Source organism: Equus przewalskii, chromosome 6 (assembly GCF_037783145.1).
Source record: "Equus przewalskii isolate Varuska chromosome 6, EquPr2, whole genome shotgun sequence".
Taxonomy (NCBI): Eukaryota; Metazoa; Chordata; class Mammalia; order Perissodactyla; family Equidae; genus Equus; species Equus przewalskii.
In genome coordinates this window covers 23,517,026-23,589,114 of record NC_091836.1, presented here as the reverse complement: position 1 = coordinate 23,589,114, position 72,089 = coordinate 23,517,026, and the positions used below count along the sequence as shown (strand labels likewise).

The 72,089-nt window shown below is 44.3% G+C and overlaps 1 long non-coding RNA gene across 1 annotated transcript; it reads left to right on the top strand.

Moving 5' to 3' along the window:
- The first annotated feature begins 33,703 nt into the window (after positions 1 to 33,703).
- On the top strand, positions 33,704 to 71,221 carry LOC139084285 (uncharacterized). The gene is made up of 4 exons (XR_011541664.1): positions 33,704 to 33,841; positions 51,801 to 51,870; positions 69,773 to 69,825; positions 71,002 to 71,221. It is a non-coding gene; the product is annotated as an uncharacterized lncRNA (long non-coding RNA).
- The last annotated feature ends 868 nt before the right edge of the window (positions 71,222 to 72,089 follow it).

Sequence of the window (72,089 nt, the reverse complement as noted above, 5' to 3'; positions counted from 1 at the left end):
CATTTGTTTTTTTACATTCTTCTGTTCCACCAAAGCTTCCTTGTGGATAAACTATCCTTTCTTGGTTGATAAAAATGTGGGGAATCCTGATTCTCAGCAGCTTATTCCCCTTCAGATTACTTCCCAGCCCTTGTAGGTGGCCCTGCATTCCTGAGAAGCATTTCTGCTACCAGCCTCTTCAGGATCCTGTGAGAACATCCTTGATGCCTGCAACAACCCCTGCCGAGTGTTCTTGACCTCGTCTGAAAAGAGATGTCAAACAAATCTCCTTCTAGTCACACATGATTTGATAGGAGTGAAGAAACCACAAAGTAATCCCCCTCATTGACTTGGTGGACGTCTCTCTCCTGATGCAGCAAAGCTGGCCTTGGTGGGGGAGTGGTCAGAGCCCCCTGTGTCTTACATCTCTCTCCCTTAGCCTCCTCTTACACATCCAAGAAACATGTTTCAGGATGAAGCGTCACTAAAAGTAAAACAGGATCCCCAAATCTCCAGCTCGTAGCCATTGGGAAAGCAGGACGTTGCAGGTTAAAAAAAAAAAGTCCAAACCTAAAAATAAACAAGGAGAAGCCAATTAAAATGTAAGAACTAACCACCAAATTAGAGTGAGGGAGGACGAGCCTTTGAATACAAAATAATTATGTTCAAAGAAAGAAGCAGGACTTTACACAGCTGGTGAGAACCTTCTGGAACTCCTTATCCCACGGGTTGGCTCAAGTTGAAAATTTAAAGATATTGCAAAAGAGAAGTCAGTGAATTTTACAAGGTCATTAAGCAGACCTGTTTTTAAGCCAGCATTTATTTAACATTTAATGTGTATCAGGCACTTTGCTAGGCATTTAATATTCTTTGTTTGATTTCAATTTCACAACAACTCTAAGTTAGGAACTATTGCTCTTCCTATTTTACAAATAAGACTCATACAGGTTAAGGAACACATCTAATTGAGATGCAGCCTGGGAATCAAACTTATATCTGTCCAACTCCAAAGCCTGTGATACCTCAACTATTCCACATTATTTTTCTAAGGCAGACAAAATGTGTGCAGCAATTGCTTACCTTGGTGGGTCGATATCAGAGACAAGGGCAAGATTGCCATTCAGTTAGTCATGCTTTCATGCAGTCCTGTGTTTGTTCATTTAACAAGTATTTAGGGAGTGACTATTCTGTTGCAGGCACCGTGCACTTGGTCCGTGTCTCTTGGGTCTATAGTTTAAAATAAGCCGCAAGGTTAATTACTAGTATAAGGAACTATTTTGCTTCTATGACTCACATCAAGGTAGTAGAAAGAGATAGATACAAAGAGCCAGAAGGCCGTGTGTCCTTGTCTTATTTCTATCTGCCAAATTATTTCAAATTGAATCATCAATATATTTTATAATCAGTGGTGCCACCTCCCCTCCCCATTAGGATTCTGCTATGGTTGGCATGGTTTTTCAGCGGCCAAAGACTGCTTACAGTTATCCTTCCCGGGAGCTGATATCCTACTTTTCCAAGCCCTTTATATTGCAATAAATAAATAAATAAATAAATAATTTGCTTATAAATTCATAAACTCTGCCCTTTGTCTAGTAAGGAGCATGAACTATCCATGATCCAAGCAAGGTCAATAGCTCCATCCATGTACTGGAACCCAGCTCCTTACAGCTATTGAAGACCATTTCTCCAGTAACTATCCTCTCTTTCTCTTGAAGCGTCCTCTTTCTCTTCTCTTCTGGGTCATTTTTATCAGCGTTCATACATGCTGTGATTTCTCCCATATTTAAAAAAAAAAAATACCTCCCTGACCCACTCCTCTTGCATTCACCTTGTTTTCTCTCCCTCCCTTTGCAGCAAAACTCCTCTGAAAAGTTGTGCACGTTCACGTGCTCTCATTTCTCTCCTTCCATCTCTGTTTAACACACTCCAATCAGGATGCTTTTCCTCCTGCCTCTTCACCAAAACCTCTTATCAAGATCACCCTGAACATAACAGCCATTTCTCACTCCTCACAGTATTGGATCTATCAGCAGAAACATTTGACCCAGCCGATTCCTCCTCCTTGAAACACTTTCTTCACTTGGCTTCCAGGATACCATATTCACCAGTTTTCCTTTACACTCTCTGGCTGCTCTGTCTAAAGTCACTTTCGTTGATTCCTCTTCATCTACCCGACCTCTCCATGTTGGAGCTCATCAGGGCTCAGTCCTTGGAGCTCTTCTCCTTCCTACCACTCACACATTGCCTTGAGGAGCTTATCAGTCTTGTTGCTTAAACATTGTCCCCAGTGCATTCTTCCCCTCTGCTCCAGATCCATATGTCCACTTCTGCTTGACCTACTGGAACAGTAATAGGCATCACAAAGCCAATGTGGCCAAGCATGAGCTCCTGGTCTGCCCTCCTAAACTATCCTCGCCTCTACCTCTTCCATCTCCATTTATGGCAACTCCATTCTTCCCATTGTTCTGGCTCAAAGGCTTGGTGATATCCTTGACTCTTCCATTTCTTTCAGTCACCACATCTGATCTGCCAAAAAATCCTCTCACTCTTGCTTTCAAAATATACCCAGAATTCAACCCCTTCTCACTACCCTCACTGTCCCTACCTTGGTCCAAGCCACCATTATCTCTTGCCTGAATTATTGCATTAGCTTCCTAATTATTTTCCCTGATTCTATCCTTGGTCTTTCATGCTCTAGTTTTAACACAGCAGTCAGAGAGATCCTGCTCAAAATCCTCTGATGCATCCCACGCCCCAGGGTAAAAGACTTACATTGGCTCACAGAGCCCAGCACAATCTGGCCCCGCATTTCCTCTATGACCTCATCTCCTTCTACTCACTACTTATTAACTTTGCTCCAGCCACGCTAATCTCCTTGCTGTTTTATAGATATGCCAAGCATGTTTCTGCCTCAGGGCCTTTGCACTTGCTTTTCTCTCTACATAGAATGTTCTTCTCCCATGTATCCACATGGCCAGTTCTCTCACTTCCCTACAGGTCTTTACTCAAATGTCACTTTTGCTGTAAGGTTTTTTCCACACCAACATCTCAAATCCTCCACCCCCAAATTTTTATACCCCTGTTCTCACCTTTGTTTTTTTCTCCAAATAACACCATTGCCTGTTATGTATTTTACTTAGTTATCTTGTTTATTGTTGGTCTTTCCCAATAGAATGTAAACCCAACGAGGACAGTGATTTTTGATGGCTCTGTTTATTACTGTAGTTCAGCACTTAGAAGAGTACCTGGTGTATAGTGTTTTCTCAAAAGTAGTGATTGAATAAATTGGATATTGAGAAAAGGAAGAAAGCCTACACTGGAAAAACTGCCTAGCTCACAAAAGAAACCTAAAAAACACCAAAATACATAAAAACCACTTTTAAAACTCTAATACTGGGAAGTTACTAGATGCTAGGGCTTATAACTCTGAATCTTGTCTATAAAATGCTTAATAAAGTAAAATATTTGCTATTCTCTTCTGGGGACTTGGAGGGGAAAAATTGCAAATATTGCAAAAGTATGAGGTGAAGGCCAATGATAAATTAACTAGAATATTGCTTATCATGCTTTCATATCAGCAATAATAAAGCACAATACAAGCCTAGAGTCAAGTGTCATCATGGGCTTTCATCCACCCGAGCTTTTCCTAGAGGCGGTTTAGTTCTGCTTCCTCTCCCGTGAAAACATGGGCAAGTGTTTCGGTGATAAACATTTCCTAACAAGTTACACCAGAAGCCCGTCTGTGGGACTGCATGTGGAAAGCTGATAAAGCATGAGGTTGCCCCCAGTATGGGAACTGATCTCTCTTCCTAAGGGTGAGTTTCACATCAAACAATAGGCCCATTGGCTAAGGAGATCTGAGGAATGGAGCTAACTGCGAAGACTTTCAGCCGCAAGGGGAATCTTGTATGGGGAGGTAGGAGTGTGGGTGGGGAGAAAAAGAAAGCTAAAAATGTACATAACTGGTTTCAAGGGTGCAGAGGGGCCCTGACTCCCAGGTTCTGCCCCTTAAGCCACCCTTATTCAACCCCACATCTGTAGCTGACAGTCAAAGAAGGCAAGACTTGTATGTAGGTCCCTTACCAGCCATTGTCTACACCTGTTTTCTGTGTACACTGGATCTGGACTGCTCCAACTCACAATGTTGGCCCTGGTCCTACCCTTTGTACTTGGTGGCCACCCTTGGTTTCCCCATTTTCCACCCAGGTGCTATATAAGAGCTTCAGGTTGGGCTCTCCTGCTCAGTCTTCTTAGTCTTTCCCCCTAAACATAAGACACCCCATTCCCTCTCCAGCCTGGGAGCCCAAATCCCCACAAGTGAAAGGAGGAGGAAGCCCAGGCCAGGCGATTTTCCAGCGGGGCTTTGTGTGTGCCCCTCCAGCAGGGAGAGTATGTAACTCAGGCAGCCAGGGTCACCTCATCTTACCAGCATCTCCTTGTTCTGTGTCTAATTCAACAAACTCCATGGCAACGCAGTGCCTGCTCAGCTTCCCTGACCTTCCCCAACCTTACTGTTAACAACTCTCTCACTTAGCTGAGTGTGGTGCCAGCCTCCCTCTCTCCAACAGCCTACTTTGATTCCTGCATCGCACACAGGGAGTGGGGGTAGCCTCTCCCGCCCAAGAGAATTGGGGAGGGAAACAGAGAGGGGAGATTCCAGCCCATGGGTGGAGGAATGGGGAGAGAGTCTCTGCTCTTAGAGGAACCCTGTTTTAGAAGGTGAGGTTCAAGTGGAAAAAGTGACTGGTTGTTGACTCTTATACTCAATGAAAATCTGACACAAGGCATGTTCTAAGATATTTTTAGTTCTGGGGTAACCAGCACGGTGGGTTGATGCTTGGGTCTCTCAAGATACCTCCTGACAGCTGTGTGTGGGAATACATCCTCTGTCCTTCCTGACCCATAACCCAGATGGACCCTTATATGTGGATTTGGGGGACCTATCTCCCCAAACTAAAGCTTCTCTGGCCATGGCAAATATCCATGATGTGCTATTTCAAAGATAGTAATCAGTTATTTCCTAGGCCCACTGAATTGTGTTGAACTTTTTATCATTATTCTTTTTTAGGATAAATATTCCTTTACTGTTTTACTATCCTTTTTTATTCTTATTTTATATTTGCAGAGCATTAAACAACTTTCGAATCATATTCTCATAAACCATCCCATTTGGGTCTCCTGGAAGTCCTGTGAGGAAGGCAGTGAAGGTATTGGTGGCACAGTGTCTTCCTGAAGGTAGGCTAAAGGACCTGGGGGGTGTCAGGATGTGAACCCAGGTCTTCTGGCTACAGGTCCAAGGCTTTCCCATGAGCCCATGCGGTCTCCTTCTGATTGTGCGCCCTCATTGTGTTTCAGGAGGAGATTTGACCTGTAGAATGTGTGAATGTGAACAATAATGAGACCATGATAATAGGGCTCTGCACTACCATGCATGCTGTTCAATTGATGTCAAGGAGTAGTGGTATCCCCCCCATCTCTACTCCTTTCTCTTGAACAACCTCCCCTAGACAGAATCAATCTTTCCCGCCTCTGTTCTTCCGTACCATGTAATTCAAAAGTGCTAAGAAAACACTTATAAGATTGTTGTACAGATTGGTGTAAAAGGGTGGCTTGGCTGAGGCTAGAATATGACAACTTTGAGGTTAAGCAACGCTCCCCTGGAGGCCTTTTCTGTGCTCTGGGCAGAGAAAATCACTCCAACTGTCATGAAACGTTCAGAGACTTGGTTATAGGTGTCAGGCAACATCCTGTGATTTCCCTGGGGCCAGGGAGCTCCATGGGAAAGAATCTGAGCCTTTACTTTATATGGAATTCAGAGATTCATGGGTATATCTGATGGACTGGATGGGGAGGGGTCCCCATAGGAAGGAGAGAGAATGAGAGCCTGTAGAAAGAAATCTCCATAAGCAAATAATGAGTCTGGGAAGGTGAGCTAGGCTCAGCCACAGGTTCTGACGGCTGACAGGACAGGAGCTCTTGGTGCAGTGAGGCTGCCCTGGAAGGCATCTCCATCTTGTCACCCTCCACCTCCTCTATGGCCCCTGCTGGGGAAAGGAGCAGGCTGGAGCCCTGTATGATTAAGTATCCTGTCCCTCTGCTGAGGACCTCCTCTGAAGGATCTGGCCCTAAAAGAGGGTCCATTTCCCCATCAGCTACAGAGACAGATGGTCGGTGGAGTTTGGCTGGAGAAGGCGTTAAGGAAACTCCTAACTGCACTGGTGAGGAACGTGCAGCTGCCCAAGGCCCATCCAAAACTATGTGCAAGCCAGTGACTCACCATGTGGGCATCCCAGTCAGATGCTGCTCGAGAACTTCCAGACCTCTACAGAGAAGGAGGGAAGAGACAGCACCTACCAAAAGAGTCACCAGCACGGCTTATTTGGGAAACACCCCAGCTCTTTGTCAAGATACCTCCCGACAGCTACGTGCGAGAACACATCCTCTATCCTTCCTGACCCATATACAGGGTATTCCTCTAGAGACACCGGAAATAAGGAAGACTGAGGCTTGGTGAACAGGAGGCAAATGCTAACAATGGTGGAACAGAGGAACTCCAAGGACAGTGGACAATGGTGGAACCAAAGAACTCCAATAAAGGTGAATAGGAGGCAAATGCTAACAATGGTGCAACAGAGGTCCTCCAAGGACAGTGGACAATGGTGGAACCAAAGAACTCCAATAAAGGAGTTACATTTGTTTACATGATTTCTCCCTCAGTAACTATGAGGCTTCCAAGGCAGGAAAAAGGTCTTTTTCATCTTTATAGGTGGAAGATGCTTAATGATGATTATAGATACTTGTGTCCAGAGGTAAGAGCCTCTTCTTAGCCTCTATGGGTTTTGTAAAATGAATTATTTTATTGTGCTAAAATTAAAATTTACCTTTTTAACCATTTAAGTGTACAGTTCAGTGGCCTTAAGGACCTTCATTTTGTTGTGCAACTGTCACCACCATCCATCCACAGAACTCTTTTCATTTTGCAGAACTGAAATTCTGTGTCCATGAAACAATAACTCCCTATCCGTCTTGCCCCCAGCTCCTAGCAACCACTCTTCTCCTTCTTGTCTGTGTGAGTTTGACTACTCTAATCACCTCATACGAGTGGAATCATACAGTATTTGTCCTTTTGTGACTGGCTTATTTCGCTTAGCATCATGTCCTCAAGGTTCATTCATGTTGCAGCATATGTCAGAAGGTCCTTCCTTTTTAAGGCTGAATAATATTCTATGTGTATACCATATTTTGTTTATCCATTCTTATATCCATGGGTACTTGGCTTGCTTCTCTTCCTCCTTGTTGTTTTGCACATTATTTCTCAGGACCCCATCCCATCACCCCCTGAGCTCTCTCCACCTGACTAACTCTTATCCATTCTTCTGGTCTCACCTTCAATGTCACTTCCTTCAGGGAGCCTTCCTTGACTCTATAGAGCAATTTACTTGCCGTTGCCGGGTTCCCATAGCTCCCTATAGCCCAGTTCACTGTTATTGCCTGTTTGTCTTTCCCACTAGCCTGTAAACTTCCTATAAAAGGGGCCCTACCTATCCAGCTCACCATCATATTCCTAAGACCTAGCACAGTGCCTGGATCATGGAAGCCCTAAGAAAATTCTTGAATGTATGAACACATTCAGCAAGCCAGGGGTAGGGGATGAAGTGTGCAATGCATACACCCATGGACAGCCTGGAGGCTCCCATTCTGAAATGGGCTTCTCCCCATTTGACTGTGGTCCCTTCTCTAGGTATTTGCAGAGCACTCCTTATGTGCTAAGTGCTATGTTAAGCCCTGAGGACATGCAAAAGCTATGTAAATTGTGTTCCCTGAATTCCTGGGGCCGTCCAGGCCAGTTGAGGAGATAAAAACTGGATCTGGGGAACACTGTGAGGCAGAACGTGATGAAATAGCAGAATGAGTGGCAGAAGCACATTCAGAAAAGGGAAAATGCACTAGTTTTCCATGTCTGCTGTTCAAATTACCACGAATTCCATGGCTTAAAACAATAGAAATTTATTCTCTTACATTTCTGGAAGTCAGAAGTCCAAAATCAAGGTGTTGGGAGGGCTGCATTCCTTCTGGAGGCTTCAGTGGCGAATTAGTTTCCTTGCCTCGTCCAGCATCTGGAGGCTGCCTGCATTCTTAGCTCGTGGCCCCTTCCTCCGTCTTTAAAGTGCATCATTCCAATCTCTGGTTCTGTTGTCATGTCTCGTTTTTCCAACTTGAGCCCTCCTGCATCCCTATGATAAGGACACGTGTGATGACATTGGGTCCACTGAGACAATCCCCATCCCAAGGTCCTTAACTTAATCACATCTGCAGAGTCCCTTCTGTCATGAAGGGGAACATAGTCACAGATTAGAGGGAGCAGGACACGGACATCTTCATGGGGGCCGTTATTCCATCTGCCACAGGAGGTTTTACATGAGCCAAACCAGTGAGTGTAGACTCTGCTAAGGGTGGGACTTCTCTGTGCACCTTGCAGGATGGGGAAGATTTAGGAAGCTGAGAGGACACTTCAGGTGAGGGAGGGGTGCAGGAGACGAGTGTGGTTTGGGGGGTAGACATTGAGGCCATGTCTGGTCAGGAGAAAAGGGTTTCGGTGAAGGAGGTGTGGGAGGGAACGCTGGGAGGCGCTGGGGACATTCATCCGGGTTACTGAGGGCTCTGGTACTAGGCAGAGCCATCTGACCTCACTCTGATGGTCATAAATACCCCTTGGCAGTTTCCACGTAGGAGTTCTGCAGTCTCTCGGCTGTGTCTGCTCTGGATCACCTCCCAGCATCCTTCTTTACATGCTTTTTAACAAGCACTAAGATGGCAATGGAATAAATCTCCTCAGACCCTTACGTGAGCATTTTAGTTGCTGTTCCCAGCAGCCCTCAGTAACAACGAGGAAATAAAAGTGACACCCAGGGGCTGGAGGCTTTGGTTCAGAGAGGAGAGCTCAGCCCTGAGGTTTGGTTCCCAAAACGGGCTTCTACAAGAAAACTGTGCAGCCAGCTGTTTCTGGAGAGCCCAGGAGACGACAGAAGGTGTCCTGTCTCCCCAAGGAGGTACCTCTGCGTTCCTGCCCCCATCAGCACATTGGAGAACAAGACCTGGCTTGGGAGGGGTCTTATTTACTACGATTTCCTTTCCCCACCCTCAGCCCAGGCATAGAGTTAATGGAGATGCAGCAGCTGCTGGTGCGGCAGCAAAGAACTCAGCGCTTTTGGCTGCCAGAATCCCAGCCCCTGCAGCACCTGGTGGGGCTTTGGGGAGAATGTGAGGTGGGGGCAGGGTAGGTCCTGGGCTAAGTTGTCATGGTGCCCGCCAGCACCAACTTTCCGTATCCTCCCCATCCTCCTTCAAGGAGCAGCCAGATACCCAGGGCCCATTAGTCTGTCTACTCTGACCCTTGAGCCCTGTTTACTTCGTACCTTGTCCAGATTTCCATAGGAATGCTGAGAACTGGACATTATGAGTTCCAGCCCTAAACTCGTCTGTAGCTAAGAACCTGCCTACTTCCTGCAGCCGAAGACGGTCAAATGCATCCTGCGTCTGACCATATTCCGTCCTTCCGTAGTCCAGGGCGTGACCATCCAAGCCGAATCCCTCAACATCTTTTTCGTCTGACAATCTAACCACTCTTGCTGCTCTATCCTTGATCCTCTCCAATTAATTCTCATGAAGCAATTTAAAACACAAATCAAAACACATCACTCCCCTGCTCGAAACCCTGCCGTGGCTTGTCCTCTCACTCGGGGTAGAATCCAGGCCCCTCTCCATAGCCTACCAGGCCCTGCATCACCCACCTCCTGTGAGTCCCCTTAATCCCGCCACCTACTACTCTCCCGTTCCCGCCCAGCCTCCTTCTGATCCTGGGCCACTTCAGAGTTACTCCCACCCCAGAGCCTTCCTCTCCCTGCCCCTCTACCGACAACACACTTCTTCCGGATTTTGGAATGGCTCTCTCTCACCTTGCTCAGCCTCTGCTCAAGTGAGACAGCTCACAGAAACCTTTCCCGGCCACCCGCATCTGAAATAGTGCTCTCTTCTGCCTGGCTTCATTTATCTTCAGGGCATTCACCGACATTTGACATTTATTATATGACAATGTGTTTGTGTTCTCCTGTCTTCCGCACTAGAAGATAAGCTCCATGGAGGCTGGTTTTTGTCTCATTCGTCTCTGTGTCCCAATGCCTTGTACAGCGCCTGGCCCAGAGCAGATGTGTAATAAATATTTGTTAAATGCATAAATGAAGAAATCATTTACTCATAGACAGTGACTAAGGCTGTTATGCACCAGACACTATGACAGGTGGACAATGTTTATTCCCTGTTCCCTGGGAGCTCAGTCTTCTCAGCAAAGATAAGGAAAAAAATATATATATATATAAAACTTTTACAGAATGTGATAAATGCTATAGATGAGGTGTGCACAAAGTAGGATGGAAATGCAAGTGAGGTGACAATTAATTTTTCCCCAAGGTCTAAGGAGCTATTAGACAAAGGAGAAGGATTTGAACTTGAGCTGAGCTGCCCACTCATCAGTTGATGGTCTCTAAATCATCCTTAGAACTAGCTGGTTGCCTCTAAGTTTTTAACATTAGCTGAGCCATCATGAATAAAGTCACCCAGAGTTCTCAAGGGTGCCCACACTTCAGAAGGTTGGTGGAAAGATATGAGAGTCTGATATTGGTCCCCAGAGGCTTGCCTGTGTGAAACCGACGGCTTACCAGGCCATCGTCAGGACGCCAGTGTAGGGGGCCACTGTTTCTAGGACCTCATCAGAGCAGGCCTCCAAAGGGCCACCCTCTGCCTGTTGCCAAGCCTTGAAGACTGACTGTTGGGCCTCTTGTGGTGGCCAATACTGACTCAGAGGGCCTGGCCCGGTTGTATGAAGAATTGTCCTAGCCGTGTCATCCTGGGTGCTGGAGGTTGACGTCTGGATGGCAGGGAAGCCTGTCTTGGCTGTGAGTGGCTAAGAGAGGCTTCTCCAGGCTACCATGTGTCTCTTTCAACAGTTAGTAGGAATCTTCTCGTGTACGTCCTGCAGGTAGCATCAGTTATTCAGGGTAGGAGATGCTCCTACCTGTTAGCACAGTGACAGCTCCCCTGGAAGCAATAATGCTGCTGAGGAGGCCACGATGCTTGGAAGGAGAATGGATAAAGAATCAAAACCCCCTCCACCCAGTCAGCAAGGCTGTTCCCATGTAGCCTTGCCCATCCAGGATGGGCTCTGTAAACAGCACCAGCTCTGAAGAGCAGGATTATCAATAATTACCTCCTACATTGATCAGAGACTTTTTCACATGTTATATAATTTGGTCCTCACAGCAGTCTTGTGAGGTAAAAAGGTCATGTATTTGATCACGCTTTAAATAGTATTTTTCCCATTACAGTTTAGTATAGAAATTTTGGAATATATGTAAAGGTACACTGAGTAAAATAAAAATCACATGTAATCCCACCATGCAAAGCATCTGCTACTAATCTGTTGGTGTATCTTCCACCAGGATTTTCCTAAGACATAAATGTATAAACAGACTTCAACTTATGGATCATTCTGTCCTAAAAACGTCCGGCTAAGGCTATCTCAAATTCCTATCCCATGGCCCGTGGAGGTATGTCTGAAAATTCCTAGAAAGTTTTATAGTCTCATGATTAACTATGGCTCTATGCTACCATCATCTTTGAATTGAATTCTCAGTTCCACACAAATTGTCATTGTTTCATACAATGACAATGCAAAGTGGAACGAAATCCCTTTCTCCTTTTCCACTGCCCACCCCCACATACACACAAAACCATTCATATTCGGCATTTTTGTGTGTAGGAAATGCTTTAGGGAGGAGCGTTTAGGGAGACAGGAGGTCTTCTTTGTAGCAGTACAAACAACTTCACCATGTTGTTCTGCTCAATTTTCCCCTCCTCTTCTGTTCTCTCCTAATTTCCCAATGCTGTATTTATTTTTAATGTTGAACAGTTTAGGGATGGCTTTTGTTTGCTATTCTCCATCTACTCTTGCCCTGGTACTCTTGTGTGTTTCACTTCAATCTGCTATCAAAGAATTTTCCTTAGCAAAAATAGTTCCCTCCTGTATCCCATAAGATTTCTTATTTGCAAGCCACAGAGACTGACTCAGGCAAAAAAAAAAAAAAAAAAAAAAAAACTTATCAGGAAACATAGGGTATCTCATAGAACTGAGAGGGAAAATAAACTAAAGAAACAATTTCGGAAAAGACAGAAACCAAAGTATTCTAAAATGGATGATTGAGAGCCCAACAGCACTATGATAACTTGAGCCTTTTCCAGGCTTTCTTTCAACCCTCTCAAGGTTCAGATTCCAGGGAGCGCATCTGATTGGCCTAGACTGTTTCATCTGCTCACAACTTGGCCATGGAAGGGTACCTGGCTTGACAATCTCACCAAAACTCCATTCAAAGGCAGACAAGTAGTTCTCCAAGGCAAATGGGATTGCTATGTATTACCCATAAGTGGGAGAACGGAAACTTGACCCCCTGCTCGGTTGTCTCAACAGCCTATCTTTAACCACTAATTTATTGGGGGGCAGGGGAGGGTGGAGATTCTTGTGTATATTTCTTTCTTTCCATAGCATACTCTTTTGATGCCCTAAGCCCATGTCTCTTAGTTAACTCTCATTCATCCTTTTTCATTCAGTGTCAGCTTATACTTTTATTTTTGGAGACATCTTCCATGATCCCCAACCAAAATATGGGTTAGATCCCTCTATTTTGTGTTCCCAGAGCACCACATGGGTCTTCCTAGATAAACTGTAAGTTCCTTGAGAACTTGAATACTGTTGATCTACAGGACCAAGATACAGAGATGGTGCACCCAAAACATTGTGGATTGACTTGTCTGACATGGAAGAAATGTGCTCACAGGTCTTGCCCAGGGAAGAGTGAAAGGAGGCAAAGGGAACTGGAATTGATCCCAGAGGGGAAAAGACCCTCGACTGAGGAGAGGGAAGTAGATGGCCACAGGAGCGAACATCCCCCCACGCAGAAGAAACACATATACCCACACGCCCTGCCCCACAAAGACAAAGGACAAACAATTGGAGAGGATTTTAAAGATAATTGCATCTTGAAGCAATCAGCCAGACCACATGTCCTGTGGGTTCCCGAAGTGTGGGCTCTGGGGAAGTCCCTCACAGGAGGACTGCAGCATTTAGCTGGAAGACTGGAAGAAAAGTTTTGCCTTCATTTTCAATTATCTGAAGAAAGCCAGGAATGTGGGGAGTGGGGAGGGGTGCATGGCTCTCCAATGTCCAGGACTAAAAATGTCAGAGTCAAACTTTGTGGGGCTAGTTGATGAAACTTGTTACTCTATGCCTGTAGTGCTCACAAAATATGTGTGAAAGGTCACCACTCAAGCTAATGTGATAAATCTTAGGTAAAATAATAAGAGCTAACATTTAGAGTGCTCATCATGCGCCAAGCTCTGTGCTAAAGCCCTTTTTATAAACAATCTCACTTAAATCCTATGGAAGATACTATAGCCTGGCTTGCTCAATGTCCCCTGTACCCCCTTCTAGGATTACTTCCTATACTGCAGCAGCTCAGAAGCTGAAAATTACATTTCCCAGAATGCTTTGTGGCTATAGTCTGGATATGATTTTGGTTCATCCAATCAGATTTCTTGAAACTTGAATTCCTTGATGAGCTAGGCAGGGAGATGAGGAGAGGTAAGTGAGCCATCTAGCTTCCTGGTGCAGATCCAGTTGACCCTGGAATTAGTGGTTGTGATGATAGTTTCCGTATTGCTGCATTTCAGGTGTAGTTGAGGCCAACAATTCTGGTGCCTTCCTGCTCCTTAGATTACATCTAATGAGATGTGATCCTGAATTCAGCACTTGAGACAGTGATCCCCTGTCTCCCCAGCTTTCTGACTGGCAGATATAGTTCTCTTAGTGGGTCAGCAAGGTGGTGGTATTTTGGAACTTATTTATAGAGGCTGATCCTAGATCCTGCTCCTCCCATCACCGAACAATTTTGCAAGCACCTGACTCCCTGTATTCGATCTTTTTCTGCATAAGATACCTGGGATGTTTTATGTTATCTGCAGCTGAACCCTAACCAAGCCAAGTAGTATTGTTCTCATTTCACAGATAAGAAAACCGAGGCAGAGAAATTGACACGCTAAGTGTAGAACTATGTTTTGAACTCTGGAAGTTTGCCTAGGTTCAATACCAATCCGCCACCCTGCTATTCATTCATACTTTCATCCCACAATTATTGATTGGAGACCTTCTATGTGCCATGCAATATGTTAATCTCTGGGGCTGTTAGAGTAAAAAACAAAGTTGAAAATTCTTAGTTATAGCTCTCCTGACTTGTAGTAGAAAGTAAGATAGTTATAAGTACATTTAAATAGTGATAGATTTTGCTACAGGCCTGCATCAGAAAGAGGCATGTAGCTTTTAAAAGCAGGCAGTCTGTATCAAAAGCAGGTTGTAAAAGAGCTGGTTGCTAAAGGGATTCAATTTAAATTTTGGTTTACACATAATTCAATCAAAATATTGATGAGAATGAAAGAAGGAAGCTAGGAAGAAAGGAAGGAAAGGGTGAGTTAGTAAATAGGTCGGCATCCTTTTATTTCATAAAGCCATTTGATCTTCCTCCTTGCTCCCCACCACCCCAGACCAGCAGCCTTAAGTGACTTCAGCACTCCTCGCTCCTATTTGGAATTCTGCCCTATGGATAAAGAAGAAGGCAAGCTATGAGTAGGGGACTTGAAAGGACATAGCTTCCCCGCTGGAAATTTCTGTCTGGTGCTGAGATAGAAGAACTTGGTAGTTAGGTCGTGTGAGACCTCTGATTGCTGCTGACGGAGAAAGAAAACTCTTGAGAGGCAAAAGACTCTCTCAGTAGAGGCTTAATCTGCTGTTGGCAGAAGAAAGACTCCAGGGACATTAATATCTGGTGAAGCCACAGAAGCACTGGAGCCATAAATATGCCCCAGGAAGGAATTTTGACTCTAACTTTCAAGATTGAGAGTGAGTTGCAAGAAATCTACTCAAGGTTAAGGATAAAACCAGGGCAAGATAATCGATGATAATGAATAATTACTTACAGAGATACCCAAAATTTCCTGAGGGATTAGGTTTTATTTTCTTTTAAGACTTGTGCTTTTGGACTATCCACATCTCTGTTTGACATTTATTTATTTAAATAAAGAATCATCTTTTATAACAGCAGGAAGTTATATCTGCTGGCTGCCCAGATTTTTTCAGGCACATGTTTATCTCGAAGGTAACTTGAAGGCATCAGGTCCTAATTGCTGGCCAGGACCTAAGAAGAAATAAAGAATTTTGTGTGTGCTGGACTTGTGGATCTAAATGTAAAAATGGCAGCAACATCATAAATCTTGCAGAAAACTAAGTAAAAAACTACTCTAAGAAGAAATCTTGAGACAAATGTGGACTTGGAAGATACTCAAGTTAAGCCTATGTGCCAGGTGGATGGTTTTATTTGTTTTAAAGAAGCAGGGATCTATGATCCTTTGCTGTCAATCCATCAGTTGACATTTTCAGACACTTGCTATATATCACCCAGGAATTTCTTCTTCAATCATTCAACTCAATCCAAAATGTAGAGACATAATGAACACCTACTATCCATCAATAAAATATGTGTTCCCTTCCTACTATGTGCTAGGTTCTGAGGGATACAAAAGATATGTCAGTCAGATAAATGATGTTGGTAAATGAAAATAAATGAAAGACTTACAAGGTAACTGTTTCTTCCCCTCCCCTTCCGGAGGGAGAATTATTCTTTTTTGCCCTATTGAAGTCAGACACTGTCTTGTGACTTTGGCCAATGAAATACACAGGAAAGTGATGCGTGTCACTTCCAGGCAGAAGTTGTAAGAGCCAATTCTTTCTTTACCATTGTCTCCTTTCCCTTTGCCTTGATGACTGGCGGTGTTCCAATAACAGCTCTTTGGTCTGCCTGGTCCCAGGAGTAGAGCAATATGGAGTTGATTCCTAAGTGTGCTATGAGAGACATATATCAGGAATGAGAAACAACCCTTTGTCTTTGTAAGAAGCAATATTTTGAGAGTCCTTGTTACCATGGCATAACTTATATAAGACACTTCTATAAAACTAACATTTGAGTGCTTACTATATCCTGAGCATATGCTGAGGGCTTTATGTGCCTTATCTCATTGAATTCTTGCAAAAATACTCATAAATAGACGAATATCTCATAAAAATACCATGAAATATATATTAGATTATTTCTATTTTATAGATGTTGAATTGAGTCCCAGAGCTAAGTTCAGACCATGCTGTTATGTAGTGTTGAATTTCAGAATCTGGTTTGCTTGGATCCAGAGCCCATGAGCTTAACCATTATGCCATAGTGTCATAGGTAGTAGATGGAACATAATCTCAGGTCAATAAGGAATTTTTGGAATAGACTATAAGTGCTCTGGGAAGTTCAGAAGGGGAGAGATCAATGTACACTAAAACTTCATGGGAGGAGCTTCATGGAAGAGGTGAGAACTGAAAAATGGGTAGGTTGTAGACAGGAGAAAAGAAAGCTATAATGTTCTCTGACCTTTTTGGAATTGGAAGGGAGAGGGAAGAGACCTCATCTGTCTGGGTGAAATAAGGCAATACAATGGATATGCCACACCTGGAAATTGGTTTAGTCTACCCTTAAGAACTTCACAGTCAGAGAGGGACGATAAGGCATTTACCCAAATTGCTATCATTCAGGTAAGCTCCATCAGGAGACATGCTGGAATTCTCTATAAAACGTGTTAAGATGTATCAAACCAAGACTAAGCAGACACTTCTTCACCAACGCAGGACAGGAGTTTGGAAAAATCAAGTCTGCTGCACAGAAGGAAGTACAGGGACCCAGATACAATACCCCCAAGCACATCACAGTCTCTGTCCCAAATCCAAAAGGTGCTGATGTAGAAATAATCCAATTAAACTGATGGAATAAGGCAGGAGAAATAATTCTCTTACTGTCTGTGACAATTTCCATCCATGCCAGACCAGAAGGGCTAGGGCACACCAAGACCACTTCTATACATCCTGCTTCTGTGGTACTAGCTCAGGGAGGGGATAAGACCAAAGCTTCACGGGCATCTCAATGGGGGAGGTATATAGAGAAGTGTTTCTGGGTCCCTTGCCCATCACCTCTGGAGATTCCGATTTCAAAGTTCTGGAGTTGCACCCAGGAATCTTCATCTTTTTTTTTTCTTGGTGAGGATGATTGGTCCTGAGCTAACATCTGTGCCAATCTCCCTCTACTTTGTATGTGGGACACTGCCACAGCATGGCTTGATGAGTGGTGCGTAGGTCCACACCCAGAATCTGAACCAGTGAATCCTAGGCCACTGAAGGGGAACTTGCAAACTTAACTGCTGTGCCACCAGGCTGGCCCCCAGGAATCTTCATTTTTACTGAGCACTCATGTGATTCTAATGTTGATGGGTTTTGGACCTCATTAAAAAAAATACACATAAGAATAACAACATCAAAGAAGACATTTTTCTGAAAGTTAAGGAAGGCCTGCGTTAAAACTAACTGAAATACAGGGAATAATGTGATGAGTTCTTTGAAAGAGATACATAATGCTTTAAGAATTCAGTGGTTTAAAAAATAAAATAAAATTTAAAAATAATCCAGTGATGGACAAAAGGGAATGATGCAGGGGTGGCAGTCCATGAGCCTCTGAAACTATATGCAAATGTTGTGTTGTCTCCTTTGTATCTTTGTTGAAGAAAATCTATATTTTCACAGATCATCAAAGAGGCCATAACTCAAAATGTTTAGGAAACATTAAGTCAGAGTAAGTGCTATTTCGTTTGGACTTTAAAGGAAGGCTGGAATTTTAGCAACCAGAAATGGCAATATCAGCAATAGGAATGTCATGAGCAAAGATACAGAGTCAGAAAAGCAAGACAACTGTCTGTGATGTAGCAAGTTGGGGTAGAGTTTGAGATACTCATCGGGCAGTTGTAGGAAATACTGCTGGGAAAGTGCGCAAGGACAAGATCATGGAGAGTGTTGAATGTGAATTACTTATAAGATAATAAGAAGCCATTGAAGGTTTAAGGGCAGAAAAATGATGTGTTGAATCTGCACTTCAGAAACATAAAATCCTCAGGTGTGCCAAATGGATTAGAGGGGAAAGAGAACGGTGGAGATACCGGACAGCAGGCTCCAGTTGGTCCCAGCAAGAAGGCTGAGCACATGAAAAGCAGGAAATAGAAACAAAACATATATTAAAGCAGAATTGACAATACTTGACAATTAATTGGATGTAGTGTGGAGTCAAGGATGACCAACTGAGGTTGACTGACAAACAGAAAAATATGTCATTTACAGGAAAAGGTAAGTCAGGTGTAATAACAACTCAAAGATATTGAACTATAACTATGTTCCAGGCACTAAGCACGGTGATTTGGGTGCATTATCTCTTTTAATCTTCTCAAGAATTTTATGAAGTTGGTGCTTCTATTTTCCCATCTCACAGATGAGGAAATAGAGACACAAAAATGAATTACTTAGAGTCACACAGCTAAAGTAGAGAAGAGCTGAGACTGGAACCCAAGCCTACAAAACTTGAAAAGCCACGTTCTTAACCACTAGACTATACTGTTTTGATGGAAGTGCCCATTAGTTCAGATTTGAACCTGTCTGTTTCAATACGTTGTTTGCATATCCATATGGAGATGTCTGCAACACATTTGGAGAAGTGGAAATAGAACTTGGGACAGAGGTCAGAAATGGAGTCAGTGGTATATGGACGATGGCAGAGCCGTGGGGATAGATGAGATCACTCAGGTGGAAGGGTGGTGGGAGGAGAGGAGGACTAAATACAGGACCTGGTGACAAGCCACAGCTGAGGACAGGGAAAAGAGTGAGAGCCAAGGACAAAGGGCTAAGAAGAACAGATTACAGATGTAGGAGAATAATCAGGACTGTCATGCAAACTAAGGGAGGTGATAGCTGCAAGAAGGAGAGGCCATTTATACACTGCAGAGAAGTCAAAGTAGATGAGGAGCTGAGAGGGGCCTTTGAAGCTGTCAATTAAGAAAAGTTCAGTTGTGTAGAGTGTAATTTGAGTTAATTATTTGGAATGGGAGCCAGAAAGAAAGATGTTCAAGGGTGCGTGGATGGTGATAAGAGGAGGCGGTGAGAGTAGACAGCATTTGGAATAGTTGGGCAGTAAAGGGAAAACGGAGCCGTTAATAGTTCAAGGAGGTAGCAGGGTTCAAAAAAAGCTTTTGCTAATTCGTTTCACTTATTAGTGTACGCAGAACCTGAGCAAGTTAATAGTGTAAAGGGAAAGCTGTGGAGGTGAGCAGTGTTTGATGACGCAGCGGAAAGTGGGGAGAATGGATGGAGTAACATACTGGAACACAAGAGAAGGACTGGCCAGGTAGCAGAACGTCATTATTCACACAAAACTGCCGTCATTATTACCGTCATTGTTAATGTAACAAAAATGACAATAATGGCAGCCTGGGGTGTGCCAATAGGGCTGCTATGATTAATCTAGGAGTATAGCTCAAAAAAACAAAAACAAAGCAAGGCAAACCTCTAGCCCTTCCTTCTGGAAATAATCACCTAGCTGTTGGGTCTTGGACCTGGTAGCATTTTTTGATTGGAGTAATTGCAACTTCTCTTTTGCAGAAAGAGGTCTCAAATCTGCTTAGTAGCTCAGCAGCTCTGCAGCCCTTGAGGACCTCAGCAGTCTGTATGACAGAGCTGCCCCTTGGGTTTCTTATTGGGTAGCTTTATTGCAAGCTTATAGTAAATGTCTTCTTAAGTGCCCATGAGCAGAAAGGATATAGTTGCCTCATTAGGGCCAAGTAAGAGGGGCTGGGCAGACCTCCTACAGCCTTTTCAGCAGTCAGGCTCTTCCACCAAAGAGATTAAGTGACTGGTCCGAGGTCACTCAGCAAGTGGTGGAGCTGGATCTTAAACCCACATCTCTAGGACCAATCTCTTTCTATTGCACCTTGAATAATATCTCATATACTGAATGTCACTAGGAAGCCTCTTCCTATAAACAAATACACCCTTCTAGAGTCTTTTCTCACCACCTACTTCAGGTTTCTCTCCTCAGTGGAGGATAAATACTCAAAGCCATGTTTGGGGATCTGCCATAGCATCCAAACATGGGCACAAAAATGTCTCTTGGTACTTTTGATCATTTAATATTTTCCTGTCCAGGGGGTATTCGTTTCCTATGGCGTCTCCAGCAAGTTACTACAAACTTAATGGCTTAAAACAACACAAATTTATTCTCTCAGAGTTCTGGAGGCTGGAACTCGGAAATAAGTTTCGCTGGGCTAAAGTTAGGGTGCCAGCAAGTCTGGTTGAGATGTCAGCAGGCTCCAGGAGAGAATTTGTTTTACTGCCCTTTGCAGCTTCCAGAGCAGCCTATATAGCAGGCTCTTGGCTCATGGCCCTCTTCCTTCGTCTTCAAAGCCAGTAGTGGAACATCTTTAAATCACTTCTTCTCTGTCTCTTTGCTTCTGTCACCTGTCTGACTCTTCCTGCTTCACTTTTATGAACACTCTTGTGATTACAAGGGGCCCCTCTGGATAATCCAGGGTAATCTCCCCATCTCAAGATCCTTAACTTAGTCACCTGGCAAAGGCCCTAGCATCATGTAAGGTAATATCCACAACTTCCAGAGACTGGGACGTGGACAGCTTGGGGGGCCATTATTCAGCCTACCACACAGAGTAAGGAACAAAAGACACACTGTTGTAGACGTATGTCAATAAATCAATTAGTGAGTATTTATTAAACACGTACTACACACCAAGCTGAAACAGGGGGGTGTAGGAAACATATAGAAATAGAAGACATATTCTTTTCCATCAAGAACCTCTCAATAGGGTTGAGAAGAGGAAACAAATACTCATGAAACAATCGTAATCTTAAGTCTAGGGTACTAACTATAAATGCCACAGGGCTACAGAAAACTCACTTGAGTTGAATGGTTGGAGCAATCAATGAAGTTTTCGTGGGGAAAATACAGAGACTCAAAATAGATATGTAGGCTATAGATGGGGCAGGAAGGGAGGGCAGGAAAGAAGCAATTATAAATGAGTTGGGCCACAGGAGCCAAAGTGTAGCCACAGGAATGGAATGAGGCTGAGAAACACAGAGATTCCCCTAGATCAAGGGTCAACAAACTGGGGGCCAGAGGCCAAACTTACTCCTCCACCTGTTTTTATAAATAAAGTTTTATTGGGACTCAGCTACACTCATTTGATCTATGACTGCTGTCATGCTACAATGGCAAAGATGAACTGTTATGCCTGAGACCATATAGCCTGCAAAGCCTAGAATATTTACAGTCTGGCCCTTTACAGAAAAAAGGGAAAGGCTGCCAACCCTTTCCCTAATTGGAAGAACACTCAATAAGGCTTTTAAGTAGGAAAGATAGTAGAAAGGAATCAAAGCGGAGACATAGGGATCAGGAGATTAATTCAGCAAAGGCCCTTCTTTTGTTCAGCTCGACACAATGTTTTCTGTTCTCAAAACTTCTACCTAGCACTAGAGTTTCCAGGGCTCATCCTGAAGTTTGCATTGGGTCTCCAAGCATTAGGGCTTTTGGCTAGTGGAGGCATGCTCACTGGCAGGTGGAGGCAGGGACAACGCAGGGCAGTGACTTAGGAGGCTAGTTCTTTGGGTTCCTGGGCAAGTCATTCCTGGTTTCCATATCTCAGTTTCTCCTTATAAAATATAAAATGGATCACCCCAGCCCTTATCTGCTACCCTGGGCTCTTGAGAAGGTCTCATGGATGACAGTATCTCTGGTACAGTCTTTAGAGGAAGTGGACAGTGACAGCCCAGGCTACATCTTCATAACTGTTTCAAGGGGACAGGTGTGTTTGTGTTTATTCAGAATGTTAAAGTGTGCTTCCTCTGAGGCTCAGGTCAAGGATTTAGTCTCCCAGTTAGTTTGCCCCATTCCACTCTTCTGAATGAAGCCCTGTATCAGCTCTACTTTTCATAAAAGCCTCTTGTAGATCAGAAGAGGGACTGGACAAGAGAAAGAGCATGCATCAATCAGCAAAAGTCTCCTCACTCCTCATAACTGGGCTTATTTGTATTTTTAACAAATATTTATTTTGTACATGGACTGTGGAGGGAACAACAAAAAATGGTCTTTGCCCCACAGGGCCTCTGAGCCTCATAAAAGAATCAACACAAATTCACAAGGAACAGTTAAGTAAGAAGAGAAGGCAGAATGTGATAAAAATGTCAACGTGAGAGAGACAGATGGTGAGTGTGATAGGAGGAATTTACAGAAGGAGGAGATGGATGTGAGTTAGATGTGCATAGAGCAGTTTGGGGAAGGCCCCGGGGAAAATACGATTGGATCTGGTCTTGAGGAATGGATCACATTTGAACTGGGAAAGTGGAAATGGAATATGTTTACGACGGAAAGAAGAGAATGGCCAAAGCTTGGTATTATAATCATGAATAACAGTTCAGAAAATAAACAACCAATACTGTTGAGAAATTAGGATAGCAAATTGTGCGTCCAAAGTACATAAAACTGCAGCGAGACCATCACACCTACAACAGCATCTTCCAATGGATGCAGGACCAATTCTTTGTTAGACAAATACACATGAGGTGAAAAACAATGATAGGAGACAATGTGTGGTAATTGTCAATTGCAGTATGGACAGTAACTACCACAATCAGCTTATTCCTGGTTGAGGTGGTCATGGCTCTCTCATAGAACATCACTGAAGAAAAGTCAGGTGTACTTTGACAGGACATTTCCTGATTTTAGCTGATTATTATTTCTTCTTGCTACTACCCAAAGGTAAAAAGGAAGACGAGTGTTCTTTTACTATTTACAGCTTGGAAATACAGACCTTGTTTCCCAATTCTTGCCAGAATTCTTCCTCAGTAGAGCTGTTTTGACTAGACCGTAGACTCTGGTCCAAATTTAAGGATGGGCTAGAATGATGCCCTGGACTTAGTTCAAAGTTTTTTTACTTGGATTACTTCCAAAGCAGCAAAAGAGTACAAACGATGGAGACAAGATCGGCACAAAATGAATGTAAAAGGCTCTCCATTATTACCTTTGATTGTGAATATCAGTACCCAAAGTACAGTTGGCTTAAAAGTGCACCAAAGTGAGGTATGCTCCAAGTTAAAAAAAAATAGGGCTGTGAACTCACTGCCTTCTTTAGCCACAGCCATAGCAGCATCCCCAAAATATGAATACTAATTATTTTGCTAAGAGAACTGTGTCTCCCTGCCCTAATGACCAGAATCTGGAACCTGACACTCAAGCTTAACCAACACTGGAACCATCTCTCCTGATGTGCACCTGCATGTCAAGGCTTAAGAATTTTTCACTTATGTGTACTTTGGGCTTTCTGTGGAGATGCCTAACCATGGCCTAACATATAAGCTGCTAGAAACTTATCCTACCCTTTAGAGTGTAAGAAGCCATGCCAGTGTGAAAATTCTCTACTATAGCCCACATATGGAGAACAGGGTTAAGTATATTATACATATAGAGTTAACAGCTTTGTCCTACTTGGAAGATGTCCTCCATAAGGATTTCCTCAGTTCTAGGTTATTTCTGCTCGGTAATCTCATTGGACACTGCTGGCTTCTACTTTTCCAGAAAGTAATAGATTATATTTTCCAAAGATGGCTGCAATGACATTCTCCCATGTCACATGCTTTTCTACAAGATGACCTTGCAACTCAGCCATCAAGAGGTAACCAAGAGAATGCAGTGGAAGTGATGTTTTGTGACCTCTGAGGTTAGGTCAGAAAAGGCCATGCAGTGTCCACTAGGTTCTCTTGGAAAGCCCGCTTTGGGAACACTCCCTCTTGAAGCTCAGCTGTCATGTGAAAAACACAAGCCACATAGATAGACCGTGGGCAAGTGTTTTGGTCAACAGTGCCAGCTGAGCCCAGCCATCAAGCCAGCGACCAGACATGTGAGAAATAAAGCCTCCAGATTCCAGCCCCCAGATGCTTCAGTCAGCCCAGTGTTGCAGCCTTCCCAGCTGAGGACCCAGAAATGGTAGAGCAGAGATGATTGGCCCTTTCAAATTCCCGATTCACAGAATCTGTTATAATAAAATGTTACTGTTTTACACCACTAAGCTTGGGGCTGTTTGTTACACAGCAAGAATGACTGGAACACAGACCCGACCACAGGTTTGAATGGAAATCGCAATCCCTTTGCTGCTTCCTTTTTCACATTTGTCCAAAGTCTAATTTACTCTCAATTAATCTTTTCCAACTCTTTCCTTGAATATCTTCAGGAATTATTTTAACTCTTCTAGCTCCTTTACTTCTCCTACACTGGGTTTTATGTGTCTTTACCTGTTAAGTTTCTTGTTCTCTGATGAAAAAACTACTATAAAACTAGGTCTTTTAAAAACTGTTTGGTATAATCTAATCTACTCTCTTCCTACTTGAATTACTAGGAAAGCTGTATGTGCTTCCAGGGATGGACTGTAAGAATATATGTAACTTAGAATATGTTCAATAGAGAGTGACAGTTTAGGGACTTTAAATTTTGTTATGGAGTGACTAAGAGAGTAAGGATAGTTCAGGCTGGAGTAAAAAATGATAAACTATCCAGGAGGTGAGGATGGGGCAGTGAATTTGAAATTACTATTATTAGATGTGACAGACTAAGAGCATTTAGTATTATTTTGTTTGGGCTCTGAGGGTAAAACCAGGACTAGTGGATGGAATGACAGACATTTACTCTGTGTAAAAACCTTCCTAATACCAGAAATGTCTAAAGAGAAAAAGGACAGTTGTAAGAGGCAGTGCACTTCCCATCACTTGAGGTTTGAAAGCAATGACTAAATGTCTACTTGATAAGAATATTGTAGAGAAAATTCACGCATTGAAGAGGGGGAAGCAGTGGGTGGAGAATGCTAGGAGAGGTGATCTTTATGATCCCTCTCAAACCTAGGATTCTATGAATACTTTATTTTCTTTTAGGTTCACTGGAAAAATGGCAACATATTTTTGTGGAGCTATTGACAGCAATAGCAATTTCTGCAAGAGGCATTGGCCTTTGTAAACTGGTCAAGCTTTGGCATGAATAAACCGGCCAATTCAGTAAAGAGGACCCAATGATCAGGATGAAGACAAGCAGAAGGTAATTAAGTGAGACATGTATTAGTAGGAGCATTGCAAATGTAACTAAGTCAGACTTTGATTTCAACTGAGAAAGTGAGCAGAACGTGATCCTTTGGGGCAGTTTGAAATACAGAAATATGGTGGAACTAGGAGGGATGGGATAAGAACCTGGGAGTCAACAAAGCTGCTCTGCCCAGGAAGGAATACCAGGCCTTGCTGGGAGTAATTGTATCCCAAAGCTGATTAACAGAACTAAAAAATTAAGAGTGATGCTGGCTCTGATGGAAATAAACAGATAGTGAAAAACACCTATAGGGAAACCTATTTTGTGTAAGTCAAGAAACAGCACCACCCACCCAAGCAGAGCCTAAGAAACAGTAAGTTGTTGTATGTTTCCTACTGCAGCCATAACAAAGTACCACAAACTGCATGGCTTAAAATAACAGAAATTTCTGGAGGCTACAAGTCTGAAATCAAGGGGTTGGCAGGGCCATGCTCCCTCTGAGAGCTCTAGAGAAGAATCCTTCCTTTATCTCTTCTAGCTGCTGGTGGTGGCTGGCAATTTTTGGTGTTCCTTCACTTGTAGCTGCATCTCTCCAATTTCTGCCTCCATCATCTCATGACACACTCAGACAATGTGAGTCTATCTCTTCACATGGCTGTCTTATAAGGATACCAGTCATTGGACTTAAGACCCACCCTAATTCAGTATGATTTCATCTTAACTAATTACATCTGCAAAACACCCTATTTCCAAATAGGATCATATTCTGAAGTTCCAAGTGGACATGAATTTTGGAGGGACACTGTTTAACCGAGTACAGTTGGGAACCCCAAATTTGGTTAAATTTTCTGATTCAAACTAGTTGAAAAAAGAGAGAGAAGGGCATCGATCTGCATCTATATGTTAGTCTTAGTTAAAATTTTTCGACTTACCATTTTTTTTTCAGCAACAATGATAGGTAACATTTGTTGAATACTTCCTTTGTGCCTCATACTGTGCTAAGTTCTTCACATGCATTCTCTTACTTAATCTTCACAAGATGAGTGTGATCATTAGCCCCACTTTATAGAGGAGGTAACTGAGGTTTAGAGAGGAAAAGCAACCCGCTGAAAGTCACTTCAGTAGTAAATGCTTGAGTGAGGCCTCGAGCCAAGGTCTGTGTGACTGAAAGACTGAGGGAGATATGTAAGTGATTACTGATTAATACATATTTATACTGTTATCTTTCTGAAGTCATGTTTATATTAACATCATAATTGGGTGGAGTATGTGCATTAATCTCAAGATTCTCAGTTATCTCTGCTCAGGAAGGAGCTTATTCTTTTGAACATTTGTTATCCGTCCCTCTCATGGCAACTGTGTTGAACTGGAGGCATTCTGCCTTGGAGGAACCAACCACACTGTTCTGTAGGAAGGTATCTCAAATTCTGCAGAAGGAAAATATTTTCAAAGCATCTACATTTACGTGCAGCACATGTAAGATGCCTTCATGCCCACTTGAAAGGGAAATGCAATTGATGAGGAGGCGATTCTTCACACATGATTATTATTACTATTAATTTTTTTTTATCATTATAGTTTAAGACAGTAGTTCTCAACCAGGGTGATTTCACTTCCCAGAGGACACTTGGCAATGTCTGGAGACATTGGTTGTCACACTTGGGGGGAGGGTTCTATTATACGTAGTGGATAAAGGCCAGGGATGCTGCTAAACCTCCTGCACTGCACAGGACAGTCCTCCCACAACAAAGTGATCTGGCCCTAAATATCAATAATGCTGAGGCTGCCAAACCCTGGTTTAACAGATAGTGGTAAAAGAGGGTGCTCCTTAGGGGTCTCATTCCTGAGTACAGGGTCTTACTGCTTCCCTCCCAGCCCTTGGCACTTTAATAGAATTTTTCATGGTCCCCAAACTAGTCACTACTCTCTTAGCAGTAAAGACAGTTGATAATGATGGTTAATATTTATTGAGCTCTTACTGTGTGCCAGGCACTGTTCTAGGTGCTTCCCATGTATTGATTCAGTCAATCCTCACTATGACTTTTTTAGTAAAGTGCCATTATTCTTCTCATTGTACAAATGAGGAAAGTAAGGCAAAGCAAGTTTGAGAAAGTTGCCCTCGGCTACAAAGCCTTGTGGGGCATAGGCAAGATGCTGCTCCTCTAACCTTCATGCCCCTCTTTCCCTCTCCTCCCTTGCCAGCAGTAGATCAGGCTGAGTACTAGTTGTATATTTTGCAGAACAACACAACGGGTGGGAGTAGTACTCCCATTTAACAGATGGGAAAGTAGAGGCATTAACAAGATAAGGAAACTGACGCACTGCCTGTGGGCATTAGCCAAAGCCACTCTCATAGGATGCTTAGCCTATTTTTTCTTCCAATTCATATGTCACACGTGGATTTTTTTCTTTCCCAAGAAGTCTTATCTGAGAGTGACTTGTGCCTAGTGGAGTTTAAGTAACTCTAGTAGTGTCAAGTGAATACAACTGGCTGGATAAACGAATGGATAGATGGGTGGGTGGATGCATGGATGGATGGATGAATGAGGAGGTGGACAGGTGGCGGAATGGCTAAGCTAAATACTGAGCTACAAGGAGGGCTCAAGGAATGGCATGTTAGGGAAGAAGGACTGCATTCCTAAGACTGCAACTATGGTCAAGAATTCTAAGTTCTCGAAGGTGGCAGCAAAGTTGGGAGCCTGCAGAGCTGGAAAGATCCAGAGACCAGAGAGAGAAGCAAGACCCACAGTCTACCCGAGCCCCAGCGCCGTAGTACACATCAGGCCCTTATTCCACATAGCCTGCAAGCGAGTCACCTGTCAATGGGTTTGTATTTTGTTTCTCTTTCTGGACCAAGTTTTCTCAACCTCAGCACTATCGACATTTAGAACCAGATAATTCTGTGTTTGGGGGGCTTTCCTGTGTATTGTATATTTATCAGTATCCCTCGTCTCTACCCACTAATTGCAGTAGCACCCACTCCAGGCCATGACGAACAAAAATGTCTCCAGATATTGTCCAATGTCTCCTGGAGGAGCAAAACTACCTGCAGCTGAGAAAACTGCTCTAGACTATGGCTTCCTACCGGGCAGATCTTGGGCTTCTTCACCTTATTGGCAATTGCAGAGCTTGGCACAATACTAAATCTTCATAAATGTGTTTGGATTGATAGATAGCTGATCTCCTTGGTCAGGAAAATGGTCAAATTTCAGGGGGAAAAAACTGCAGGAGAAATGGGGGAGGGAGTGAACAAAGGAGGGAAGAAGGAAAGAAGGCAGGAAGGGAAGGAGGAAGGAAGGAAGGGAGGGGGAAAGCAGGAAGGAAGGAAGGAAACGAATGAGGGAAAGCAAAGAGAAGAGGAAGGGTGGGAAGAAGATAGAAAAGGAGCAGCTCACAGATGCCAGCAAAACCCCACCCATGGCCCATTCCTGTGCTGGTGGCTCCGCAACCGGTGTGAAGTGAACTCTCAAACGCAGCAAGGAGCCTCAGGTGATTTCACCTCTGCTTGAACTAGAAAACTCACACCGTTTTTGCATTCATGTTGCTTAGAGGGGACCAGGGTTATCTTTTCGTGTCTGTGAATGTGTGTGTGTGTGTGTGTGAAGGTATAATTACCCATCACTGATTAATCTTCAGACTGAGTCAAGCGTTCATTGCAAATCCTTGAAACAAACAAGTCTATTTATATTTTAATTATTTTTTTGGATTTCAGGTTGATTTGTCTTTCTTCTGCATATTTATGAAGCTGTTGATCCTATGGTAACCTTATCCTTACCTCTGGTGGAGCAGGAGGAAGAGAAAGCAAGAAAGACAGAAACAGAGAAGCTGGTTTTACCCCTTCCCTTCCTCAGGGCGCCACAGCGTTCCCTATAACTCTGGAGAACAGTGAGGATGATGCAAGAACAGAGACAGTTTCAAAAAAGAGTTAAGGTGTAATTAATTAATTGGGACCCCCTGCCCACGGCTGTCATTTTTATTTGAGGTGACCTCAGCTCTCTTGCTGGAGTCTGATTTTAGTCCTGGCTCCTTTTGCTTCCGTGTTACCATTCTACTCAGTCCTCCTACATCTTTATTAAACCTACATTTTCTGAAGGACCCAAATTTGTTCTTAAATAGTGCCGATTTTTCAATAAAGTTTCATAAATGAATTTGGGTTATTGGAGAAATTGTGCAGTTTTTCTTATCTGATAGTTCATTGCATCTGTACATGAAAACATGGAACTGTGAGGTCAAGGGTAAACTGTTCAGACTGGCAAGTGCATCCACAGCCCCACCTCCAGCAATGGTCCACTAACAAATGTCAAAATGGCAGCATACTTAAAACAACTAGATCCAGCAGCTTGGGGCTACACTAGACACTCTTAGCTAAGCTTTGGCTTCGGAGGCAGATTATTTGTCAACAAATATTCACTCTCTCCAACAGACCTCCATGGAGGAGGATGCTCCTCCACCCCATTGATGTTGGGCTTTCCCATTTGACTTGCCTCAGCCTCCTGATGAGAAAAGTATGCTTTCCTATTTCTTGCTGTGGCCAATGGGGTGTTAATAGATGTGATGCGAGCAGGGGCTTGGGCTCATGTGCTCCTATCACTGTGAAAAGAACATATATTGAGAATCCACTGGTCCAGAAAGGATGAGAGACACATCCTCCTTGACCCACAATTTGGATCCAAGCTTGGCTGAGCCTTTTCTAGATCAACTGAGCTTCAGCTGACCAGCAGATGTGTAGACAAGAAATTAATCCTTGTTGTTTTATGCGACTGGGTTTGGGATGAGTGTTTTATAGTTTCAAAGTTTGATTGCCTTGGCAGACCCAGCTTTGCCAAAAATGCCTTTAAGACACATGATCTGTTCGGGCCAGAACTCAGGAGACCAACGCCTACCCTTCCAGAAACACTGGCTTATCCAGGTCCACCGTATGATTACATAGCAACTCTTAGAACTATTATATAATAACTGTTTGCATAAGAACTATGTGGTTTTCAAAGTACTTTGACACACTTTGCTCATCTAACACATCAAGACTATAAAGTTATATTATTTTCATCTCCATTTTACAAATGAGAAGCGTGAGGCTCAGCTAAGTTAAACGATTTGACTGAGATGACATGGTCAGCGGATGGAAGATCTTGGACCCAAGTCTTCTCCTTCCAAATTTCCACTCCTGCCTCATACCACCTTGTTTGTTGTAGAAATTAAATTAGGTGATGACAATTGTTTAGGTGAAGGAGTGGATCTTCAGTTCCCAACCTTGCCCCTGCTGTGGCCGCTCTTATCCCTGTGGACGTGGGGCAGACATGTTGCATCTCATTCTCTCAGAACCTGCTCTCAGATGGAGAAGACAGAAGTTTAGAAACCAACCCTCCTTCACCCCTCACTCCTCCCTCTGCCGCACCACCTGCCCCCGTAAGAGGTGCTGGTCTTGGCTTAAGGGTCTCTGCACATCATGCAGGTGGAAGTCTCTTCTGGAAAAGTCAGTCCCATTCAGCAGGTCTTAAAATCAAATCAAGCAGGATGCCTGCTCTCAAGAGATGACAGCAGAGGTTGGCAAACTTTTTCTGTAAGGGCCACATAGTCAATTTTTAGGCTTTGGGTCCATGCAATCTGTGCGGCAGCTACTCACATCTGCAGGTGTGGTATGAAAGCAGCTACAGACAATATGCAAATGTACAGGCCCGCAAACCTTTGTTTACAAAAACAGGTGGTGGGCAGGATTAAGCCCAGGGGTGTGGTTTGCCTACCCCTGGTTTACAGACTAATAGAGGAGAGACTCGAATGCAAATGATAGCATTAACTCTCTCATCTTTGAAGTTGTATCTTATGGTAAGAAAGATAGTGAGAATGTGTTCCTTCTCTCTCTCTTCTCTCTCTCCCTCTCTCCCTTTCTCTCTCTCTCTTCCCCCAGCCCTCCCCGCATTCGTGCGCTCTTCTTTCCTTTGTAATTCTAGTCTTCCTTCCTCCCTTTGTTCTTTTCTTCCTTCCTTCGTATCTTTTATTTCTTTCTGGTATATTTCTTCCTGCTTTCCTCCCTCTTCCTTCCTTTCTTCCATCCTATCAGCAAATATTTACTGAGCACCCACTTTGTGCCAGGTGCTAAGCATACAGATCATGGGCTCAGCCTCCGTCCTCGACCCCGGCTCTGTTGGTTTCCTCCACTTCTGCAAGCTCTAGGCACCTTGTTCCTAGCAGTGCCCCGAGGAACAAGGAGGGAGGGGACTAGGAGGGGAGAAGGGAGAGGGAGGACAATCCAGCAGGAAAAGGAGGGCTGTGACAGTGTCATCACCCTGGGCACGCGGCATAAAGGTGCGGAGCGTCTGCTCCCGAGAGTCTCCATTTCAGCACTCCTTTCATCTGGAGTAAGACTCTTTAATTTGTAAACATTAATAACCATTATTATTATTAAAAAGGAAAGAAAGTGAGTAGCCCTGTAACTAATTACTTTAAGTGTTCTCAACAAGGCACAGTTCAACTCCTTTATAAAACCTCCTGCTGTGAAGACCAGATTGTCATTATGATCAGATTCTTCCTTAGACCTATTAATTTTACCCAGAATAACAGCAGAACAGATGCAAGAAGAAGGCTAGTCTGATTAACATAATTCTTTTCAAAGACCATTTCCTCCCTAAGGGCCACCGTACTGAGTCTTCTATCTTGTCTCAGATCTAATTACATTCAGGAGAATTCAGACACTGACGGGCGATCTCAGCAGATGTCACTTCTCAGATTTGAAGCACACTTCAGGATATGAAACCTTATCAGAAAATCAATTGAAATTAGCAATTCGCTCTCTCTTTCTCTCCATCTCTTCCCTCTGCCAACGCTCCCTCTCCCTGTGTCTTTTCCTCCCTCTCTTCCTTTTCTTTGGCCAGATTAAAGTTGTTTCCAAACACTCACCTTTCTCAGGAGGAGAGACAGTATTTCCAGGAATTCAATAAACCTGAAACTCAAGCCTATGCTTACCTTTTGAAGTGTTTCTCTGCTTCTCCCTGTCTCAGCATAATGAGTGTGTGTGTGTGCGCGCGCACGCGTGTGTGTGTGTGTGTGTGTGTGTATTATGAGCAGCAGTTCTTGAGGGTCTCTATAGGGTATAAAAATAAGGGAAAAACAGGAGAAACAGAGGGGCTTTCTGCAGCACGTTGAAAAGATACACACCACAAGCTACCTCTTAAGTATCTGATCTCAGATTGAAACCAGAACCGATTTGGATCCCAGTGTCTGATCTTTGATGGGCAAGAGCCGTGGGTTTACAATGGAGTCTCTTGCTGCTTTTAATGAAGTATTTGACTTTTCGCCTGCTGCTTTCAATTGAGCTCTGGGAGCTTCGGATAGAAGCTCTTGGGGGAGCAGCAAATGAGTGGGGGCTGGGGTTTTGGTGCCTGGCGCCTCCGTCAAGATTTGGCAGACCTGGACTTCCAGCAGCACCAGAATCCCCTCTGTTTACTCAGCCTCACGTGTAGCTCCAGGGCCTTTTGTTCTTGGGTCTCAGAATGTGGAAAATGAGGCCCAGAAAACCAGTTACCAGAAAACCAACCACAACTCTCTCCGCTGCCATGCTTAAGCTCCGCTGTGGTCGGCATCGCTCTTCCTCTCCGAAGTTGCCCGGTGTGGGAAAATACTGCCAGAGATAGGAGTATTTGAGGACGTGACTGTAGGCCGAAACCATGGACAAGCCATCTATTTTACATATCCTGGGAGAACAATGAAGAAGGAGGTAGGAAGTGGGAACAAGCAGTTCTGCATTATGCATTTGCTTTTTGCGGTTTGCAGATGCTGTTCGGGGCCTTGCTGACACGGAGCACAAGCCGGCCTCTACTCCCCAAAGTCCCATCGCAGCAGCTGCTCTTGCCTGGCAGGGCCTGGCTCTGCATCTCTGTAGTGGTGTTCCTCGGGTTGGCCAGCTGGGTGTTCTCCCCAGATAGCCTGCAGCCTTGGCACTGGCCCTCTGGGAAGCTGCCAAAGGAAGAGCGCTGGAGCAGGATGGGCATGAGGCATCTCTCTGCGGGGACCCTGAAAAAATCTCCCGATCTTTATATTGGGGGGATTAGAGCTGGAGAGGAACGCAGTAGAAGCGGGAGAAGGGGTGGAGAGAATTACGGAAAGCAGGGCCTCTTTGTCGTTTTCTGGTTTGCATGGGACATCTTGCTTACTGTCCCATAGAGAGTCTGAGAGAATTTGACTTTTAAATACCTGTCCACGCTATATGGCCTTTCCATGGTCCGGCCCTGAGAAGGGCACCAGCCCGTCCATAACTAATGAGTGAGCAGTCTATTGGCTCCTGAGAGATAGCTCTGCCTCAGGCCTTATACTCTGTGAATTCCTAAGAAGGTTTAGAGTTACGCAGTAGTTGAGACACTAAAACAAGAGGAAACCAAGCCCTATTCTCTTCCAGGACTCGCCGAGTGTAATGTCATCATTACACCGTCTGCTCTTGTGGGTGAGAGGAAGCTCATGACGGTGGGAGGCACGCCCCGGGTATGTCGGGGGATCCTTAGCAGTGAGTGGTTTCTCATACCATCTGTGCTGTCACAAAGCCTGTAAGCAAACAAATGCATTAAGGTTGGTGCCACTCAAGCCTGCCCTGGCCTGTTAGGTGTCCCCACAGTGCTTATCTTGCTGCTGCCTTTGGGGAAAGGGAGCCCATCTAGGGCTCAAATGGAAGAGATGGAAATGAGTCTCAGAAGTCCAGCCTCCATCTTGCCTTCTCTGGGTTTAACTCAAAAAAGGTAAGTTCTGTCTGGTGTAAGTGGTCTGAATGAAAAAGGTGACTGTTTGTGATGGCAACATCGTTATGGCTGGTCTAATCCAAGATTCGATGAAAAAATAATTACTGAGTCACTTTGACGTGTAAATGTTTTCATTTACTCAGCATTTATTAAGCACCTACTATATACACAGCAATGTGATAGATACTAGGGAGAGGTGATGAGAAATAAATCAAACATGGTCTCTGACGCTAAAATAGTTTAGAGTATGGTGGACACACACACACAATACAGAGAAATGAAAACAGAGGGGAATGTTAATGTGGAGGTAACTAGTTTCAAGGTTTCAAAAGGAATTATAGTTTTTGTGATATACAGGGCTACCTTTATTTTAAAATAACATTTTTTCCCTTAAAAACAAATACAATACTTATTAGTGAAAAATGTGGGGAAAAAAGAAAAATTCCTCCTAATCTCACCAGAAGTAATCACTATTAATGATGATACTTGGACGTCTCATGTAAATCTCCAGCATTACAAGCTTACAACTGAATTCTTAATTCTACACACAGACCACACACACACACACACACACGCACACACGCCACGCAACTCCTGGAGCAAACCTGCACTGTCTGTTCTTCCTACCACAGCATCCTCTCAATGGCACTACCATTCACATAATTGTTTAAGGCAAAGACTGGGAGTCATCTTGGATGACTCCGTCTCCTTCTCCCCCACCATCCAATCATCCCCAGGTCCTTTCTATTCTAACCTACAAAATATACCTCCACCTATTTCTCTCCCTCTTCACTGCCACGCCCTAGCTCAAACCACCTTCTCATGTAGATTACTCAATAGGGTTTCATCAAGCCCACTGATTTCAGTCTTGCCTCATCCACTCCATCCTCCATATCGTACGGTGATTTATTTTTTGTAATGCAAATTGGATCAAGCCATTCTTCTGCATCATAGCTTTAGCAGTTTTCAACTGCATTTAGAATAGACTTCTGTTTCTGAGAATAAGCCAGGCTAGGGTTGTTTGGATGACCCTCATAGTGGGAAAACAAGTGAAACTGATGAATAATTTTTTAGAAGATTCTTAAAAGCATCAAAAGACTGATGTTACAGTAAGAAATTACTATGTCAAAATCAATGGGAAATTAGGAACTAAGAGAGTCCAGGACATTTTTGCCCTGATGGCTTTTTCTGAACTGGGTAAAGTAATTATGACCTCATGGGTCAATGGAGACAAAAATCAAATCTTTGATCCTATCTAAAGGGGGACATGTAATAGGCTACCTCCCATCATAAAGCTGGGACACCAAAAGGCTGTATCTTAGATTAGCAACCCATCCTTGGGATTTCATGAAGATTTCCTTAACCTTGAACAGATCAGGAGGAGAAGAAAATAATCTCTCTCCTAGCTGTTGTTGGAACAAAATGGTCCTCTAGTAAATTTGTGGGCTAAATTCACATCAACTGTAAGGCACATAAAAAGTTGTGGATTTGGTTTGTTGTGGCCAAGCCCTAGGAAGTATGCATAGGCAAAAACAAAACCAAGCTAAACAAAACCATAAATTCCCTTTGTAGAAAATTATTCTAGGCTTCAAAAAAGTTCCAGAAATGATTTCCTGAGGTCAGTGAATAGCACGCTAGAAAATATACAAAGATACAAAGGAAAAAACATCATGGGGGAGAATCAGCATAAACAACAGATAGCAAAAACAGACCCTCAAAACCTTTCAATTGAATTAACAGAAACATTTTATAATACATCATATTTATTTATTAGAGAAAAATAAAAATATTTTTATGGAACAAGAAACTGTAAAGAGCAACCTAGAATATTTGAAACAGAAACAAATAGAACTTCTAGGAATGAAAAAAATACAATAATAGGTACTTGACAAGTTGAAGAGGAAACATGCTAATAAAAAAGAATTAGTGAACCAGAACATAATTCCAACAGACCTTACCAAGAAAGCAATACATAGAGAACAAGAAATGAAAACAATTAAGAGAATAGAATGAGATCTGATATTTGCTTAACTCAAGTTCTAGATGGAGAGGAGAGACAAAATGAGGCACAGATGTTTGAAGAGAGAATGGCTGAGAATTTTCCAGAACTGTTTAAAGACAGGTTCAAGAGTTCTTACAAATTTAAACAATATAAACAAAAAGAAATTCATTCTGAGACATATTGTAGTAAATTTTAGGACACCAAAGATGGTGAGGTCTTAAAAGCAGTCAGAGGAAAAAGTATAAGTTACCTTCAAAGAAGAGGCAGTTGTAATGACAACTGAACTCTCAAAACATTGCATTTATAATAAAATCGTAATTCTTTATTGTAGCTCTAAGACTCTGTATGAACTGTGGTGCCCTTCTCTCCTATCTTCTCTTGTGCTGTTCTCTCCCTCTCTCCCTTGCTCTGACTCACTGGACTTCTCTCATATCCATGAACACATCACACTTTCCCCCAGCTTTGCACATTCTGTTCCATCTGGTTGAATGGTCCTCTCTCTCTTTCTACATGACTGGCTGCTTATCTTTCAGATCTCGGCTTAATGTCACTTCTTCAATGAAGCCTTCCCTAACCACCCAGTCTAGAGTAATTCTTATTTTTTCTTGTATAATTTTATTTATACCTTTCTTTAGTTTGTGTTTCCCATGACAGTATACTACATAAATACCAGAACCACAACAATTTTGTTCAGCCCTGTATACCCAGCGTCCTGAACTATTTCTCACTTACAATAAGAATTCAGTAAATAATTGCGAAAAGATTTTTTAATATAGTTACTTCTGGCCTTTTCCTGGGTACATTCTTTTGTATGGTTATGTATCATTTTTGCTTTTTTTATTTTCCATGTTGATAAACATTCTTCTACAACTTGATTTCTGATAGGTGTGTGATAGCTCATCATAGAGTTACATCATTTATTTAATCAATTCATTATTGTTGGATGTTTAGATTGTTCATCTAAATCATGATTCGAATAAATCACTGTTTACTATTTGTGTAACGATAGCACCTGGGAGACGTAATGCAAAGGAAGTCCATAAAGTATGTGCTGAAAGTCTCTGTCATCTTTCTCTATCCTAACCAGCAAATTTCCTTACCCAGGAGCAACCACTGTCACCCATAAAAATGACATTTTGTCAAATTTTCCTTTCCCATCCCACAAGTTGTACCTTAATAAACCAAATTTACTGCTTCTTGGGGTTTTTTTTTCCCTTAATAGTATACCTTGGGCATTATTTTATATCGGCATATAAAGATTTGTCAGATTCTATTTAACTACTTATAATATTCTACTGCATATTATGTATATATTCTATCATAGGTATTTAATCAGTGTCTTATTGGCCACATATAGAATTAGTTTCTAGATGTAAAATTGCATATTTAATTGAAATTTTATTTATTTTTATTTATTTATTTTTTTAAAGATTTTATCTTTTTCCTTTTTCTCCTCAAAGCCCCCCAGTACATAGTTGTATATTCTTCGTTATGGGTCCTTCTAGTTGTGGCATGTGGGACGCTGCCTCAGCGTGGTTTGATGAGCAGTGCCATGTCCACACCCAGGATTTGAACCAACAAAAGACTGGGCCGCCTGCAGCGGAGCGCGCGAACTTAACCACTCGGCCACGGGGCCAGCCCCTAATTTAAATTTTATTGATCTTGTTAAATAGCTTTCTTTAGAAGCTGTACCAAAACATGTGCCTACCAGCAACATATGAGTGTGTATTTCCTTACACTCTCAACACCAATGTCTTACGAAACTTTCAGACATTCATATCTGATACACAAAAAAGGATATCTTGCAGCTTTATTTTGCATTTCTCTTTTTAGGAACGAGGTTGATAACCTTTTCATTCGCCTAAGAGCCATTTGTATTTCCTTTTTTATGAACTGTCTGTTTATTTCATTGTCTATTTTCTAAGGGACTGTTGGCTTTTCTTTATTGATTTGTAAACACTCTTTATATATAGGCCCTTGATGTCTTATCTACAACACTGAAAACAAAAAGAGTCTTCATAGATTCAATGCCAAGACTCATTTGGTGGTAAAACTTAACCTGGACTAACCTGAGGTTCTGTCTGTCTCACTTAGTATGAATACTCATTTGTTTTCTGCAGAAATAAAAATGTGTTTGATTATAGAATGCTGCCCACAGTCTACTGGTGGTGTTTCATGTTACTGAATATATTCACAATATTAGCCTTTCAAAAAAATTAAAAACCCATTGGTTTCAAATAAGAAACTATGGAGAGTATTAAGAAAAATAAACTTTTTTTTTTCCAGATTAATGCAATCCCCCAACATATTCAGAGCCAGAAAATCTAGGAGAGGGGCAAAGTAAAAGTTTCTTTGCATCCAGTGTCTAATCCAGAGTTTGTACCGTTGGATCATAATCTTCCCATATTATGGCCGTGTTTCTATGTGGAACACATTTCAAAACACGTGATGGAATCAAAGGAGCCCATTGAAACTTCTTTATTTGCAAATTCAGAGCTGGCAGATGAGTCTGCCTACAGAAATGTTAGTCACAGTTGTGACAAATGTGGGCTGCATTTCACACAATAATATTTTTCTCATCTTCTATTACCTAATAAATCATATCCTCATGGGAACAAATTTTGAGACAACAGTAGAAAGGCCTTCCTCACTCCGAGATGATAAACAATTGCTCTCCTGCTTTCTCATAGTACTTTTATGGATTCCTTTTTCACATTTTAGACTTGATCCACCTGGAATTTATTTTGGCATAAGCAGTGAGGTATGGCTGGAACTTAATATTTTATCAGATGGCTACTCAGTTGTCCCAACCAGATTCATTGACAATACATCTTTACTCCATTAATTTGAAATGTCATCTTCATAATACACTAAGTTCTTATGTGTATTTGAGTCTATTTCTGGGTTTTTCTGTCTGTTCCTTTCATAAGCCTATTTAAGTACAAAGGGTGAGCTATGGTTTCATATTGTTATATTTCTCTCCAGAAAGTTTCTATCAATTTACACTACCATCAACAGTGTATGAGTATCTTGCTCCTCTATGCCCTTGACAACACTCATGTCATCATATTTTAAATCCTTTTCATTTTGGAAGATGAAGAGTATAATTTAATCGTTTTTTATTTGCATTTTTATTACTATCAAAGCTGAAGTGGGTTTTTTTTTTTCCCCATTTATTGAACACAAGTTTCTTCTTTTGTAAATTAGCTGTTTGTATCTTTTGCCCATATTTCTAAGGGGACGTTCAACTTTTTCTTGATGCTAAGGGTATCCTTTAAAAATCTTTGTCAGAGGTGCCGTTGATGTCAAGAACTGAGGGCAGGAGAACAGGCTGGATGGAGGAGATCATTCTGTAATGTATCTGCAGCAGTATGTCCAAAGGCAGAGAGTGTTTTAGGCAGAGAGGGGGGAGGCAATGGACAATAACAATACCTGCTGTGAACTGAAAGTTTGTGTCCCCCGAAAATTCACATGTTGAAGGCTGATCCCCAATGCAATGGTATTTGGAGGTGGGACTTACAGGGGTTAATTAAGTCATGAGAGAGGAGCCCTCATGGATGGGATTAGTGTCCTTCAAGGAGACAAAAGAGAGCTCGCTTCCTCCCTCTCTGATCTCTGCCATATGAGGATGCAGCCAGAAGATGACCATCTGCAAATCAGAAAAAGGGCCCCAGAGCCTGACCGTGCTGCATCATGATCTTGAACTTCCCAGTCTCTGGAACTGCGAGAAATGAATGTCTGTTGTTTGAGCCACCCAGTCTGTGGCACTCTGTCACGACAGCTCGAACCAACTGAGACAATACCTAACATTCGCTAGCCACTTAGGTATCAGTACTTTTCGAGTGCCTGTTCCTTGTATCATCAGAATAACCTTATAAAATAGGTATTATCATTATTACCATTTCTCGGATAAGGAAACTATGGCTTGGTGTTTAAATAACAAACTCAAAGTCACGTGGCTAGAATATTACAGAATCATAACTAAAATCCAGCTTTCTGACACCAAAGTGAGTTCTCTTAATGTTGGTATCTACTGAATTCCGGTAACTCCAGGCTAGTGGAAAAGTCAGATCTATTCATACACCAAATCATGAGATACACGAAGTTTGTCTTCAACTGACTGGTGTCTGTGTCTTTCGCAAGATGGACAGGTGTCTTACACACTGTGCCTTCCCATCCCATCAGCACCCACTGCCCTGCTGCCTCCAGGTGATAGGTTTCTTGACCATAGCACCCATTGGGCCTGACCCGCACTGGTGGTGCCCCAAGCTATGGACATGTCCCTGAACCCTTTCCTTTGTTCTCATCAAAATGTCCCTGGCCTTTGAACTAAAAGCCATAGTTTCTGCTAATTTGCTCAGCCAAATTGGGCAGAGTTTTCAAGGAATGTTAATGAATTAATATATTATTCACATAGAAGGCAGGAAGGAGAGAGGTAAAGAGAAAAGAAGTAGAAAAAACTGAGCAAGTTTCACCAAGTGACAAATGTGAACTTGACTTTCTAGGTAGGATAGGATCTCTTTCCTTAGGAAGCCTTCTGAGGAGAAAAGGAAGCATTGGCCCAAGGCTAAATTGAAGGAGGAAGACAATCTGGAGGACCAAGTGGGCCTCAGCTGCTGGGAGCACTGTGTCTCTCTAGCCTGGCTTCATGGCAGACCTCGTTCTCCAAGGCTCACAGCCTTCCTCCTCACAGCAGCTTTTCCACCCCCAGAGTCCAGCTGGGCCAATAGACTGGTGGCTGTGAGGGCCATTTGAGGGAACGGTGTGAGGCAGGCTGTCGCTAGAGAGCTGGGCCTTCCAATGGAAGGATGCTCCAAAAGGCAAACCAGAGAAATTCAAGTCGGACCTAGGGAAAGACTTCTCTAGCCCCTCCAACTTTCCCCTAATTGATCCAGAGCTAAATAAAGAGTAGGAAAAGACTTGAATAACCCTGCATTTATATCCAACTCTCAAAACCTTTTAAACTTGAAGGCAGTTCCCATTTGCAGAAGATCTACCTTATTTGCCTCCCTGAGGACTGTTCCTGCTGCTTTGACATGAAAGACCAAGGAGAGGAGGCTAGACACAGAATGAGGGAGCGCCTTTGTGTTTCCCACCTCAGATTGTACAAACAGCTCTGTTTCTGAAGGAGGACAAGAGCTGGGCAAATGGGAGGCGATCTATATATTTTGCAATTAACAAGGATAATGAAATATTTTCAGAAATGTTTGCTTGAGGCTCCAGGTTTTCTCTCTCGACTTTTTTCCTTTGATGATGAGAGATGTTTGTGAGGGATGCATGATACAAAGACCGAATCCATCATGGTGTTATCCAGTCTTAAAGCAAGGGTCTGAATGAGATGAGCTCTCAGGTCCTCTCCAGCCAGATGCTTCTGTGATTGTGTCTGGCTTTATCTGAAGTGATGGACTGCTTTCAGAATAGGGAATGAGAAAGGATTAATTATACTCAATTGAACAGAAACATTATTAAGAATAACCCCTTACATTTTTCTTATTACTGTGCCTTTTTACTCTCTTGAGGCACTATGATATTTCAAGGCTATCATGAGTTTAAAATAACTCACCGTTAGCCCTTTGAAACAGATAAAGTGTGCATTATCCTCCCCTTTTCGTGGAAGAGGAAACTGAGGCCTGGGGAGGTCCAGGGGCTTGCCCAGAATCCCAGCAGGAGCCCAAGTCGCCGTACAGCTCTTGCCAGGCAGAGCTGTTTCCACTGGATGCACTGCCTCTTCCTGTAAGACGCGGTCTGCTGATCAGAGTGGTTTCTTTTTCCCAAGCCCCGTTGCATTGGACAGATGCATTAAAAGCATCCCCGGGTAGACAAATCCTGGGACCGACAGGTAGCTTTCCATTAATAAAGCAAAAATACAAATTAAGCTGTCCTCTTGGTGATGCTGGAACAGGACTCGCCCCCTCCTTCCCTACCCCCCCAGGAATCCACAAACACGTTTTTAAATAACAAAAGAAAATTGAGTACCTGATGCAGTTAGCAGTGGCCCCATGGGGGCTGGGGAGACCAGAAAAAGAGTCTATTATTTTGCACCTGTCCTGCCCAATAGCTCATTGTGTAGCAGTATTTACTTAAAAAGCAGAGGAGGAAATCATTATTTGCTCTTAGTCCTGTGATTCCCGTGGCTATACTCTTTGGAGGAAGTGTTTTATTTTATTTCTTTTTTCCCCTTCTCCTATGCCTGAGTTGCAAGAGGTAAAAGTGGCAGTGCCTGGCGCATACGATATGGAGAATCAGCACAGAGGCCAGGACGTGAGCTTAGAGTACGTCTGCCCTGCTTCCTTTCATGTCTGGACAGCGATGAAGAGAAAGGAGCTCAAAGGGAGGGTCCTTTCTTTCTCTCTCTCTTTTCCTCTCCCTCTTTTATTCTCTCATTCTCTCTGCCCATTTACAAAAGCTGCATATATATTGTACATGCATACTGTATGTGCACGCATACATTGTACACAAACATATACACTTTGTTTCTACACACGTATATTTCATACCTATATGTGTGTATTATACATATATTATCTAAACATATTTACGTTATATTTGTATGTATTAAATACACACACACACACACACACACACACAAATACATTCCACTTCCCTCCTCCCAAATAGAAGGGCTGGTGGAACATAAAAAATATGCAACCTGGAGCAGAAAAAAGGAAAAGCAAAGCCCCCGTTTTAAATGTTACATGTATCTTCTGGTTACTAATGTCTCCTCCTCTTAATGGCTGTGTTTCTCCAGCTGGAAATTGGCAGCAATCAGCTTTACAAGTGTTGGAGAAAGATTTACTTGAACAGATGAAAGAAAATCATTTCCTCCCAAATGTGGCACCCACCACGGATAATGGGGCACTCCCCTGCCTGGCAGAGGGCAGCACATTCGGAAGGAGCTTGTTTTCTTGGAAAATATAGTCATTGGGCAGGGAAGACAAAAATATGACCGGGCTGGTAAAAATGCTATTGTTAGAGGTAATAAGGTGTTAAGGGCAGTGCTTTTACAAGTGGAGAGCATTTTGTAAAGCTTTGAGAGCAGGGTGGCAGAGGGATAAATGGCATCTGGGGAGAGAGAGGCCCAGCAGGACTGGCTGACCTATCTTTAGCAGTTTCTATGCCCTTTGCATTCCTATAGAATGTTAGTGCCAAAAGGGACCAGCGAGACCATCTTGTCCCACCCCCTCGTTTCTTAGGCCCAGAGAGGAGAGAAAGCAACGTGCTCACGTCACCAAGTAGTTCAAGGCGGGACAGGAGCTGGCCACCCCAAGTCTGCCAGTTGCATGCACTTCGTGTCTCATTAACTGCATGAAGTCCAGTGTTCTTTACACGGCACAGCAGTTTTCAATCTTTCTGTGTTTCGAGGACTTTCAGAGGAGGGGAGGAAGCTAGCAGCTGGCTCTTAGGTTTGGGCCCAAACCACCTTCAATCAGAGCAGATCTACTTGTTTTCACTATTAGTCTTCAATGAGATAAAGTTGTAAGAAAAGGTTCTGGGACTGAAAAAAGTGAGAAAACCAATGTTTCCTCCTTGATCCACCTTTGGGCAGCTCTCTCAGGCTGCCACACTGTTCCTCAGGCTTCACCCTATTGTCACTCGTGGCCCTAGACCTGAGCCACTCTCTTTGACTTAGTTTTTGCACTAGATTGCTAATTGATCAGATTTCGACCTTTCTGCTAGTTCTTGCTTTCCTGCCCCAACCCTCCATCTTTCCTTTGCCCTCTGGACATCACGTTCAATGCCGTTCGCCCCAAGGTGACATCAGTTCCTCTAAACTAGGATTCTGATCTCTTCCCCACTCACTGCATAAGCTGTCATGGGCCACCTTGTGTGACTGTCCCTGCACTTGACTCACATGGCACATCTTTAATCTTTCTGCGTATGAATTCCAAATCTACTTCTCCCCACAAGATCACCAGCCCAGGTTCCAGACTTATATGTTCCAATCCATCTATCTGGATATTTTCACATGAATGTTCTATGTCATAACCTTTCTACACAAAACCATTTGTACGTCTGTGTTTGCAATGTCATTCAGCAGGACCGGCATCTAAGCCAGAGGGGAGGATCAGAGAGGCAACCTGCTCCCAAACTAGTCAATTACCTAAAGTTGCCAATTTTCCCTTTCTTTCAATAATTCCATCTCCTCTCCATTTCCACTACCTCAACTCTGGCACGGGCCCTCATTGTCTCACACCTAGCCTACCACAATAAGCTCCTTAACTCCTGTTCTCGGCTCTGCTATATCTTCCCCACATTTGTTCTCTATACAAACAAAAGATTGACCCACTCGGAAAGCAAAGCAGGTCCCGCCAAGTCTGGGACCAGCCCCTTACGATGGCCTGCTGGCTAAAGCTTTCTGTGGTCTTGCCCCTGCCTCCCTCTCCAGCCTCATCCCTCCTCCCTCCCCGCCTCATACTTTCACTCCAGCAAACCAAACTAGATGCAGTTTCACCGTCTTGGTGTTTCTTCCCTTTTACTCTTTGCGTTTGCTGTCCCCTCTGATTGTCATGCCGTCCCCATCTCCTGGCCAAATTGAACTCTTCTTTGAAGACTCAGTTGGACGTCTCCCCTGCCCTGAGCCTTCCCTGTGTTGCCTGCACACGAACTGGCTTATGCCTTTCCCTGTGGCTCTCTCGGCACCCTGTGCCTGCCTCTCTCTGTTTGTCTATTCCACGAATGTTTGTCGATTGCCTGCTTCGTACTGGACACAGCGCTAGAGGCATAGCAGGAACTACCATAAAGAAAACCCTGCCTCTTGGATGTTAAATTCTACCCGGTGAGAAAGACAGAAGCAAGATACCTAAGTAACATGTTCAGTATGTTAGAGAGTTGTAAGTACTAAGAAGAAAAATAAAACAGAGAAGGGGCAAAAGCAGTGAAGCGAGTCGGGTTTCAGTCTAAAACGGTGACTGAGAAAGCCTCATGGAGGAGGTGACGTTGGAGAAAGATGAGGCCCGCGAGGGGGTGAGCCACGCAGATATTCGGGCAAAGAGGCAAGAGCAAGGGCTAAGGCCCTGAGGTGGCGGTGTGCCTGGCATGTTTGAAAAAGGGCAAAATGCCAGCCTAGATGGGGGAGAGTAAACACGCAGGAGATGTCAGAGAGGTCACGGGGGCAAGGAGGGCAGAGCACATCCAGTCCTGTGTGCCCTTGTTGGCTTTTGTAAGAACAATGGCTTATACTCTGAGGGAGATGGGAGCCATTAAGCAGAGGAGTGACGTATGCTTTACATTTTAACCAGAACTCTCTGGCTGTGGTGTTGAAAATAGACCCTAGGGAGGCGAGGGCAGAAACAGGGAGACAAATTAGGAGGCAATGGCAACAATCTAGGCAAGAGGTGATGTCGGCTTGGCTCAGGGATTTGGTGGAGAAAGCGGTAAAAAGCGATCATGTTATGGGTGCATTTTGAGATAGACACGAGAAGATTTATTGAATTAATAAAATCATTGATTACTGAATTAGTCACTGATTATCTAAAAGGCAAAGAATTGTGTTTGGGGAAGGGGAGAGAGAGGGCTAAGTCAACATAGTCCACAGTTCCTTGTCTTCTGAAATGCTACAATTTAAGCAAAGCAATATGACAAGTACGCATAAATGTTAAATAACCATAAACAAACAGTGGAGTAGGATTGGAGTAACAGCCTCTTCATGAGTCAGGAGCAGCTAACGGCTGCAACAAGCGGCCCCACCGCTCAGGGGTCACTTCCTCAAACGTGTTCTCCCTCACTCGCTGTCCATGCGGGTCAGCAGCGGGTGGGGAGGGTCGTGCTCTCCTCATCATGGTCAGTCAGCCTCCTTACACTGACTGGCAGTACCCTCCTCAAAGCTCTCCGGGTGCTTTTCTGCATCCTCTTCTCATTTTGCCATTTATTTTAATAGTTTAAAAATCCTTTTATATTTTTATCCAGTTTCCTGATTACTCATCCATTCTAGCAGAATATGAGTGGAAGAGAGCGCATCAGGTCTGGTCCGAAGCTGTTAAGAATGCTTCTGACTTTCTCAAACTCTCTTTCCTCAACTCCTGACTGAAAGCATAAGATGTGAGGGAGGCTGAGCCATGTAGCCCATCAGTGTGCCAGGGCAGGTCATGGGTAAGCACCCACAGCTTCCATCACAGCTTCTCAACTGGCTCCCTGAAGTCCTTCTCATATGATGCCCAGCCCATTCTCCACCTAGTTGCCTGGATCATCTTCCTAAACCACAGAGTAGATTATATGATTCCCCTGGTTAAACGCCTCCTCTGCTCCTTATTTCTTTCACGTTCCTTGGGAGGACACACAAGGCCTCCTTTCCAAGCTCACTTTTAGCCATCCCTTACCGTGTTCTTGACCGTGTGCCATCTTGTGCTTCTATGGACACACCATACTCTTTCTTCCTCTGTGCTTTTTCATGGGTGTTTCCTTTTGTCTAGAATGCACATCCTTTCTCCACCAGATGAGCCCCACTCATCTATCAAGACCCTGTGAAGCCTTTGTGACTTCCTAGGCTAAGTGTGCTTCCTCCTTCCCCGTGGGCTCTTCGCAGTTATATCTGCTTTGTCTGTACCTGTGCCATCCAATATGGTAGCCACTAGCCACATGCGGCTCTTTGTGTACTTGAAATGTGTCTAGTGCCACTAGTTGAAATGATATTTTGGATTAATTGAGTTCAATAAAATTTGTTATTTTACCAGTTTCTTTTTACCTTTTAAAATGTGGCTACTAGAAAATTTTAAATTATGTTTGTGGGCTCACATTATATTTCCAGACAACCCTGGCTCTAGTATTTTTCATACTACAATGTAACTATTTGAATGCATGCCTGTCTCCTGCACTGGAGTATGAGCTCCCCCACTGTAGGGAAAATTCTTACTCAGCCTGGTGTCCAAAGGCCCTTGAATGGAGCCCGGTCCATAATGGAATCCCCACCCCCAAGTGCTGAGTAAACGAACGGACTGTATAAGAGAAACACAAACAGAATTGGTGGTGGACGGGGAGAATTTTGACTGACGGAAAAGACCAAGTTAGAAGGAAGTGGTTTCACAGGAAAAGCAAGTGTGAATAAGGCAGGGATTTCTGAAAGCAGGGAAATAGGTAGAGTGTGAAATCAACGATTTGTCTGGGATGCAGGGCTATGGAAAATAAGGATGGAAAGATCTGTGATGGGCAAATTGTGATGGGCCTCCCAATGCCAGAATGCAGGGTCTGGACTTTCCTCTATAGGCAATGGGGAGTCATGGAGGAATTGTGAGCAGGAAGTAGCTGCCATCATCATATATAACACAATGGTCGTGAATAACTGTAGCTTGTAGTTTTACAGGTTGTACTATTTGTCAGTATGAATTATTTGCATTTATGCGCTTGGTTTGTTTTTTTCATCTGAATGCTTGGGGTTTAGAGCCCCAATTTCAGAATCCCCAGGCAAACCCTCTGCTTGACTTGCCATGCCCCATCTCAAATCCCCCAGGCCCAAACCTTTCGCAGGGAAGGGAGAAAACCCAGTTCCCATGAGGTTGCCTGCTGAAGTTTACTTTTTGTTCCCTGGGACGTGACTGGGGGAGCCCTAGGGAACCAGGCTGGAGGATTCCAGAGGTTTTTTGTGCTGTGGACCGAGAGCTTTTGTTCCTTTGAACACAACTGCTTTGGAAACAAGCGAGGAGTTGGCCACAGCACCCAGCTCCAGGCTTTGATCCGGGACTGCCGGCCCTTTGATGAGTGCGTAACCAGAGCCAGCCTTGGGGATAATTAAGGCTTTTCTTCATAATGAGGTCCAATTGACTCCTTAATTATATTTTTCCCCGTCTTATATAAAAAAAGTGAACCACCTAGGTTGGTTCATCAAAACGTGTGTAATATGTGATGGGAAGAAGGAAAGAATCAGATTGAAATCTGAGCTCTCGTTCTTTATTAGCAGATGAAAGCAGAAGCCTGGGGAGTGAGGCTGAATCCAGAGATGGGATCAGGGCAGCAGCTTGACAGCAGACTGTGACGGCTAATAAGCAAGTCTCCTTGGGGACACACGGAACACTGGATCAGAATATCAAATCCCAGGAAGGAAGCACTGGAAGGGATTTGAGATATTTTGGTATCAAACTGTCATTCTGTAAATGAGAAGTCTCAGGTCCAGAGAGGAGAATTGACTTGTCCAAGATCACACTTTCCATTGTGCCAGGCAATGAGTTTCCAAAGGCTCTAGCCAAAATTGTGATGTCATAATAGCTCCCCCTTGCATATTATTTTATGCTTCAAAAGGCTCTTTTCTAGCCGTTCTCTCACTTGATCCTCATGACAATCCTGTGAGCTGAGTCACACAGTAGGAAGTGTTGCCTTTTCTTAAGAATCCGGATTTCAGAGTGGTTGAGCACTCGCCTGAAGCCACACAGTAAATGCTAGAGCTGGGAAACGTACGCAAGTCCAAGTTCTTTCCTTTTTGCTGTGCAGCCCTTCTGTACTCTCATCACTGATTTATTTACTCATCAAACACTAGTTGAGATGCCCAGGGCCAGCCCCTATGCTAGGCAATTTTCTTTGGCATTCCCCAGCCTCTTTCTTCTAAGCCTTATCTGCCTTCATGGAGTAATTAGGTTCTTAGCCATGGGAACATGATCTGGTTTGAGTTGTAGGAAAATCTCTTCCATAGAGTATGAAAGATGGCTTGGTGAGAGTAGAGCCTGGAGGCAGAGAGAGTAGCAGGACAGCAGAGGGAATGAGGAGGCCTGGAAAGCGGAACTGGCAATGAGAACTGAGAGATGGAAGGGCAGCTTTGAGAGATTTCAAAGCAGAACGTGGTTGCTGAGGAAAAGAGAGCAATTGAAAGAAGTCTGAGGTTTTATAGTTTAGTTACTTGGTAGGTCCAAATAGTCTTAACCTGGCCTGGGAGGTAAAATAAAGAGCCCAGGTGTCTGAGGGTCATTCGAGTAGAAATGTCTCATAACGCATTGTGTGCATATACGAGTCTGGGGTTGAAGAGAGAAGGAAGGCCTAGCGTCGTCAGAGAGTTGGTGACAGCGGCCCGTGGGAGTGGGTGTGACCACCCAGGAAAGTATGAAAAGCAGGAAGAGGGCTTAGGGTGATTTCTGAGCCAGACGCTGCTTCTGCTTCTAAAGTACTCACCTGGGCTAAGTCATTAACCTCAGTTCTCATCTGGAAAAGCTGGGGCAGGTGACCCACACACTGCCTTCCAGCACTGGCATCCATTGCATCTGTGATTGGATTCACATAATGACGCAAGGATATTGCAGTAATTCAGAGTCTGGCCCTGCCTCCCAGCTGACTGGATCTCCTGGCTGGTGTTAAGGAAGCCTGGCGGCCTCACAAAGACGCAGTGCCTGGTGCCCTTCTTTTACTGGCTTCACGTGGCGTGTAGTTGAGTAACGGCCACCTCGCCAGCCTCTATTTCTCTGCATTGCTCTGTCCTCTGCCCGAGGTTTTATTACTCAGTGAGCGATGTTTGCTGGAAACACTTTCTTTATGACTTATTAATAAAAAGTGAGAAGGGAGAAATGGAAGAAACACAAGGTAAGAGAGCGGGATTGTATCTAAGTAAAACACTTTTCAAAGTGTCAAAAGGTCTTTGGGGAAATAGCAAAAATAAATGAGTCAAAGTGTGAAGGGAGTGAGAGGCAGGAGCCTGGCTTCAGGAAATAAGTTCTCAGTAGCAGCAATTTGAACTAAAAACAAAATAAAACTTGACAAAACAAAAACTAATAAGAATCATTGCCATATTCTTCATCATGGTCACCCTCACCACAACAGCTCTTGTTGGCGTATTATTTCAAGACTGGATTGATCTGAAAAATGACCAGGTCATGAGGGAGTAATACAACAAAGTTGACGATGGTGGCAGGTGGATCCAGGAAGGACAGAGTGATGAGAGCTGGTCCTACCTGTCCCTGGGCTCCAGCAAATGATGGCCCTGAGTCCCTCAGGGCTGGGCAACATCTCCAGGGCTGGACAATACCTTGGATCAGCCTGTGTTTCAGAATCCAGGGTCTCCAGGGTCTCCAAACCTCCCCTAGAATTGTCTGCTCATTGAAAAGCAGGAAGTAGCCACCAAGAATGCAAATGCACACCCCGTAGGTGAAGTGAGGGACATGTGAGGGGAAGGAAGCTGCATACTTCGTGAACCTTTGGGATTCTTTGTGAGACATGAGTGAAAAGGTGCAGCCTGCCAGAAGCCTTGAAAAACTCATCACGCTTCAGTGATGGCTCCTAAGCTGAGCCTTCTGAAAAGGTTTTTGTGAAAAGAAAAGGATGCTGCTCTCCTATTCTTTGCTTCTCCACTTCTGAAAGTTCCCAATTTCAAGAGGTTTCCCATTCTTTCCAACTGCCCTACTGCCCTAGTGTCCAGGACACTGGCCAACATTAAGGGCGCTTCTTTCAGTTCTTTGCTTCATGAACGCCCACTTCCATGGCTTTGTCCATGTTGATTCTACCCAGAGCCCCTCCCCACTTCCCATCCCAATTCTCTCTCTTGAAATCCTACTCATCTCCACAAAGCACTACTGGATGCTTCCAAACGGAAGGAATTTCTCTGTTTGCTCTACTTTTCATTGTGCGTATCGCATTCATGCATATTTTATGAATATCTGTACACATTGAGGACTTATCGTCCCTACTAGACCACAAATTCCCTCAGAGAGGGGACCTTGTCTTATTGATCTGAATAATGTTCAGAACAGGGGGCCTGGGAAACTTTCCAGCTATAAGAATAGTGAGTAAAAATGAAGAAAGCTAGATGCTTTCCCAGCATGTAGCATCATAGCTCAGCAAACTGAACTGAGTGGCCTAAACCCAACTCATCCTTCAAGGCCCAAGTCAAATGCCCTTTGCTCTTAAAGCCCTACCAGATATTTTCATTTGGAAGTGTGCTTTCTCTTCCTGGAGTCCCTATAAAGGGCATCAATGCTGTTCACCAAATATTTCCAGTTCTTCTTCTGGACATGTGGTCAGATTGTATTTCCCTGGCCCCATTGATGCTCAATGTGGTCATGTGACTTGCCTTACCCATAAGATAAGAGCAAAAATTATTTGTGTCACTTCTGAGTGGGAACTTTCAGAGCCAGCAAAGATTCCTTCTGTCCTCTTTCTGCCGCCTCAGCAACTGTGCAAGCCCAGAGATGGAGCTTCCCTTTAGGTGGAGTTCTAAAGTGAGGACTCATAGAGCAGAATATCTCTGCTGACCCATGATAGAAATATAGGAGGGGCAGCAAATAAACCTCTAGTTTTTATAAATTTGAATTAGGATTGCTTATTACTGCAGCATAACATAACCGATCCTGTCTGCTATACAACATAGTACATTCTAATATTACATTATTTGTGGAAATGTCATCTCCCGAATCGTTGCTGAGCATTTATTCCTCTGTTCATTCATTTATTCAGTCTTTCACATATCCAACAGTTATTTGTAGAGCACCACCATGTATTAGACATTGTGCTGGTTTCCTGAGACAGTACAGTAAGCAAAGCCAAGTACGTGTTTGATCTGGGTGGGAGGGTGGATGAGTAATCAGTGAGTGTCAGTGAAGTATGACGCACACCACTGGGGGAAATTCAGAATGCTATGGGAGCACAGAGGAGGGGCATCTAAACTCTTAGGAGTTTGGGAAGATCAGGGAAGGATGGCTGGAGAAATTCCCATGTAGGCCAAGACCTGAGACCAGCAGGAGTCATTCAGGTGAAGGGGTGAAGGGAAGAGGAAAGTAGAATAATCTAGGCAAAGGGGGTGACATGTGTGAAGGGAAGATGGGCAAGAAAGGACAGGGGAGGTTCAGAGACCTGCAAGTCATGGAGTGTGGCAGGAGCATGGAATCTGAGATGGGCGGGATGCTGAAGCTGGGCCGGGTAAGCTGGGTTTAGATCTAGAAGAGCCCTGGATGCTAAGTTAAAGACTTTCCTTTGGACTTTATGGTAAAGGCAATGGGGAGCCATTGAAGGGTTTAAAAGTAAGTGAGTGACATGATCATATTTGTGTTTCAGATTTTAAAGGTCATCCTGGCTGCTGCAAGGAGAAGAGATTGAAGTGGGGCAGCATCACGGGCACCTGCGGGTACAGCTTGTGTCTGATTCACCTTAATGGCCATTCCCCTCCTCTCCCACCAAGCCCCAAGCACCACATCCACATTCCAGAAATGCTAATTGGATGAAGAGATGACAACAGGCATGCGAGTCCTCAGCCCTGCTGAGTCTCTGTCAGTAACACCTCTGGGCTCCGAGCAGCCGCTCACGAACGGCAGCCACTTGGAGTTTGGGGGGATGATGGTTTTAGATGCCAGTATTCTGTCATGAGCAAACCTGAGCAAGCCCCAGCTTCTCAATAATAGCAAGCCTGTGCTGGCCAGTGCAGGCCTGCCCTCTTCCCCAGGAGACAGAAGCATCTAGGCACTCCCAGAGGGAAACCAGCTGCGTGGGTGGGGGTTTATGAGTGCACATTGGGCTTTGCCACATCACACCTCAATCTGGCTGCAGGCTCTGCTGGATCTGGGCTTTTCTCAGACCGCCGAGCCCTGGAGGCAGGTGGGGCAAATGGAGGCTCCTACGAGTCACAACAGAAAGGGAGGTTTTATAACCCTTGGTGGGCCGAGGGTGGGGCTTGGGAGGCACCAAAGCCCGCTATTTCGGGCGGAGAGTGGCGCTTTTGCCTGGGCGCTGGGCTGTGGGCCGAGCCAGGTGCTGCCGAGCAGGAGGGCTGCTCACACTCCGAGAGCCAGGCCGGCAATTCCAGAAGGCAAAACTTCAGTGTATTCCAATTTTCCAAAATAGAAAGAATAAAACAAATCAGAGCAGATGTTCCAACATGTAATTATCAACTAATCAGTTTGGACTTTTTTTTAAAAAGGGAAATTTCAAAATAGCTCCCAGATTTCATCAACTGCAGCCCTGGTGGAGGGCTGGCTGGGTTGGAAAGGAGTTACTGCAGAGGGCTGCAGGTGCCCAGGTTGGGGGTGGGGGTCGGGGGGCAGGTGCTGCTGCTGCGGGGCGCAGCAAAGGAGGAGCAGCGCCAGGCTGCAGGTGCCAGGTTGAGGCAGCTGGGCCTCAAGATAAGCAGTTTCCCTGTGGGAACGCTGGGAGTTGGGATGAGTCAGCTCCACGGCTCACCCTGCCCTGCATCTTGTCTCTGGCAGCCTTGCAAAGTGGCAGGCCTGGAAGAACATAAGTTGACCACTTTACGCTCAAGCTTAAGGCCTTGGCCACCCCCTGATACTGTCTCTTTCCTTTTAAGTCAATAAGATGCAGAAAAGAAACAGGACATGTGCTTGGATGGTCAGCAGTCCTTGAGCTGTGGAAGACCTGGGCCCCTTAGTTTAATTCTGGAATTGGGTCTGGAATTTGCAAGTCTGAAGTTTCCCTTTAAATGCTGTCGGGGGGCCTTTGAATGATTTCCTAGCAGCAAATAATAAGACGGAGGTAGCAGAAGAAAGGAGGGAAGGGAGAAGGAGAGAGGAAGAAAGGAGTGTGGAGAGGGGAGGAGGAGAGAGGGAGTGAGCCCTAAAGGACTGAGACACCACGGTGGCATCTATAATTTTATTAGAAATTTACGTTAGAGTTCTAAGATGTTAGACATTGTTTAGAAATGGACATAGACTTCCTGCCGATCGATGCATTTATATGTGTAACTAGAGCTCTACAGGTTATCTGCACCTTAAGCAAGTTACGTTTGCTGGAATGAGCGCTCTGCGGTCCCCAGAAACCCTCAGGAACAGTGTTATTAACACACAAACACACTTCACAGCTTCCTGCAGTAGGTGCTTGATCCCAGGTTTCCCAGCCCTGCGGGCAGTCCACGGCCGCTTCCTCACTGCTATCATTTAGCTGCAACCTAGTTCCCAGGTGAGGACAGGACTGAACCCCCTCCTGAGTGCCTGCTCTCTGGGAACCAGTGTCCAAAGACCACACAGGTGGCACAAGGCCCAGTGGTCTCAAGAGCGGGCTCCTTCGGGCTGCCTTGGGCAGTCCCAGCCTCACCCCTTGCTAGCTGTGCGTCTTTGCTAAGCTGCTTAACCTTTCTGGCTTCCATCTCCTGTCTGTAAAGTGAAGCTAATGATAGTACTTATTGCACAGGGTGGCTGCGAAGTTTACAGGAGGGAACTCACAGGAAGTGTTAGCACATGCTCGGTAAAACGCTGGCCCTCTGAGCAGAGCGTGCCTCCCCATGGCCTGTTTGTGCAGGGCCTGGAACCAAGAGGTCGTCTGACTGGGAGGAAGTGGAAGATGTTCTGTGGGGTTGACTATTCCCATCCAAGAGAAGTTCTGCCCGTGCCTGGAAGCTGCTTGAGACTCTCTCTACTTTTTTTGATTCTAAGCCTTTGCACTGGCATTCCTTCTACCGTGAATGCCATTTTAGCTCCTTGCCATCTTTGTATAGCCAAATTCTGTTGACTCCTTGAGGACCAGATCAATGCTCACCTCCTGCAGGAAGTCTTCCGGGTGCTGCATCCCAAAGCCATCTCTGGCTCCCCTGAATTCTCTGAGCAAATACATCAGTGTATTTCTTGGTATGACTTATGCTCTCCAGCTTGTGGTTCTGTCATTTGTGTACATACTTAGCTCCCCTAAGAGACTAAGTGATCCTTGAGGAAAGGGTCTCTACTGGGTCCATCTTGAGGAGGACCCCACCCCGCTCTGTGCCTGCGGCAGGGTAGGTGCTCAATCCATGCTTTTCAGAGTGTTCGTGAAGACAACTTGTACCCTGCATGCAGCTTGGCTTGTCAACAGTGCAGTGGAGAAGGAAGCCACAAACCAGCCTTCCAGCTGAACAACAGTGAGGACCTATAATCTAGAGGGAGGCAAATGAGTGAGGAAAAGTTCTCTCTGTTATCTCTCTACCATCATATTTCAGGGGCTTTGGCATGCTGGAAATGGAGTGGTCTATCCTTGGCCTTTTGATGAGAATAACTGCATGGACTTTGTCCACCTTCCTTTTAATTTATTATTGAGAGGTGGCTTAGCAGAGTGGTAAAAATAAACACTTGAATCAGATTGCCCGGGTTTGCATTTCAGTTCTACCACTTACCTGCTGTGCAGCATTGTGCAGATGACTTGACCCCTCTGTGCTTTTTCTTCAACTCAGAAATGCAAACAATAATAGTATCTGCCTTTTAGGGTTGTCGTCAAGTCAAGAAAGAAGTACCCTACGTAAAGTACTTAGGCAGTACTTGGCACACGGTAAGCACCAGGTGGTACTTACTATTCCATACCTACAAGTCAAACCACGGAAACAATCATACTGGGCTCTGAGGGCACAGAAAATAAAGTCAAGAGATCCAGGTTCAAATCCGAAGCTCAAGCTACATGTTCTCTAACCGTAAGTGAGGTACTTAACTTCTTTGAGCGTCTGTAAAATGAGAGTTGAATTTGTTGATTTCTAAAAGCTTCTTTCAAGCTCTATTTTAGTGTGTTTATGAATATTTGGGAGGAGACGAGGCAGCAGAAACAAACATTGTGCACACTCAAATGCTAACTCTGCATACCCTTTCTTCACCCTCTCTATCCTATTTCTTATCTCCTTTTCTCTTCTCTCCCCCGTTCCTTACAGAACGTCCAATCTGTAGTCTCTCTCTCTCATGCATGCACATGCACACGCATGCATTGCTTCCTTCTCCTTATGACCTCATTTAATCTCCTTCCACCTCTCAGTTTCTCAGGAAACCTCCGGGTTAAGGCCCTGGGCAGGGTGGCGGCAGCCGGGACTGGGCCGGCTGCTCCATCGGCTACTGTAAAGCTGACGAGCCTGCAGGAGGATTATGCTTTATTGGATATATAGGCCCTGGCTTTCCGTGGGCTGAGCTTTCCACGAAGCCTCAAGAACCATGGGCTTGACGAGGAGTCAGGGCACCGGAGAAAAATGAAAAAGGATTTTTTTTTTTAACTTTTTTAATAAATGATAAAGAAGGAAGAGAAAATTAATAAACTCCAGACCCCTCCCCTTGCTCATTTCTCACCCTGGTACAGAGGGGTGTGCACCCACGTGGAGGGGGTGCCCCATTCTGTGTGGGGGCCTCTCTGCCCCTCGTCCAGCCAGCAGGCTGACCTGGTAGAGAAGCTGACTGGAACTGCTTTAATGACAGGGGAACCACATTTATCTCCCGAATAACCCAGGAAGTATCAAGAGCCTGGGGGATCACTTGGGAACGCCACACCTCTTGGTAGCCCCAGTCAACAGAAAAGACTGAAAGGATAAACCATATTGTGGATATTAAAATGACCACTCTGTTGTGAAATGATCGTAATGCTAGATGGGAAGCTTATTTGTTTTAGTTTTCCTACTCAGAAGAATAATGTCTTGGAATGATTTTGTCTGTAGAATCCAAAAGACCTGAGAAATGGTGCTTCTATGCTCCTCCGAGATGGGAATAGGGTCAGCATCCTCCGTTGGAAGTTGTGAGCCTATTTAGAGGGTTTTTCCTTCTGCCTAAGATCTCTTTGTCTCATTTTCTCACTCTGCTGTGTCTTTATCTCTTTCTCAGTTGCTGACTCTTTCTCTCTCCCTCTCTCCACTGCCGCTCTCTTGCATCCCTTCCCCAACCTTCACGGAGAAGCTCCAATTAAAGCAGAAATGGCAGTTTGGCTCCTGAGCTGACATCTCCGTTGCTGCAGAAGCTCTCGCAATTGACAGAAATCCTTGACTTTCTTACCTCCTATGTGCTATGCGAAAAGAAAAAAAAAAAATTACTGCAACCCCACTAACCCCGTCCTGTTCTCCTGTCTTTCCTTCTCCCGCTCCTTCCCCAGCAACCCTGCTCACCCAGGCTCTTCCCCTAAACCCAGGGCGGAACGTCTTTGGACAGGAGGGTATTGATGCCACTGTTCTGAACTCTCTCCTCAGCTCTCCCATCGCATCCTGGCTCCTCTACAGGGTGGAAGTGTCTTCCACGTCGCATTTCAATTAGGATTTGAAGGAAGCTGCAGAGGTCCCAGCCTGTTCTTGGGAACCCCCTCACTTGCCTGCCCGCAACTCAGAAATGTCAGGTTTTGTAGTTCGGTGGTTCCCAACACTGTTCACTAACGATTACATTTTGTGAACATTACCCTGAAAGGCTGGGGCAGAGAGCCCGCGGTCTGCCTGCATCCCCTTCTAGCCCTGCGACCTCCACCACATCCCTTGCCTGAGATGTAAGCACCAGGCTCCGGCGCCACATTTCACTGCTCTCTGCAGCTTCACCAACCCCACGCCTCCCTCTGGAGCCTGGTTTCCAGCTGCCTACCACACGATACTCCATCCGAAGCTGCACATCCCCCGCCCCAATGCTACATCCAAGGGCGAGCTCATTACCTGCTCCCCAACAGCACATGCAAGCTTCCCCTCCACCACAGTCAACTTGCTCTTCCTCCTAAGTGACAATGTGGCCATCCTCTCAGTCCCCAAGATTAGATCCAAGCCATCTGCAGGTTTGCCATCCTTACTCACTGCCCCGAGCCCAGTGTGCACATGGCCCGGAAGCTCAATCTCTGCTGCTCCCTCGAGTCCATCTCCCTCCTTCCCGGTTTTCACAGTGTCTGTCTGTAACTGCTGCCCTGGCCTCTGCCTGGTCTCCCTGCCTGAAATCTCAGGCCACTCCAAGCCACTCTTCTCTCTGCTTCTGGGGTTTCTATTCCTAAACCTAGCCTGTTTCTCATCTGTGCCATCCTCAAGAACTTGTGATGGCTCCCTATTGCGTATGGATTGGAGTCCAAGTCTGTTTTCAATCTTATGTCTCACTCCACCCACCTTAACTGCCTTGCTACCGTCCCCCCAAAGCTCTGTGCTCTTTTATAGCTCCCCATCTGTCTCCATGCTGTTTTCCCAGCCTGGAATCTCCTTTCCTCCAGCCTGTCATTGTGTCTTGTCTGGCAATTTATGCTAATAGGATCTCTTGCGTGGGAAAGACACATAATAAATATTTGTGGATTGATAGATGCAAATTTAAAAATCTAAAAGTCATTCATTTATTCAAAAAAATATGCATTGAGTGTCTACCCCAGGTCCGGCCACACTAGACGCTGGGGATACAGAAGTAAGTAAGGAGAAGTCATGGTTCCTACTCTTGATGGGCTCACAGTCTAGAGGAAGGGCGGAAATGGAAATAAAGGAATCACAGTGCAACATTAATGTGATAAACTTACCATCGTTTGCTAGACGTCTACTCTCTATCAGGAACTGTGATGGATACTGAAAATAGGAAGATGAACAAGGCACAGTCTTTACTGTTGAGGAGTTTCAATTCTAGTGGAAGAGGCTGACAAGGAAAAGAGAAATAGGAGAATAGGGATAAGAGGGGTTTAGTCACGTGAGCTCTGGGAATGTGCAGCAGGGGCTCTAGATACAGCCCTGGGGATTCTAAGCTCACTTATGGAGATGAGCAGGGATGCAGGAAGAGGGAGGGGTGGGGCAGCAGGGAGAAGGAGACGCCCGCCCCGCAAGCAAGGACCCAAGAGAGAGACAGCAGTTCTGAGAAGAGGGACAGAGGGGCAAGGCGGCAGGGGAGGAGCTGGGACGTGCAGGCCGAGAGGCTGGAGTGAGAGGGAAGTGTAAGGACGGAGCAGAGGCCAGGTCAAGAAGGCCTCAGTCCGGGAGTTTGGAGTTCACCCTGAGCATTGAGGAGGTTCCGCGGCACAGAGCGAGGTGGTCCGATTTGTACCTTAGAGCCATCACTCTACTGCTCCCTTTCATCCATCATTCATTCATTCAGTGACTGATTCAACATGTATTGAGCGCCTACCACATGCCAGGAGTGATGCTAGGCAAGGTGGGGAGGGCGAGATTAGAGCTCGGGGCTCAGTTCAGAGGCTGCCGCAGAGTTCAGGAAAGAGAAGACATGGTCTGGGATAAAGTGATGGCAGTGGGAAGGGAGCAGGTTCAGCGGTGGAAACTTTAGGGCTTAATGACAGATTAGATGGGCTACATGGGAGCGAGAGCTGGTAATAACAACAATTATGAACATTTATGGAGCTTTTACTATGTGGTAGGCACGATTCCAACTCCTTTATACGTATGAACTTCTTTAATTCACACAACAACCTTATGAGATAGGCTCTATTATTATCCTCATTTTCTGAATAAGGAAACTGCAGCACAGAGAGTTCGAGTGACTTGCCCAAAGTCACACACACGGCTAGTAAGTTGCAAAGCCACGATTTAAATATGAGCAGAAGGAAAAAAGAGGCATGTTTCTTAGAAGGAAACAGCTTGAGTAGAAGGGCAGGGTAGAGGTGGCCATGTCAGGTGGAAAGGAGCAGAAACCTGCAGGTATTTCATCAATTTAGGCGATTTTAGAGAAATTAAAAGCAAAGTGAGGTATCGCAGAACCTTTGGGTCTTAGAATGAAGCCGTGGAGGCCACTTCCTTAAGCCAAGATTTCTAACAGTTTCAAACGAGCACACTTAGCCTGTGAAACTGGGGGCCCAGCCTGCTCAGAGGGCCCATTATTTCTCCGATCCAGGACTACCTGAAGCAGAAGGGCCCTTTTTTTGTTGGGTTAAAACAGTCATAAGAAATGTTTTGGATTGATTATTCTTGAGTCCTTCCATTCCTTGCCTGCCTATTCTGCTCAATTCCAGGAAAATGTCTTTGACGTTGCATTCCATCAGCATTCCAATGTGTCCTTGGCTTATGCTGACAAGACATTTCCATGTCTGTTGTTGAAGTGTGTTATGCATGCGTATATCCAGGACTGGCTACATAACTTGTGGGACCCAGTGCAAAACTAAAACAAGGGGCCCCTTGTTCAAAAGTTATTAAGAATTTCGAGACAGCAACAGCAGAGCATTAAACCACGCGTGGGGCCCTTATGAGTGCAGGACCCTGTGTAACTACACAGTTTGCAGACCCTGGAAGCCAGCCCTGCATGGATCACTCATCCAATTGCACTAGAAATTTCTTAAGGGTAAGGACCACATTTTCTGTCCTAAAAGTACTTTGGAGTCCAAAAAAGACTCATCAAATTTTGGGAGAACATGGGGCTGGCCAGGTTGCATAATGGTTAGGTTTGCGCATTCTGCTTCAGCAGCCCAGGGTTCACCATTTCAGATCCTGGGGACAGACCTACACACTGCTCATTAAGCCATGCTGTGGCAGCATCCCACGTAAAAGAACCAGAAGGACTTGCAACTAGGGTATACAAATATGTACTGTGGCTTTGGGGAGGAAAAAAAGAGGAAGATTGGCAACAGATGTTAGCTCAGGGCCAATCTCCAAGGAAAAAATATTGGGGGGAGAAGAGTATAGGAAAAGGAATCCTTACTACACCCCACCCTGCAGTGGGTGTGTCTCATAGATGAGTAAACAAAGCCTCAGTGACTTGCCTAAGGTGGATTATTGCTAACAACGGACAGAGTCTGGATGGGCATGCACATTTTTCTGTTCCAGAGCCTATACGTTTTGCAATGTACCCCCCTCCCACTGTGTAGAGGGATGATTTCAATGAAAGGGACCTAAACCAGATCCCTTGAACCTTCTGTCTCTGTCATCAAACCGTTAAGACGATTGAAATGTTCAGAGGGATGGGGAGCTTGGGGCAAGATTTGGTTCTTCCTGGAGCCACATTTGATCTTAACTGGGTGGCTTCCAGTGTTTACAGGAATCAGAAAAACTGAAGTTAGAGATGGCCCAGGGACCTGGGATAGGCTGAGGCTCAGGGAGAGAGTGAGCATTAACTCAATACCTGCTCCGTGGCCAGCCGTGTGCTGTGGGCTGGAAATGGAACTCACGTCAAGGACAGACTGAGAGGCAAGAACGGGGCGAGGATCTCTTTGCACAATTTATTTGTTAATTTTGCAAACTGCAAGTTTAATTTTTAAATCAAGTTTCTGAAATGTCGCAGCATAAAATAGTGGCATTATAATGGTTTCGTGTGAACCTTTGCTTAGTAAAGCAGTGGTTCCCAATGTTTTTGCTTGTTTTGAATGCTAAAAATCCTTTGAAATCTCCCACATCAAAGTAGTTTTTCTTCGAGTTATCTGTTCATCAAAAAACCGTGTAATGACAAAAAGCCATAGTAGAAAATGTGTTTTATTCATCACAACATTGATAACACTTGACAAATAATTGCATATCATGTATGTGCGAGATATATTGTAAGTGGAGCCCAGGGACTCAACTAGGCACACAGAAGGATTCACTCCCCCAAACACACCTCACCCCACACGTGCACATGCGTTAACGCACACACACAGGTGAGAAAGCCGCTGAGCCGTGAAAAAGACCCAGAGCACCCAGCCTTGGCTTGAGCTGCAGCTCGCACATGCCATCAGGTGATGAGTCTGTTCCAAGGGGTGTGTGTTTGGAGAATCTCAAGCATCTGTTTGCAAACCCAGTCTGGCCTGGTCTCTCTTCAGGCCTCCTGGCGAAGTGGCAGAGAGATGAGCTGTCTGATTTGCTGGGAGGAAGCCGGGAGCAGCTCCCTGAAGAGCGACCCAGACAAAACTTGGACAAGGAGGGAGCCGCTGGAGGGCGCTTCTCGTGGCATCTCCTGGGCAGAACCTGTGATTATACCTTTTTGATTCTAACCACTGGGTGGGCACAGCAGCTTTTTCTAGCGCAGTTTTCTTCCTGCAGTAGGCTTTCCTGGGATGAATGCAGCTATTAGAGTTGAGCTGGGCATAAATAGCTCTTCAGATGCTCTGTGGTCCTGGGAGTTGGCATTAATAAGGATGAGTTGAGGGAGGGAGGATGTCCTTGGCCCCCAGGGCCCCAGCAGGGTACCTCTCTGCCGGCCCCTCTCCCCTGGGTGCAGCCCCAAGGTTGGGAGCTTGGCTATTTATAGTCAGGCTCTGGTATCTCAGATGATTACCTTTCAGATCTCAAGTGTGTGGTCTACTTTATGGAAATAGCATGGTACAAACTAATTGCAGGTTTTGTGGTGCATCTATTTTTTCCCATTTTCTCTTCTCTTGCCACCTCTCCCCAATCCCCCAATTCCCAGCACCACCACGACCCCATTTTTTGCAAAGATCAGAAACATCACAGTGTCATTGGGAAGCCAACAGCCCTGCAGAAATGCCACCATCTCCAGTAACCCCTGGAAAATGTGATTCTCTCAAGGGTGCCAAAATGTACCAGAGTAGAGCTAATTCCTGAAACTTTGCTGGCAATTTCCTAGCTTTTTGCTCAAAAGTCAGCATAATTCCAACAGAGCACGGTACCTTAGCATCTCCATCTTCCACAGCATCTTGGAAGTTGACTAGGCCAATCTTCAAACCTGAGTCTTCTGTTAGAACATCTGTCTGTCCATCTTTTGACTGACCCCTTCTGAAAAGATGAGCTTGCCCCTTCCAGTGCTACCTGCTCCGTGTTTAAAATAATTCTAATTATTAGAAAGTTCTTATTTTGAACTGTAATTTGCCTCTTTACTTAGGCTCTTGGAAAAAAATGAGAACAAGTTTTATCCCTTTTCCACATGATGTCCCATTACCTACTCAAAGACGGCTCAGCTTCTGTCAGGCCCAGCCTGGCTCCAGCCTCTGCTGTGCTCCTTCATCCCCAGCTGGGGCCACTTGATCCTCCCCTCTGGACTCAGTTCTGCTCCAGGGTGCTCCGACTAATCCTGGCCTCGGGCCGGAGAGATTCAACGAGCTCAAGCCCAACTGTGTGGGATTAAAAATCAATTTTCTCTCAATGCTAATCTGGATAATGTGGTTCTTTGCTTGTGTCCTTTTTCTGACTAAACTGCCTTCTACTTATTTTTGTGATAATCATGGCTATCATGTGTCAAGTGTTGGCTGTGTGCCAGATACTGTGCTAAGCGTGTTACAGATTATTTTATTCCAACAGCAGTTCCCTAAAGTTGATAGTATTACCCTGAGTTTACAGATGCGGAAACGGAAGCCTAGGGAGGTAGAGTGACTTTCTCAAGGTCACGGAGGCAATAAGGAAAGAACTGAGGAGGCGCCCCAGGCAAGCTTCACTCTGCAGCCTTGTGGTTAGCCACTCGAATGAAGGCAATGCCTTCCAGCCTGGCCTTTCTTTGTGCCCTCAGTTTGGGTGCCTGTTACCCTGTGTCCCTCTCAGCACCTCTAGGTAGGGGGCGTACCCTTGTCGGACCTCAATGTGCAGACTGGAGTCCTGCCTGAATTCCAGCCCAGGGGTAGGATCTGTACTGCCTGTCTGCTCGCTTAGCTCCATGCACCTTGCATGCCTGCGTCTGGTATTTGCCTATTTTCTTCTCTTCATGATCACAATGGTGAAGATTTTGGAGAAGAGGTCTCCCCTTTTTTTAATTCCTGGTGGTCCCAAAAGGTAACCCAAGGATTCTGATTTGGCCTATGGAAGAGACCCCTGGGAATCTATTGAGAAAGCTTCGTCTCATCTTACACCTAAGGAGACAGTCCCGATTATACGTGATCCCACTATCTCCTCAGCAGCCAGGAGAGCGACGTGTTCCTTGGGCTCCCATTCCAAAGGGGAAAAAGGTAGAGACATGTTCTAGAGTGAAAACATCCCTTGAGAGTTTCTTAGGGGAAATCACATCTTCAAATTTCTTTGGCGTCCATGGATGTAATCGGCCAGGTCTTGAGACTGTGGACTACAGGGTGCAGAGGTTGCCAAGGTCTGTGGTTCTCTCCACTTGAAGCCTTTGCTCAGGAAGCCATGTCCCAGGGTCCAGAGGATTTTCTTACAAGGCCACAACAGTATCAAACTCTCTGTGAAAGAAGAAGAAAGTGCCACATAGCAACTTACTCAGCAATTGCCTTGCCGACCCCTATCTGAGCTGGTTCCTATTCTTCATCTCGAGTCTACCATGTAGACGAAAGTGAAGATTTCCTTCTCAGATGGAATGTTTTCAGGGGCAAATGAAAAGTGACAACCTAAATATGCTAACTAAAAACAAAAGAAAAGAAAGAACATCAAAAACCAAAACAAACAAACAAACAAAACAAAACCAGCCTCTGGGGTCTTCCTAAACACGATTGCAGTATGAGGAACAGCCAGCCCACAGTGAATGGGAAGTTAATTGTCCCTATTAGTGTTGCCCTCTTCTGCCTCTTAGCAGGGAGAGGTTTGATTTTGCAGTCTTTTAAGACGAGGCTCCAGACCCCAGGATCTTGCTGGAGCTGATAACATGGCTTTCTGAGTGAAGGTTATAAAGGGGCAGAACCATAGACCTTCGTAAATTCCAGAGCAAATCTCTTAACCTTGAGGCCAGACTCTCCAGACCAGATCATGTGGGTATGGAGCATGGGGAGTGGGGGCGTTCAGAAATCTTCCCTGACATGTAATGAATTTTCTTTGGTGATATTCTTGGGGTCACTTAGGGGGTCTCTTTTAACAACCCGACTGAAGAGTCTTAGAGATTGCAGGCTGCAATCAGGTGCATTGCATGGATAGCCTTTCGGATAACCCTGAAATTGCCCTCTACTGTAGTAGCTATAAAGAGGGACTGAAACGTGCATCTTAAACAGGCCAACTAAGTCACCATTATGCAATGTGCTATTCACATCCTCATTTTTTGGTTAACAAATTTGGGTTATCACTTTTTCTTAGCCCTCTGAAATGTGTGGGTTTAGAAGTAAATTCTTCCATTTTCTTCCTGCATAGTGAATCAAAACAAAATTGGGAACAGACCCAGACTGGAGTCAGAAAGGCAATTACCGAGGGGGTTGCAAGGTAGCCAATCCAGAATAACTGGCAAGGGCCAGCTGGCCCTGCCTCTGGCCTTAACTCTGTCTATCACAGGAGGGAGAACCCTGGGAGGCAGAATGCGGTGGAAGCGGTCATCTAATCTTCCCTGCGAGATGCTGATCTGCAGCGAGGAACCCCTGGACCAGGAAGCCCAGCTTCACTGTGTCTTCGCCGTGAACATATTGCCCCTGGAATCAGATGGTTCACTGTCTGGTTTTCTTTTTCTCTTTCTTTTTTTCATGGCTCACATTACTTCCCAGTATAATGTTGAGCACATCAGTCTCAACTTTAGATAAGAGCGAATTTATTTATTTAAACTTGATTAAAGATATCAAACAAGCAGAAGAACTAAAACGCAGGCCATCATGTCATACCATATTTGGATATATAGACAGATACATCAAGTTAAGTTAAGAAGCAGATCCAAATTGAAAAAGCTTCCTAGCTCAATGATTCCATCAGTAACCACAAATGTGCTACACTCTTCCAGGAAAAAAGTCCATAGTAGACTCCAGGGAGCATGTAACCAGGCTGGACCAGCCAATAATGCTGCTCTGCTCTCCTGGCCTGTGATTGGTTCAAGGGGTGGGCTTGTGACCCATGCCACGCCAATCAGGGATCTTCCTTAGGATATCTCAAACTGGAGTTGGGAGGAAGATTTTTCCTTTTCTGTAGCATTGCAAACATGAAATTCAGAGCTGCCTGTGGCTAGGTTTCTTTCAAACAGAAAAATTCTGTGATGAAGACCACAGATAGAAATGGACTGAATTGAAAGATTGAGGGAGGGAGAGAGAAAGATCCCAGAATTGCAAAGAAAGACAAAGCCCTGATGATACTGCATCCCTGTTGTCCCTCAGATCAGTCCCACTCTTGCCAGAACTGGCATCATTATCAAGCTAATGAATTTCCTTTTGTTTCTGGATCTTCCTCTTTTAATTGACTTCTAAATTGTGGCATCTTCAAGGTTCAGCCCCGAGCCATTTTCTCATCTTCATCTGCGCTCACTCCCTTGATGATCTCATCACTCGTGACTTTAAGTACCATTTATGCTGACATGTCATTGATAACTCTAGCTCTGATATCTGCACTTCTATATATCTATATATCTGGCTGCCTATCCAACAATGCCTTTCGGGTGCCTCGTAGTCATTTTGACTGGATGCATCCAACACAACACCCTCCCCCTCTCACCCCTCACCCACTCTTCCCCATCTTGTTAATGGTACCACCAATTGCATTTTTCAGCTGTTCAGGTCAGAAATCTAAGCATCATTGTTGACTCCTCCCTATTTTGCACCTCTGGCATCCAATCCATCACCGAATTCTGCTGGTTCTACTCCTAAAATAAACTTCTTCTCTGTCTGCTTCTTTCCATGTCCTCTTTTCCCAGCTGGGTCTATCACAATAGCCTCCTAACTGGTTTCATTGCTTTTACTCTTGGCCACTTAGAATACATTCTCAGTCTCCACACAGCACATAGAGCACTCTGTTTAGAACTGGAATGACATAATGTCACTCCCGTGCTTGATTTCCTTCAGCTCCTTCCACAATAATTAATAAAACCCAAACTTCTTCTCATGGTTCACAAGACTGTATGATTTGCGCCCCGTCCGTCTCTCCAACTCATCTTCTTCATTAAGTCTTCTGTCTGTGAAACTGTCAAATTTGTTCTCTGCCTCAGGGCCTTTGCATCTGCTCATCTCTACTCACGATGTTTGCATGACTGCTTCGTTTTCATCATTCAAATGCCTCACAGAAGCTTTCTCTGTCCCTCAGCTCTAAGAGATCTTTGATTCCTCAGTAATATTCTATATATGATGTTATTTATTTTGTCATAATCTGTTATTCTCTACTTATTTGTTCTTCATACTTTGTCTCTCTGTACTAGAATGTAAGCACTGTAAAACCTGAGACATCACATCACTATAACCTCAGCACCTAAAACAGTTCCTGGCAAAGAGAAGTGCTCAAGAAGTGATTGTTGAATGAATGACTAAAAGCTATTTAGTTGGGTTTCTCTTGCTTGCAGGTAAAGGAGGTTTTGAGAGATACAAAATATTTCCTCATAATTCCACACAAAATTAACAATCATAAGCTTGATAGTTAGGAAACTTAGGTTATAAAGCTGTATTGAATACTGTAACAACAACAGCGGCAACAATGATTCTTACTATTTATTTAGCATTTACTATGTACTGGAAGTGGAATTTTGTATCAGGCTAATTTAATCCTCACAGAAACCCTGTAAGATAGGTATCTTAATCTTCTTTGCACAGTGTTGGAAACTGAAACCCAGAGAGATTACATGACTTGTCCAGGATTACATAGCAGTAACATTAGTGGATCTCAAACTTGAACTTGGGAATTCTGATTCCAATGTCTGATCCGACGACATCACACTACCTCTCTAAAGTAAATATAATAAAAGAGTACAAAAGATAAATATTGAATAAAGTGAACTCTTCGCTTCCTGCCAAGTATGAAGGTTTTAGATATTTTTCTAGATAAAAACTTCACTGCTGAAAACAATAGAAGAAAATGTGACACAAAAAGCACTTCACAGGGGAACCTAGGAAAATTAGCTTAACAAACAGTTTGAATAGTCAAAGAATGCCAAAAGTCTAAAGTTAATTACCTGTCTTATGTTTTAATGTAGTGTAGCTTTACAAGAGATAAAATAATATCTACCCAAGCATCTCATAGCAATGTTGGGATATTGTGAAAGTATTTTGAGTAAGAAAAATTGTATCATGCACATCTGAGGTTTAACTATTTTTAGGTTGGCTAACATCTTAATCCCTGAGACAAATGTCTGCTCATCTAAGGAGCTTATGATTTTTTTTTTGGTAAAGATGCTATATACCAAGGGACGCTTGTTTTTCTTTAGAAACGTGAGAGAGACAGATACAGAGAGACAGAGAGTGAGAGACAGAGAGAGAGGGAGAGAGAGAGAGGGAGGAGGAAGGAATGAAGGGAGGGAGGAGAGGAAGAAAAGGAAAGAGGGGGACAGAGAGGAAGATAGGAGAGAGGAAGGGAGAAAGGAAGAAAAGAGGAGCTATCAATGTTGTCTGCCGTGAGATAAACTCTTTGGTTTTATCACTGAAGATCCTCTGTCTCCTCAGTGTTGATAGACGCTCCCTCTGGTTGCTGATTCCTTTGCTCGAGCTCTGTGACTCTCGGGCTTGCCTCACGTCTTCTTGTCGCTGTTTACTTCAGTGCAGCCTCTCCGATCCCCCTCCTGCCTCAGAGGCCTGGGAGAGTGATTGTAAGCAGTGCACAGCACACACTGGCTAATTTCCTTCCCACCCAGGGAGTCCCATCGCTGGACTGATGCTCCAGCCTGATTTGGAATCTCAACATTTTCTCCTTGGCTCTGTCTCCCCTCAAGGTGTCCATTAGTTTATAATGGTCACACTTCATCACCGTCTCATTTATCCACGGCCTGCCTCCTCAGGACCACTCTATCCTCTGATATATTTGATGAAACTCCTATTTTCCTTAACTCTTCTCCAAACTATAACTCAGCTAGGATTTTTGCCAACCTTATCTTCTCCCAGCAGTCTTAACTGATGCAGCCAATTTTTTTTGCCCTGTTCCCTCTCATCTTCTCCATTTCTAGGACAGATGTTTCCTTCCCTTCTTATTAATTATCACAAATACCCAAATAAAACCTAAATATAGACTAACTTATTTTCTCTTCTCTATCAATAGAAATTAAAGTGCTGTTATCTGTTCCTTCCTGTGACTAAGAAATCCCTGGGTAGAAAAATAAAAATAAAAACACTGAAATTACCCATTTATTTAATTACAAGGCACTTGCTTTCATAAGCCACATTTTTACTGCTGAGAAGATTCTGATTTGGCAACAAAAGGCAAAAGCTATTTCTAGTGAGAGCGGCAAGGAGTCAACGTTAGCAATGCGACAGTGTGAAGAAGGCATGTGGAGCAGCTTTAATGGCTTTCTCCCTTTGAGGGAGGGGCAACCAGGAGGTGGGGAACACAGGCCTGGGAAGGCACAGATAGAGAGAGATGGATAAAGTAGAGGCAGGAAGATCAAGGGATGGAGCAAAATGTTAGAAAGGGATAGAGCAACACAAAGAAGCGTATACACAGAGGCAGGGACAGATAGAGAGCCAAGTAAGAGACGTAGGGAGAAAAGGATGGAAAGTAGTGAAGGGCAGAAAGAGTAAGAGACTTAGAGAGAGAAAGAGATGAAGGTCATGAGGGAAGGTCATGCAAAGTTCGTCAGATGTTCTTGGGGATAATGGCTGCAGTTCAGCTCATTGTCACCTAATGATAGTGGCAACTTTGGGGTTTACTTGTTGCCATTTATCACTAAGGTTTCAGAGATAGGGCCGGCCCCGGGGCAGAGTGGTTAAGTCCAAGCGCTCTGCTTTGGTGGCCCGGGGTTTCGCCAGTTTGGATCCTGGGCATGGACCTAGCACGGCTCATCAGGCCACGCTGGGGCGGTGTCCCACATAGCACAACTAGAGGGACCCACAACTAGAGTACACAACTATGTACTGGGGGACTTTGGGGAGAAGAAAAGTAAAAGTCTCAGAGATAAATATGCAGGATTCAAGTATTGCTTGACATTTTTCTATTGAAATAGGGTTTTTTTTGTTAAGATAGGAATGTGTATAAGACCAGTATTCTCTTTGAGAGTTAAAGAAGAGTAGTATCCACAGAAGCAAAACTTAAAGAAATTGAATGATGTAGGCACTAGTGAGATGTTACAGCCAATATAACGTTAGTTTTGATTATTCCTCAGTTTTACTATGGTTTCTGCTCAGAGAGTTACACGCAAAATTGACTTTTTCAGACATTGAAGAGATCGAGGACCCGGCCCGGAAGCAGTTACTTTAAGTGAGCTGTCTTGTTCTGACGCTAACTACTCAAGGCTGTGGGCCTCAGAACTTCACATGAAGCTCGATTGTTTTAGTCTGAAAATCCGTAATCATATATTATAATATGAGCATCATCCACACCAAAGTTCATGGATCCTGTCTAATATAGTTGCTGGAATAAAACGTATTCTATCTTACAGCTCACTTGAAAGGTTCACAGAATTCAGTTAGCTCTGAATGGCAAATAGATTTCATCTCAAGAGCAAACTCTGGTTAATAGATGATAGCTGCCAAGGAAGCTTTGCTGAGAAGGGAAGTGTCGAGAATGAGTGCATGCTGGGAGGGAAAGGATGCTGAGGCTGACTAGCTCTGTGTGCCATAAATATGGGAGGACGGAGTGATGCTCCCTGTGAACTAACTTAGGACCTCATGGCCTGGCGGGAGCTACCTTACTAACACTTATTTAAGTATCAGCTTGAGAAGTGTTAGACTGTTCATTTCTTCTATAGGCCCAGAAGGAGAGAAAATAGAAGAATGTGTGGAACTGGTGAAAAGCAACAAGGTAAGCCACCTCCCAGTTTACCCTGAACTCTAATTCCATCTTTCTAATTTCATGCCGGTTTATTTCTAGTAGCAGTTACAGAAGGGAAAGAAGAGGCAATAAGTTTCATTCATTTCTATTAACATTAAGATAGTGACTACTCTATGCCAAGCACTTGGGATTTATACGACATTATCCAGTTCTCATGGAACTCACAGCCAAGTTGACGTGGGCAGGGAAATCACTCAAACTAAGAATTATTTTAATACACTATGAGTCACGCAATAGTGAATGCCAGTCTCCTACACAAAACCTCTCTGTGACCTATTGCTTCCTGCCTAACGGGCAAATTTCTTACTATAGCACACAGACCCCTGTTAACACAGATTCCATTTACCTCTCCAACTTTCTCTCCCCTGAACTCTGTTCTTCATCCACACTGAACTGTTTTCAGCTTCTCATACAAATCATATTTCAATCACTTCACCATACTGTTCACTCCATCTAGAAAACTCTCATCCCCTTTCCCACCCCACTCTCTGCCTGCTCTGCTCCTTCCTCCAGAAAATCTTCTCTGACCTCACCTGTCTGGGTTATGCACACCCCTATGTGTTCCCATGTCACACTATACTTTGCTCACGTAAGCACTTACACGCTATGTGGTAATTGGCTTGTTACCTGTTTCTGTCTACAGACTCTTTGCTTTCTGAGGGCAGGGACCAGGCACACTTCTTCATTGTTGCATTCCCAGCAAGTAGCTCAAAGCCTGGCACAAACTAGGCTCTTATGGAATACTTGTTAGATAAGTAAATAAACAGAAGTTGCATATAAGTGGGTGATTCCCTGCATCTTCAGTTTACTATTGTTGGATATTGGACACAGAAGGAGGTCATAAGAGATTTATGGAATCTCGGAGGAAAGAGCTGACCACTTCCTCATCTCAGCAGCTTCTCAATTTTTCTAAGAATGTCACTCTAGGTCATTCTCTGATACTTATTTTCAATCTCTAAGCTACAAGATGTTAGCTAATATACATAAAATTTTACCCCTCCCATGGATATTTGAAATTAAAACTTGGTTCTGGAAGGCAAAAATTCTTCAAGGACTGAATAAATGAAGAGCACTGATAATTAACAGGTGCACAGAGCTTTAGGATTTTCAAAAACCTTCCAAATTATTTTTATTTACTTCCTATAGTAAACCGAAGCCCAGAAGCTCAATGACCTGCCCAACATCACAAAGACCAAAGAACAGAGCCAGGAATCAAAGATGGGTGGATCTTTTCAATTCAAATCCTATGTCCTTTCTTCCACAACACCACGACTCCCTGTGGCTGATGGAGAAGTTCCAGGCACTGAATAGAAGTATGAGAGAGCTATTTGGGAGGATGTGGGTCTGCCTGGTACCATCCAAGTCACACCATGTAAGCTGTCCCTGGGGAGAAGATATGGCAATGACCCCTCCTGAAAACCCATTATTGAACCCCAATCTGGGTCTGGTACTAAGTTAATGGAGGGGGTTCTGGGGCTGTCACTGGGGTGTCACTTTAATACCCTAAGCTGAGTTCAAGACATGCCTGGTACATGATGGCTAGAGATGGAACAACTTACACGCCAGGGTGTCATCTTAACTAGAAAAGAGTGGTTTCCCTCAGGGGCTGCACTGGATGCCAATTGATGGTGGATGTGAACTTATGTCCTGGTGGGGTAGAGTCCCTTCAGGATAGCAGTGCTGTCATGGGAGTGCCAAAGCTAAGATGGGCAATAGGGCCTCAAGAAATGGGGAGAGATGGGTAAGGAGCGAATCTCAGGTTAGAAAGTGGGGTGTCATTTGAATGAAAGAGGCACAGTTGAATCTAAGAGACCAGGGCTAGTAAGTTACAGGGGACTATGAAGTGTGCATGGAAGGACCCAATGAAGTTTACGGGCAGGACTCCGTTGTGCTAGGATTCTTTTGGAAAGTTCAAACCTTATAACCCTGAAAGGGATCTGCTCTGAGTGGAGCCTTGGACAGCTGACTGGGAAACCTGTTCAGGGACTGGGAAGCTGAATACAGAAGGGAGGGAGCCATCACACTGTTCAATGAATCCCATCTCTAAAACTCCTGGAACCTTTTCTTGTCCTCCCCTGCACAGTCGAGACCCGGTCTTCCTCCACTTCCCATTTCCATCTTTTTGCAACCAGGAAGGCTTTCTCCCCCTTCCTTTGGCTCCTGGGATTGGCAATACACAGGAACTTGCTATTTTCTCTGTCACTCAGCCTTGCCCTACCTCAGGGAGAAAACTG